Source organism: Ostrea edulis, chromosome 3 (assembly GCF_947568905.1).
Source record: "Ostrea edulis chromosome 3, xbOstEdul1.1, whole genome shotgun sequence".
NCBI classification, from domain to species: domain Eukaryota; kingdom Metazoa; phylum Mollusca; class Bivalvia; order Ostreida; family Ostreidae; genus Ostrea; species Ostrea edulis.
In genome coordinates, this window is record NC_079166.1 from 97,978,528 (window position 1) to 98,050,616 (window position 72,089).

At 34.8% G+C, this 72,089-nt stretch overlaps 2 protein-coding genes and 2 long non-coding RNA genes across 4 annotated transcripts in view; 1 reads left to right on the forward strand and 3 right to left on the reverse strand.

Annotated features, from left to right (window-relative positions):
* Nucleotides 1-399: 399 nt before the first annotated feature.
* LOC130053078 (uncharacterized) lies at nt 400-9,332 on the forward strand. Its single transcript, XM_056159668.1, has 7 exons — nt 400-952; nt 1,284-1,509; nt 4,803-5,270; nt 5,654-6,127; nt 6,282-6,408; nt 6,560-6,690; nt 7,814-9,332. Exons 1-7 carry the CDS (start codon nt 576-578, stop codon nt 8,990-8,992), a joined length of 2,982 nt encoding a protein of 993 aa, XP_056015643.1. The 5' UTR covers nt 400-575; the 3' UTR covers nt 8,993-9,332.
* A 2-nt stretch (nt 9,333-9,334) lies between these two features.
* Nucleotides 9,335-11,608, reverse strand: LOC130053079 (ATP-dependent DNA helicase RecQ-like). Its single transcript, XM_056159669.1, has 3 exons — nt 11,155-11,608; nt 10,838-10,997; nt 9,335-10,731 (listed from the first exon to the last, which is right to left on the reverse strand). The coding sequence occupies exons 1-3, from the start codon at nt 11,465-11,467 to the stop codon at nt 9,783-9,785; spliced, it is 1,422 nt and encodes a 473-aa protein (XP_056015644.1). The 5' UTR covers nt 11,468-11,608; the 3' UTR covers nt 9,335-9,782.
* Nucleotides 11,609-15,108: 3,500 nt separating this feature from the next.
* On the reverse strand, nt 15,109-27,197 carry LOC130053080 (uncharacterized). Its single transcript, XR_008801537.1, has 2 exons — nt 22,710-27,197; nt 15,109-17,883 (listed from the first exon to the last, which is right to left on the reverse strand). It is a non-coding gene; the product is annotated as an uncharacterized LOC130053080 (long non-coding RNA).
* A 40,692-nt stretch (nt 27,198-67,889) lies between these two features.
* LOC125660912 (uncharacterized) overlaps nt 67,890-72,089 on the reverse strand; it is a 10,396-nt gene continuing 6,196 nt past the window's right edge. The window contains exons 2-3 of the long non-coding RNA XR_007364539.2: nt 69,025-69,205; nt 67,890-67,990 (exon numbers count right to left, since the gene is read on the reverse strand). This is a non-coding gene — a long non-coding RNA (uncharacterized LOC125660912). The remainder of the gene's footprint in view (nt 67,991-69,024; nt 69,206-72,089) is intronic.

Here is a 72,089-nt window from a genome sequence, read left to right on the forward strand (position 1 = left end):
GGGTTCAGGGTCGTAGCAGTGAGGGTTCTTAAATTAAAATATCGTGCCAACAACTACTACATGTACGACAAGGGCTCTACGTTTATAAGGTCACATCAAAAAGATCCGTGATTCTCACTACTAAATGTCGAGCATTTGGCGAAGGAGCAATCGTTACCAATTTTAACGTCTTAGGTTTGACGCATGAACGGTGCTTGAACTCACGACCTCCCGGTTACGAAGCGAACGCTCTACCATTGAGCTACTGCGACCGGTCGGGGGGGGGGGGTTGTTAGTAGTGTCCATAATGATAATTTTAAATGTAATAATAACTTATAATAATTATCATTATATATATATATATATATATATATATATATATATATATATATATATATATATAAAAGCACAAAAACCCCAATCTGATTAAAATAAGATCTTTGATCCGCTCCGTTATTGTTATGTCGCTACACAAAGATCTGAAGACATCCCGTGTGGGGTCACGTCGGTGTCAACTTTGGTTTGGCCAATCAAATCGTCACTGCTTACATCTTTGGATGTAAAAGTAAATAACGGTAAGCCTCGAAAAGTTCCGAATGTTTAAACTTCCGAATGAAAAAAAAAACATGGCAGCGCCAGTTGGAACACATGGGAGTACTCGGACTACCCCACGAAAAGTCTATCCTCTGGGGAACATTTGCCTTATCTGTGGGTTTTCATTTGTGAGCAAATCTGTTGACACTGATGGCAACATTAAAATCAACAAATACCTGGACAAAAAACTCCGACTTTCCACGGACCGAATGAAAGTTTTGAAAGATGTGTGCGGAATTTCGGATAGTGTGGTATATCCAACTGACACAGGTGTGTGTCAGAAGTGTTTCAGAAGTACCGAAAGAGTATTAAAACTGGAAAAGGAAGCAGCAACTATGAGGGAATCTTTTAAAGCATCTGTTCAACTCACACTGCAAAGGTCAGTCACATTTAAATAACCCTGCTCACTTTAGAAAGTCGATAAATACCCCCGTGACCTTTTTTTCCCCAACTTCAAAATGGCAAGCCAAACTCGTTGATAGAATACAACTCACTAGGTTCATATACGTTTATAACTGCATATTTAATCGATTTTAAATCAATAAGTATCAAAGTCTTAAGTAAGTGTGTGTGTTGAAGGGGGGAATCACTTTCATGCAGATTTTGTTCAACATATTATTGCCATAAAGATATTTCATTTGTTTCAATATGTGTGGCTTTAATAATAAAAAAAAATCTTGATCTTATGATTTACCTTCAATCTCATATAGGTTTAATGTTTGTGTGCCTTCCCCCTCTAAAAGATTCATAGAAAAGAGAGAAATAAGGAGCCCATTTAAAGAAAATACAGATGTGAAGAGGGTTCGACCAGATGATCCACTGTTAGTACCTATCAGAAGGGTAATGCCCGTGAAGCTGGTACAACTCCAGCCTGCCAGCGCTAATGTAATTGTGAACAAAGCACGGCGCTCTCTTGGTGGGGACTTTTTGAAACAGGTAACGACTGGATATTGCACTCGATTTCTATGCAAAGGCAGTGTGCTGGTGTATAATGCAAAGGATTAATACAATTTGACATGCCAATCAGATTAGTATTAAGTTCTTTGGTCGTCTCCAATTTATTGTTGATTACGCTTAGTGAGTGTAAGGTATAGGATATATCAACAATTATGATTACAATCATATGTACATGAATGTGGCTGAAACACTTGTATGCTATATTAATCATAATTCTGTTGCCACCTGCTGCCTTCATTCCTACTACTGCTGAAAAGATTATGAATTACCCCTGCTAGTTGATAAAAGTTTTCAAAAACTTTGAACACACATAACTTCATAAATTGCAGACCACAAGTAACTGAATATCTTTGAATACATTTTAGGAGAAAATAACTGATAAACATGAAAATGTTTATAAAAATGGAGAAGTTGAGGTACAGTGTAGTGAAAAGGTTGAGCTTGACCATAATGTTACAAAATAAGGCTAAGAATAATAATTGTTGTGTTTCTGCTAACATCTAAGACAAAATAAGGGTAGGTAGTTAGGTGATTGGGACTTAAGAATCAGTGAATATCTTTGAAAACAAATTAAAATTGTTTTTGCATACTCAAAGAAACAATGTGATCAACAACTCCTTGCAGGTTAACATTATGAACACAAGGGACTTAATTTTCACTATTGTTGCAACTTGGTAAGCTGTAATAAATATATTAATTACATGATCATCTGTAATAAGTATTAGCTCCAAAACAATGTATATTCAATAATCTCTTAAACAATTTGTTAACTGTACCAGGTAGGAAGTATCATTCATTAGGTCGATCAGGTTAGCGGAAACACTTTAGTTTTTATTTTAAGCCTAAGCTGGTCAGATATTTTTTGCATCACTGATCTAGCTATTTATGATAATCATGATAATGTTAAAGAATCAGTGATTTGATTAAACTGACCAGTTGAACTGTTGATTGTTATTTCTAATACATTATGTTTTGCATGTTACATTGGCACAGGTATGCCATATTTATTAATTGAATTTGTCTTTAGAAAGATTAATGTTTATCTTCAAGTCAGACTTAAAATCTGAAAATGAGATAATTCAGAAATAGTTACAATTAAGGCTCAAAAGAATTGATGTTCGGATGATCTGGGGTCTGTATAGTATGTATTTGGTCTAGTGGTTTGTCACAAGCATGCACCATTGGGGCTTGTTAATTTGAATACTTGTCAGAATTCCTCAATAATTAGGCTAGTAAATCAGATGTCCAAGTGACTTAGGTGGACTATTGTCGTTGTCCGTTAAACATTTTACATTTTAAATTTTTTCTTGAAAACCACTAGGCAAATTGATTTGTTGCCATTTTTGGTATGAAGTTTCTTTAGGGTAAGAGGAATGTAAACTGATAAATTTATTATCTTAGCTTCTCCAAGGCCTCATGGGTTGTGCCAAAACTTATTTCCTCCCACACAGAAAAACCAAATGCATCTATAGGTAAGATGTCCTTGAAGCCATTTACCAAAATTGTGGAATTCATGGCCCTTTGGTATGAAAGGGGTTCAGTCTCCTAGGTGGGGTCAATATGGCCATATAGTACTGTAAAGATATATTAAATCTTAGAGAATCTTTTTCTTTAGTCAGAAGTGTGAGAAAAAATAAATGCATGGCTATGATGTCCATGAAGATCGCTACCCATATTGTGAAAATCATTGGCCCTGGGTTACGAGTTTAAGCCCTTGGGTAGAGCAATGTAGCTCTGAGCCTCTCTAGCGAAAATGTATTAAATCTTTTTCAATGTATGGGCGTTAGTACTCATGTGACCGTTAAAGCCTGTGGGTCTCTCGCTTAAATTTTTGTTTTATTTTGCATGACTTTATAGTTTTGTTCTTTATTTTATTTTTTGCTTTGTTGACAGATATCAACACCGTTGAATGACCTTCAGTATGTATTCAGTATTTGTCTAAACTTGATTATTGTCCATATTAAACTGATAGAAAACATGTAAATATTGATCATGTTGATAGATTTTATATATATAAGCAAATTATGACATTTTTAGGTCACCTGAATTCATTCAGGTGACCTATTGCTATCTGTTTTTGTCCGTCGTCGTTCGTCGTGCGTTAACATTTGAACATTTTCAGCTTCTTCTCTGAAACTCCTGAACCAATTTCAACCAATTTTGGCATATAGCATCTGTGGGTGAAGGGGAACAAAAATTGTGAAATTCGTGGTCCCTGCCCCCCTGGGGCCTGAGGGGTGGGGGCAAAAACGATCAAAATGAGTGTAATTTTAAAAAATCTTCTTCTTTACTCCTGGACATCAAGAAGCCAAACTGTGGGCATAATTATAATGAGCGTTGAGCCCTCTACCAAAATTGTGAAATTCATGGCCCCTGGGGCAGGGGTTCTTGTGTTAGGGTGGGACTCTATTGGTCATATAGTGAAAATGTAGAAATTCTTTGAAAATCTTCTCTGTCTCTGGGTAATAAGTAGACAAACTAATAGCATGGTAATGATGAGCAAGGATGCCTCTTTATACCCCCGCAACAAGTTGTGGGGGGGGGGGTATACTGGAATCGAGTTGTCCGTCCGTCTGTAGATGCAATGGTTTCCGGGATCTAAAGCATTATCCTTTCCACCTACCGTCACCATATCATATATATGGACTACCCATGGGATGAAGATGTTCCCTATCGATTTTGGGGTCAAAAGGTCAAAGGTCAAGCAAACTGGACATCGAAGTAGCAATAGGGTTTCCGGGCTCTAAAGCGTTATCCTTTCCACCTACAGTCACCATATCATATATATGGACTACTAATGGAATGAAGATGATCCCTATCGATTTTGGGGTCAAAAGGTCAAAGGTCAAGCGCACTGGGTCAGGGGTTCTGGTATTAGGGTGGGGCCCTATTGATCATATAGTGAAAATGCATTTTATTTCTTTGAAAACCTTCTCCTCTGCTGCTGGGTATTAAGTAGACAAACTAATAGTATGATAATGATGATCAAGGATGCTTCTTTCAAAACTGAAATTTATGGCCCCTGGATCAGGGGTTCTGGTGCAAAGGCGGGGCTGACCACATAGCTATTCAATGTTTCTTCCATCCAAAAGTAAAATTCTTATATTTAAACACAAACCTAATTCAAACATTGGAAGGTTGTTACATGATACTCAGGTGACCTATAAGGCCCCTGGGCCTCTTGTTCATGTAAATATTAAGTTCTCAGCTGTTAATATGGTTAATTTCCTGCTACCATTAAAGTTAATTTCTGTTATATATTTATATTAAAGGTATATGTGCATTATCCAAGTGGAAAAAAGACAGCCCTCATAACTTCTGAACTTCACAAAAGTATTTGCAAAACAATAGTCGGCAGGAGCAATGTTGAACAGACCATTGTAAATCACCTCTGTTCATCTAACCCAGAAGTTGTTACAAATGGAGTGTCAAGAGTAGTTATGAAAGAAGCACAGACTCTTTGTAAGAGGGGGTCAGGATCCATTCTTCAGAGTAAAAACTTTAAAGACTTCTTCCAATTTAAGTGGGAGCAAATGAAAGAGGAACTGCGAAGGAGGTGCCCTACAATTCTTACATTACTATCAGCAGTAGTTAGTGATAAGGAGCTGTCCAGTGAAAGCAAGGGATTCATCCACATTATGGTATCTGCCGCTATTGCATTGCATGGAAGAAACCAGGAAATGTCCTTTTTCCAGTACATGACTGCACTTGTGTTAACTCATGGTGGATGCATTCAAAGGGTATGCTTACTTAGGATATAAACAATGTTATATGTATACTAGATATTCGGGTGGAGATGCAAAACAAATTCCCAGTACTCGATGATTTTTAGCTCACAAAAGTCAGAGGATCAGTTAAGCTTTTCTGATCGCCTGTTATCTGTTGTCTATCAGTCTGAGAACTTTTTTCATTTTGAGCTATCCAGAACTACTGGGCCAATTTCAACCAAACTTGGTACAACTTTCTTCAATGGTCAGGATAATAGGGGTTCACATCGTTAAGGTTTCAAAATATTCTCAGGAACAGCAATTTGTTCCATTCTGACCTAGTGTAAAACATTATTGTACTGCTGTTAAAGTCATGCTACTCAGGTGAAATGATACATGTGTATATTGTTTTACAGGACATTGAACGACTATCAAACATTGGATTGAGTGTCCATCCCAAGACCATCCACAGGAAGTTAGAATCCTGGAAAGAATTGATAGATGTGAAAGTCAAAGAATTACGTGATTCATGGGCTGATAGTGGGAATGTGAAATACCAATTAGTGGGGGACAATTGGGACAAGAATATATTACCATCATACAGGACATCAGACCGAGGAACCCTGTCACTCCATCTCTTCAATGTTATTGCGGTTCAAGATAGAGTCCCACCTTTACCGGAGCTTCCTAAAGAGGAAAGAGAGATGACACAAGCTTGTGAATTTCTACCATCCATTGCTGATCAAAAACAACTGATGAAAGAATTGACATTCTTATTTGCAACCTCCATCATTGAGCATAATCCTCAGCTGCATAGAGTGTTTAACACTATTTATCCAAAGCATTTGGATCATCCTTACAGTCATTACTCTGGACTTAAGACATTCCAAGTAAATATTTACATTCTACAGTACTGAAATTGTAAATTCATGAATATATTTCACCATTAATTTAATTATATGCATGTTTTTAAAGAATTCCACTGATTGACTTATTGAATAATATGAATACCCATGTAACCATTTTTATACATTTGTGTTTCAGTATCCACTTGGATTATATGACTGTAATGAAAACAAGACCCAAGAACTCATTGCTCTTTTGAAGAAGCTATCCAATGACTTCATACCACAAAAGAATGGGGAAATTGTTGAGCCTGTGTTTTTTGGGGGTATGTTTTTAATCACTTACTTACATTATTGTAATGGATAATGATTAAATATTTTTACAAATTCAAACAATTTTATTTTGTGACAAAAGGGTATTGAACCTTATCTAATACACATTAAATGCTGTTTTAACCATTAATGCATGTATTATAGGAGACAGACTAACTGACGAAAGAGTCCAATCAGCTCAAAATGCAATGAAGAATGCTGCAACACCAAAAGAGAAATTGGAAGGGTTTATTTCCAAAATAGAAGATTTTCATAGATTGATGAATTTCTTAGAGGTACTTGTTAAAATTCAATTTTTATTATTTATTGCAATTGGTTGTCGTTTGTCGTCGTTTGTCATGCATTAACAATTGAACATTTTAAAGTTCTTCCTGATAACTACTGTTCCAATTCTTTTTAAATTTGGTATGAAGCATCTTTAGGACAATGGGGACATAAATTGTAAATTTAAGGACTCCTGGGGCCTTAGGGGCGGGGCAAAAGTTGACTAATTTTCAAAAATCTTCTCTTTACACTTGCATATTTTAAGAAATGAAACTAAATGCATAGTGATATAAAGCAGGAAGGCCTCTACCAAAATTGTAATTTTCTGGATCCCTGGGGTAGAGGTTCTGAGTCCAGGGTGGGGTCAAACTTGGTATGTATAGTGTATATGTGCAAAACTTATAAATGATATCCGCTTTAATGCTATTGGTACTAAATTGAAACTAAATGGATATTTAGAATGAGCAAGTAGTCCTTCACCAAAATTGTAAATTTCATGATCCTAGGGAGTAAGAGTTTCGTTTCAAGGTGATGCCAAAATTATTATAATGATTTGAAGGACTTCTTTCAGTTTACTGATACCGTATAAAGTTTAAATGCATATTTAGGAATAGCAGAAAAGGATGTACAAAAAATGGTGAATTTTGCAACCCCAGGGTTTTGACTCTGGGATGGGTCCAAATTAGTCATATCGCTTAATGTTAATAAATATATAGATTATGTAAAGACTTTCATAAGTGTACTCGCTTTTTAGACATTGAAGTTTTAAGAACACATGTTGTTTTAAACTGTTGCTGAATGATAGAATTTAGCTTAGATATTCAGAACAAGAAATGTCTTTTCTAGATTTCATTGCCCACGAGATGAAATAATTTCAGGATGCCGAGTAAATTGCATATTAAAAAAAAAATTAGACAACATATTTTGAAATCAGGCACTTATATCTTTCTTAACCTCTTACAAGTTTGTTTCTCTATGGATGTGGGTATTGGTATGTGTACACCTTAATCAAGATTCAAAATGATTAATCATCATTGTATACATAATGTACTTTTTGTATATATTGCTGACATATACCTCCCATTTTATTAACTTGATTCATTAGATACTTAATCCATCTTATATATGTTATAGGCCATAGCCAAGATGACTTTCAGCACAGATAGTGGACAAGATGCTGGGACTCTCTATTACTACAGGAATCTGCTGAATCATAGAGGTGTGAAGGGTGAAGTTAAGAACTCATATCGCCCATATAAGCTCCTGTGCTACACCGTGTTTGATGCTATTTGTCAGCTCTTTCTCCTTCATCATTTTGACATGACGGATGTTGATTCTAACCTCCCATTTCCAGAGGAATTCCAGGAATTGTCAGACAATGCTAAAGTAGAATGGTTAAACTTGGTGTGCAGTGAAATCTTGCAGACATGGTTCTTTGAAAATGAGAATGACATTTGTAAAGAATTAAGGGATGTGTTAGATGATCCACAGCACTCAGAGAACTACTGGCTTTCGAGAATGCTTGAAAATGAACGTTTGAAGTGTCACTTTTGTGAAGCGACCTATGCATGTGTTGGCTCACTCCAATCCCATGAACAAAAGAAGCATGATGTTCAAATCCCTCCAAAACAGTCAAAATTGAAAGAGAAGAAAAGAGATCAGCTCCAGGATTACTTGGTAATGGTATTCAAGCTTGTCATTCTTCACAAAAACTTGGACACAGCTGTAGATATGGGAGATGGAGAGCGGGCAGTCAGGTCAGCTAAGTATGAACTGCCTCTATATAACAAGACGAACAAAGTCAAATACCTGATAGGATCTGTTCAGCTCACAGCCTTAACATCAAATAGTGGTGTACTCCCAGAAGATCAAAGACAACGGCTAGTTGCAAACAGATTTGTCAATATTCAAGGTGGACAAAATAACAACATTGCCCTTGATGAATACCTTGAAATGGTGAACCGTGACATCAAAGTAGCTTGTACTGGCAATCAGACGAAGGATAGCATCATTCTCCATTCTAAGGAATACCCACATTTAGTCAATTTTGTAAAACATCTCGATGAAATTGCAAATGTTCGTCAAAAGAAGGGCTTTCATCATCTACCTTCGTACCAGAGTGATGTGAAAAAAGTTTTACAGGATTTAATGCAAAATGATATTCTTGTGTATGACCCAAATAGGAAACTTCACTGCAAAAAATTTGTCATTGATAGAAATCCATTCGACAACGCATTTACCAAACTTCCAATTATGATTCATAGGCACAAACCAACTTTGCCATTTTGTCGACTCCGGAATTTGCACATTTGATTTTGCCAGCTTTTCTACGCAGAAACTACAAGGGCGTGCATGTCATAAATATCTGCATAATATCGAAGTTTTAAGAATTTCAAGCAAGTTTATGTCTTGATACTTGGCCTTATATACATTGTATATGTTACTCTCATTGTGTAGTATTGTGCCAAAACAAGTCAAAAAATAGGACCCTGGTTTGTAAGGTCTTACATTGAAATTGATATTGAATTTGATGACTGACTTGATCTTGAGGCAGATGTTCAAAAACCATTTTCTTTCACCATCCATTTGACAGTAATAAACATGTACAATTCTTGCATGTCTTGAGCTTGAATAAAACAAATACATACAGTGACACTAGTTATTCACTTAAATTTATTGGCATGTCGATCGAAGAAACATTTTAAAGATTAAGGGCGAGATTAAAAGTTCAATGTCTGACACATACACCCCCACCCCAATCAAATACCTAGTACTTTTCTTCAAGACATTACAACCCTTTAAAAATAATGATTTAACTCAATTCTTAAGCATAGGTACAATGAATTAAAAAGCAATTAACCTACTTAGTACAACTCTAATGACAGACTGAACATGTTCAATCTTTCTCATAGATCCTGAAAACAGAGCCTCCCCTTTGAATATAGCTTTTCATCCGACATGACCTTTTATATCTCGCCCCTTTCAAGCATGTAATAGAACAAATTTTACCTTGACCACTGGAAAGGAAAAGCAATACTATTAATTTTGATGGGTTTTTTATTCCCCCACCCCCATCAGTTTTTTACGAGAAGTCATTGAAAAGTCAGGCATAACATGAATTTAAGTCGAGTGTGCCATCTAAGAAGTCATTATCTGAACTTCCAAAAGAATCTTCAGCCTCATTACTGTCTGAGTTGGAAATGACACTCTGTTCAAAAAGTCTCTCCAAGGAAAGATATTCACAATTGCCACAACTACAAAGTTTGTGGCACACATCGCAGCATGTATGCTTTTTAACGTCCTGTTCAAGTTCACTTAAATTGGATTCACTCAAAAATTGTTTCATAATGTTTATTCGTCTACAAGTAGGTGAACGTAGGATATCTTTCATGGATTTGTCAAGTCTACGCAGATGATAAGCGTTAAACAAAATAAGGGCAATTGATGACTCCCCATCTCTTCCAATGCGCCCTATTTCTTGCACTAAGTCTACAATATTTTCGGGTATTCCGAACAGAATTACACTGTTGCAATGGGACACATCAATACCCATCCCTAATGCAGTAGTACAAATCACTAATCTGATTTTTGAAGTGTTATTCTGGTCATTTAAGCAATTGACAATTTCAGTTTTTTTGCCAATGGGTGTTTCTGAGTGAAACATTTCAATAAGAGGACTTGTGCCATCCAACTCCTTAATGAGATAAGTGTAAAGTTTAGAAACATCATTAATGCTAGAACAGTACAATAATGTTTTGGGAAAGTCACTCTGCAAATGTTGAATTCCATCCACAAGCCAGGACATTGCCATTTCAAGATCACTGGATACTTTGGATATTGAGTATTTTATGTTAGCTTTATTTGGAGACATAACAATTTCTACTGTGTTTGGTCCAAAAGACAACTGTTTTGAAACTCTTTTCTGAATTTTTACTGTAGATGTTGCACTTAGTGCGATAACACTGGCTTTTGGAAATAAAGATCTTAATTCTCCCACATGCGAAAACCACTTCCTAAATGCTTGTTTCTTTAAACCCATTCGGTCTTCACCCCTACATAAAAAAATAAACAATAACCAGGTCAGTGGTTGTGATAAAAACATGAGGAATAGTTTGTTGGAATAATGATATATTTACAATAAGTAAATGAAAAATTTACCATGTTGCAATCGTATGAAATTCATCAATGACTATGTTTTGTACATTCAATTTCTTCATATCTTCTCTCCAAACTGCATTACTTATCAAAGATTCTGGAGATGCATAGATGACATCTATTTCCCCACTGAGTATCTGCCTGTCACTTTCTTCACTTAAACCTGTAAAAATATTTTTTAAAGAATATCCTATTTATTATAATACTATATACCAAAGTTTGCTCAGATTATGTCGACACCCCGTGCAAATATTTGTCGATCCGACACTCAGCACATCAGTGAACAAAACCGGTATCATGGATTACATAAAGCCCTTTACCTTTGTACGCTGCCGATATACCCGGCACAGCTGATATTTTCTTCACCTGGTCCTGCATTAGTGCAACTAAAGGACAGCAGACTAATATCACAGCACTAAATCCGGGGTTCATCTCGCGCATAAGTGGAATGTAGACTTGAAAAGGCAGCGATTTGCCAAAACCAGTTGGCAAAATGGCCATACAGTCTTTGCCTTCAATCATGGCATCCAATATGCTCCGTTGTTCTTTCTTTAAAGCACTAACACCGAAACGTGGTAAAATTTTCTCTAAAGCTGCATCGATTACTTTAATGTCGGCCATTTTTCCTTTCATACCGAATGCATTTTGTAAGAATAGCCCGCGATTGGTTGAAGCAGAAGCATTTCATTGGTCGACCCCAGGTTACCAAAGTTGACACCGACGTGACCCCACACGGAATGTCTTCAGATCTTTGTGTAGCGACATAACAATAACGGAGCGGATCAAAGATCTTATTTTAATCAGATTGCAAAAACCCAAGAACACCCTATTTTCTTATAGTGTCGGATCTGAGAAGATACGTGGCCTTTTCAGTGCTTTTACACACACACACACACACACACACACACACACACATACGTGTAACGCGTGTCAAATGAACACCTTAACTCCCCACCTGCAACTGAACACTTCTACAGTTATTGGTATTTTAGTACGAAAATTTACTATTTGGTACTAAAAACAACATAGAAGACATTGCTGCGGTCGAAATTTGTGAAATATAGTTTTATTCACTCCTTGAATTTTTGCTTATCAAGTGAACACTTTCCTTTACACACTGTCAATTGAACACTTTCCTTTACACACAGGCAATTGAACACTTTTCTTTACACACAGTCAATTGAACACTTTCCTTTACACACAGGCAATTGAACACTTTCCTTTACACACGGTCAATTGAACACTTTCCTTTACACACAGGCAATTGAACACTTTCCTTTACACACAGGGGATTGAACACTTTCTTTTACACACCGTCAATTGAACACTTTCCTTTACACACAGTCAATTGAACACTTTCCTTTACACACAGGCAATTGAACACTCTGAAACACGCGGCCAGTTAAACACTCTGATACACACGGGCAATCAAACACTTTGAAACATCCAAACAATCATTCTCACCACGCTAAATACATAAGGCCAATCTCTAAAACTTACAAAAAAGTGTGAAACGATTACATAAATGGAAATTGGGATGGGATAGACAGGGAATCCACACATTTCGTTGAAATTATCGCCTTAAGAAAATCAACAACAAAAAAAAGGGGGGGGGGGATAGTATTGATTGGATGATTGATTGCTTATATAATTTACGTCCCGTCGAGAATATTTTATTCATATTGAGACGTAACCAGCTTTAAGCGGAGTACCTATCCAATGTATCCATAGGGTTCAAGGTCGTAGCAGTGAGGGTTCTTTGAAATATCGTGCGAACACCTACTACATGTACGACCAGGGATCTACGTTTATAAGGTCACATCTAAAAGATCCGTGATTCTCACTTCTAAATGTCGAGCGTTTGGCGAAGGAGCAATCACTACCAATTTCAACGTCTTAAAATTGGGTTTGCGGATGAACGGTGCTTGAACTCACGACCTCCCGGTTACGAAGCGAACTCTCTACCATTGAGCTACCGCGACCGGTCGGGGGAGGGGTAGTAGTGTCCATAATGATAACTTTAATTGTAATAATAACTTATAATAATTATCATTATATATATATATATATATAATATATATATAAAGCACTAAATAATCACAACTAGGTACTGAAAATTTTCGCCCCAGCCCCGTACGGCACCCACCGCCAAGCAAGATTGTCAAACCAGTGCGTAAGTCCACTCGGCCACAACGACTTCCCTGATATATATATATATATATATATATACTTCTATGATTATAGACTCCCTCGTTTGTCAATACATGCTGTACGGGCCAGACTCGGTAGTAATTCAACCAAAAAGTATGATAAATAAAATCAAAATTCTGTATAATGCAGTGCCTAAAAGATCTAAAACAAGTATTAATAATTATATACATTTTTTGTATTACTTTTAAGTTTTTTGTTGACTTTTGATATAGATAAAAATTAGATATCTTTGTAAAAAAAAAAATGTTACGCGATATCTTAATTCCACTCCAAAAGGTAACATTTTCATGAACATTCTGTGTAAATGTAACTACATAGATGTGGCCTTACAGAAAACTTTAATCAAACGTTGCAAAAACCATAAATTGCTTGAAAATCCGGTGTATAACACCAGTTTATATAACTTCAGAATCAGGATTTGCTCCAGATTCCTTCATATACTGTTACAAAAATATCTACATGTTTATGATATGTACATGGAAATTATGTCAATTTTGACTATCATCTCACTTTGAAATATGAGGACAAAATTGTAATAGAAAACCCCCCAAAATCACGATTTTCCTTCATCTTAGATATTTTTGTTTAGAGATTTCGTGCTTTAGGCACTCATTACGTCCTTCCCTTGGATAATTCCTGGTTTCGCTCCCGCCACATGCCAACAACTAAATATCCGCTAAACGTGTTGGACCCCCCCCCCCCCAAACACGTCTGAAACACACTGAGGACAGGGATGACCAAATTCAAGGGAATATATTACTTTCTGTTTTTGTTCAAAAACTGGACGTGTCCTCTCATGAGTTTTGTAATACAAATTCACCAGGATGATTTTTAAAATCTTAATGTTTTACATAAGCTCAAATAATTGAAGTCCAATAATATCCATGTGGTGGAAATATTGCTTGCAAAAATTAATTTAGAGCTCTGTATGAATGACTTGATTATCTCTTTTAATTCAATAGATCTTTTTAATTATATATACAGGGCTATTTCATAAGTAATTAATGCGCACATCGTTGTTTTGTTTTTAAAAAGAAAGCAACAATTCAATTAAAGAAATCATTCATTCAGTTGTGGATATGTCGAATTAATTAAGGATTATATCTCAATTAGATAATTACTCTCACTAACATAATTATTGCACGCATCAATTTAATTAATGATATCATTAATTCAATAGAAGAGAGCAATAATCCATTTATTGCGCACATTAAGTGATGTTAGCATTAATGAATTATTGCTATCTTCAATTGAATTGTAGCATGCATTAATTCTATTGTTGGTATCATTAAATTATAATTCATTTGAGGAGAGCAACAATTAAATTATTGTGTGCATCAATTCAGCGGAATAATGATATCAATAATTCAATTCAAATGAAGATATCATTAATTATTTGAAGAGATCTTTGATTGCAATGTTGCGTGCATGAAATGAATTAATAATATCTTCAAATAATTAAAGATATCTTCAAATATCTGAGTTTGTTATTTTGGCGCTCCATAGATCTAAAACTATTCCTAGTGGATTCCAGTGCTTTCTGACTCAAGACATCATACCAGTTCTTGCCACAAATGAATCTCACCATACAAGTGATCTAGCCACCTCTCTTTTAATCTCTTCATAGTATTCATATACGTAAGAGGATTTTTCTCCTTGAAAAGGTGATATTTAAAAATTTGTCACTCTTTAAGGAATTTTATGATCCCCTAATAGTATGTACATGTACCATGGTAATTTCTGAACTGTTCGGTGAAAATGTTGACAATCAAGAATCAGTCACTGGTTATCCATGTGAAATTTAGCTATCTCATATGAATAAACTCTTGATTATTTTACTACAATGTACCATATTAACCAATTTCGGAAATAATTCCTTATTTGTCTTAAATTTTAATTTGATATAAAGATCGAGCAAACTGAAACAATAAACCAAAGTTCACATTGAACACCAGTGAGGCAATCATATACAAATATCAAATTCATATATTATAGAATTCATTAAGATATTTGAATTATTCTAATCTTTTAATGTTTCATGGCAGCAATGAAAACAGCAGGTCTTTTATTCTCAGTCATATATTTTATTATATAACAGGGGATATTACATGTACAATTAGTAAATATATATACATCATATATGTAATTGCATGTGCGAGAAAAATGTATACATACATACATAAGTAATTCAACCACAGACATATCCATAAATTTACATTTAATACATTGAATGAATTGAATATGTCCTTTGATTAAATAATCAACAAAGATGGATCCATATGATAATACATGTATTTGTAAAAGAAAAAAAGGAGTTCCATTTCTCATACAAATGATATAGGTAGAAATATCAAAATCAACAAGAGGCCCATGGGCCACATCGCTCACCTGAGTCATCTTGGCCCTGCTGTTTTGATTTTTAAATGCTATTTTATCAATCTTTATTCTCATGAATAATGTGACCCAAACCTAGCTCTAAAGAACACAACATTACTAAAATGAAATCATATAAGACAAAGATATGACTAGCATGATATTGCTGTTCTGGATAAGACCAAGGTAAAAAGTCGTAGGTCTTGGTATGATATGAAAGACCTTGCCATAAGTAATCAATATACAAAACATAAATGCCCTATCTAAAATAGTCCTGGATATACTTAATACGTTATACTTTCTTAAAAGTATGTCAAACTCAGAGTTCAGGGTCACAAGGTCAAATAACATAATATGATTGATTGTTTTAACTGTTTTCCGCCACACTCAACAATTTTTCAGTTATCTGGTGGTGCCCAGTTTTTATTGGTGGAAGAGAGAACCCAGATACAATGTACCTGGGAAGAGACCACCGACCTTCCGAGAGTAAACTGGGAAACTTTCTCAATTACCGGTGCGAGCAGGATTCAAACCCGCGCCAACCAGAGGTGAGAGGCTCCTCAACAAGATGAAAGGTTTTATCATAAGAAATTCATAATATATAATATATATGAAAGATCTACCTTAAACACAATGTAGTTCAGGACATACTGAATAGGTCAGATTTGTTTTGCCATAAAAATTGTATATACAAGATATGAAAGCCCTAGCTTAAATAGTTCAAGAGATATCTTTAAAGAATTTTCCTTTATATCAGCTAGCATATAAAACTTTGACCCCCTATTGTTACCACACCATAACTCCCGGGGAAATGATTTTAACAAACTTGAATATGCACTATGTCAAGAAGGTTTAATGTAAATTTGTGTGCTTCATACTAAATTTGAAAAGAATTCCGTTATTTGAATCGTAGATTGATCGCTGTGCGGTATCTTCATCTTCCAGTTATAGAATTTAGTTAAAAATGTTCAATTGTTAATGTCGACGGACTACAACAGATGCAGATCAATAGCAATATGTCATCTGAGTTTACTCAAGTGACCTAAAATTGTATAATTTTTCTAAAGCTTTTGAAAATTGATAATGCTATAAAAGCCTAGTCTGATCCCTTACACCCCATTTCAATAGTTAAGCGTAAAAACAGACTGGTGGGGATGGGGACCAAACTTAAGAAAGCTGTGAGATTAGTTCAATATTCAAACCTACAGTATTTGAATAATAAGTATTTAACCCAACTGGGATGATTTCATCCTAAATATTTCACTAAAAATATTTGTGAGGATATTAGTTCACACAGACATTATGTTTCAAAATGAGTATGAGTATGGAAATGAACTGGGGTTCAAATTGACTGGCTACTTAACATGGCTACATCAACAAAGAAATTGAAATCACTTGAAGCTGTTTTGGGGTTATATGTGGGTTTAGAAAATATTTGAAAGTATGTTTGGAAACAAGTATAGTGGGAAAATATGTTGGGAATTATTTAATATTAAATTCATGAGACAGCGATGCAGGAATGCAGTGATAGAGGGACTTAAACATGCACTTTTTTTCTCTGCCATAAATTGAAGTTTTTTTTATAAGGGGTTCATCTGAAGCTCTCTTTTCAAAGAGCTACGGTTCTGCATCTAGTTTTTGAGGAGAAGATTTTAAAAGATTTTCCTTGTATATATTTCACATGTAAAACTTAAATCCCCTATTGTGACCCCCACCCTACCCCTGTGAGCTTTTTACAAACTTGAATATGCACTATATATGAATGTAAAACTTTGATTCTCTATTGTGACCCCACCCTACCCCCAGAGACCATGATTTGCACAAAACAGGAACCTTTCATGTGAATTCAACTTTCCTGGTCCAGTGGTTCTTGAAAAGGTTTTTTAAATGACTCCACCCTATTTTTGCATTTCCATGATTATTTCCTTTTTGAAGGGTGCATGACCCTTTATATGAACAAACTTGAATACCCTTTATCTATTGATGATGCATACCAAGTTTGATTGAAACTGGCCCAGTGGTTCACTCTGGAGAAGAAAATGAAAATGTGAAAAGTTTATAAACAGACAGACGACAGGCAAAGGTGATCAGAAAAGCTCACTTGAGCCTTTGGCTCAGGTGAGCCAAAAAAGTATACAAACATGTTTAATGTTAAACTTGTTTGTTTTATTGCTAAACAGCTCCATTGCCAGCATCTACCCTTACTGAGCTTCCAGTGTCAGACCTTGATATCAATCATCATCACTCATTTTGACTATCCAGGCCAAATTAATCTTTTTGCAAGGGTGAGGCCTGGCTGTCCTGTCGAGGTTGAAGTTTGTACTTCCACACTTGGCGACCCAGTGGATTGATCCTATCCAATCCTGTAAACTCTAGGTCTTGTTCTAGGATCTCATCCCATGTCAGCTTTGGTCTACCTATGAAGTTCTTTTCTGTTGATAACGATGCATAACATTCTGACAAATCTGCAAAAATATTTAGAGAAGTGATTAGTAAAAGGTCTTCATAGAAATAGCAATAAATGTATAAATAGATAAAAATCATAATTTCTATTTCTACAAAGTAAGTGTTTATCAAATGATCAGCTGTAAATTACCTAGGCTGTGTCAAGCTGAATGAGCTAGTTTGTGCAGAACGAACAAAAATTACACCAAACACAGCGACACCTTTTGGAAATTTTATTTTTACAAACTTGAATCTGCACTACAGAGCTGTATGTCAGGAAGCTTTCATGTAAATGTAAACTGCTCTGGCCTAATGGTTCTTGAAAATTCTCTATACTTATTTGAATGTAAAACTTTGATCTCCTATTGTGGCCTCGGCCAACCTTCCCTGGGAGGCATGATTATGACAAACTTGAATCTGCACTATTTCAGGAAGCCTTTACGTAAATTTGTATTTTACTGGCCTTGTTATTTTCCTACTTCTTGTGAAGATTTTCCCTATATATTTGTACATATAAAACTTTGATCACCTAGTGTGGCCCTATTCTACTCCAGGGGGTCATGATTTGAACAAACTTCAATCTACACTTGTCCGGAAGCTTTCATGTAACTTTCACATCATCTGGCCCAGTGGTTCTTTAGAAGAAGATTTTTAAATGACCCCACCCTATTTTTGCAATTTTGTAATTAGATCTTCCCTTTGAAAGGGGGTGTGGCCCTTTATTTGAACAAACTTGAAAGCCCTTCACCAAGGATGCTTTTTGTCAAGTTACGTTGAAATTGGCCCAGTGGTTCTTGAGAAGAAGTCAGAAATGTGAAAGTTTACAGACAGACGGACAACAGGGAAAAAGAATGTTCAACTTCAGTGTTACATGAAAATGTACTTCAAAATCACTCAACAACAATTATAATATTGCTGTATGGAAATTTTCTGTCCAAAGAAAACAATGTAAAAAAAAAAATGATGTAATCTACACTCTACAGCAACATGTGAGAATAATGAACGTGAAATATATATTCTGAAAAAAAAAAAACAAGAGATGTTTGTAAAACACATATGCCCCCCATGGTGCAAAATTGAAAAGGGTTATACACACACCTCATTTAATTGATAGTATTATCATCAATTCAAAATATTGAGCAGACAATATCTTCCTATGTCAAGAGTGAATTGACCATGTGACCTAAAATTCAATAGGGGTCATCTACTCCTTATGCTGTACCAGTGTACCAAGTTTGGTACGTGTCAATCAAACAAATAATTCTTAAAATATAGGATACAATATATTACTATGTCCAGTTCAACTTTTGACTTTTGACCTCAAAATCAATATGGGTCATCCTCTCCTAAAGATGTACCAGTGTACTAAGTTTGATGTCTGTCAGGTAAAAGGGTTATCAAGATATTGAGTGGACAGTATATTACTATGTCCAGTTTGACCCTTGACCTTTGACCATGTGACCTTAAAATCAATAGGAGTCATCTTCTCCTGAATATACACCAGTGTACTATTTAAAGTTTGATGTCTGTCAAGCAAAGGGTTCTGAAGATATTGAGCAGACAGTATATTCCAATGTCCAGGTTGACCCTTGATCTTTAAACATGTGACCTCAAAATCAATAGGGATCATCTTCTCCTGAAGATGTACCAGTGTACCCAGTTTGATGTCTGTCAAGCAAAGGGTTCTCAAGATATTGAACGGACAGTATATTCCTATGTCCAGTTTGACCCTTGACCTTTGCTCATGTGACCTCAAAATCATTAAGGGTCATCTTCTCCTGAAGATGTACCAGTGTAACAAGTTTGATGTCTGTCAGGCAAAGGGTTCTCAAGATATTAAATGGACAATATATTCCTATGTCCAGTGTGACCCTTGACCTTTGACCATGTGACCTCAAAATCAATAGGGGTCATCTTCTCCTGAAGACGTACTGGTGTACCAAGTTTGATGTCTGTCAAGCAAAGGGTTCTCAAGATATTGAACGGACAATATATTCCTATGTCCAGTGTGACCTTTGACTGTGTGACCTCAAAATCAATAGGGGTCATCTTCTCCTGAAGACATATCAGTGTACTAAGTTTGATGTCTGTCAAGAAAAGGGTTCTCAATATATTGAACGGACAGTATATTCCTATGTCCAGTTGACCCTTGACCTTTGACCACGTGACCTCAAAATCAATAGGGGTCATCTTCTCCTGAAGACGTACTAGTGTACCAAGTTTGATATCTGTCAAGCAAAGGGTTCTCAAGATATTGAACGGACAGTATATTCCTATGTCCAGTTTGACCCTTGACCTTTGACCATGTGACCTCAAAATCAATAGGGGTCATCTTCTTCTGAAGATGTACTGGTGTACCAAGTTTGATGTCTGTCAAGCAAAGGGTTCTCTAGACATTGAATGGTCAGTATATTCCCATGCGCAGTTTGACCCTTGACCTTTGACCATATGACCTTAAAATCAATAGGGGTCATCTACTTCTTAGGATGTACCAGTGTGCCAAGTTTGATGTCTTTCAAGCAAAGGGTTCTCAAGATATTGAGCGGACATTATATTCCTATGTCCAGAGTAGATTGACCCTTGACCTTTGACCTTTTGACCTGAAAAACAATAAGGATCCTCTTCTACTCATAACTAACCAGGGTTTGACACTAAGGCACGTCCGACCGACCGAGTCTACTAAATGATAGGTCCGGTCGGGTAAAATGTCAATTTACTAGTCCGACTGGTCATGTTGATAAAATAAACAAGAAACTTTATTTTAAACCATAAGATATCTTATTTTTAACTTTAAAAAATAACTGTAAAGAGTTTGCGAGCAATTTTGAACCGCGTGATGACAAAATCTCTATTTTTAGTTCGAATACATAGTCGCTGTCGGAAGTGATGTTTTACGACATTTACTCTTTGTTAATGGGTGTAAAGTTATATTTCGGATAAATATATATAAACTGAATTTATTTTCATTTGAAAAAAACCCCAGTTTATTTTAATTGAATATAAGAAAGTGTCTATCACAGGGATCGAAATTAACTTTTTTCACCACTAGCAAATTTTAGCTAGTGGATTATTTTCCAACTAGCAAAATTGAGCTTTTACTAGCATTTTTCAATCGATTACTGTTTTACATGAATTTAAGAAAACAAGCATGTCTCTTTATCAAAATTTTGGGAAAATCTTTTAAAATCTCCTTTAAAGTGCAATAATAAAAATAAGATTGCGAATTCTTTCATTTAAAATTCAATGAATTATCAGACAACATACATGGTGCGGGTCATATGGTACACTTGTGCGGCGTACTCGCTGTCCAGAGATCTACCACCTATTAACAGCATCATGTGGATTGAAATCTTGAAGACTGTTTGCGCCAATTTAAACTATATGTTCAAAACTTTTGGAAATTTCATCTAAAAAAATTCTAGTTGAAAAGAAAACCCCGCGAACTCGAAGTGTTTGACTATAGAGTACAGAAGGACACCGCGTGAAATGGTGACACACTGTCATGTGTTGTTTTATATAGACACGGACGAGATCAATATGCTTGCTATTTAAATCAGACGTCTCTGAGACATCCAAAGTGTGTATGAAGTAGGCCATCGACTGAGATGACCTTGGCCTTAGTTATTTATTCGATCCACGTTTACTTTTTCAATACTTGTATATTCATTCTGTAAATAGTTTCTATGCACAAGACAAGATTATTGTAAACTTCAAAGTACAGCCAATAAACCGAGGAAATCCGGGAAAAAGATTGGGGTTTTTTCACTCGCAAAAAGTTGCGATCACTTGTGATTTTTTACTTGCAAATTCAATTTTTAACTCGCATTTAGCGAGTATTTCCCCTTAATTTCGTTGCCTGTATCAAATGAATAAATTAAATCGTAAATAGCCATTTTTCGTTGTTGACACATGTGCGGGAATGTCTCGACTTCTCGTCATCAAGGAAGGATGTTCCGAGAAAAAAAAAGGAGTAGATTGGGAAGTTTGAAAATAAAAGCACCAAATTGAATGACGAGACTAAAGATGTTTTTGAGACAATTAAGTATGTTTTAGTTTAAACTTAACGTTTGTCATTTGAATTAAGTACTTAAATATGGAGAAACCATCAGGGTTTCTTTTCTCTGGAAAGTTGGTCAGGGCTAGTGGATGTAAGGTCAGGTCTAGTAAATATTATTTGAAGTAGCCCGACTGGTCTAGTGCTCAAGAAAGTAAATGTCAAACCCTGCTAACCCACATATGAAATATCATTATCATCAAGTGAATGGTTCTCAAGATATTGAGCGGACAACACATGGTCTACAGACCGACCGACAGACAGGTGCAAAACAATATGCCCCCTCTTTTTCTAAGGGGGGCATAAAAATAAACTCCAACCACCTGTCCATTTTTATTTCCAAACAAAGATGAAAATCTAAAAAATAATTTTATGACTAGGCCAAAATAAAAAATGTGTTTGTTTCAGGTCGCTTGCCCGACCCTAAATATATCCACCGACCCTATTAATTTTTTTCAATTTTCCGATTTCAATTCATCGATATACGAACTATTACCCGAAATGCCAAGACATCTATAATTGTAATATTAAAACTCCATCACATACTGTGTATTTTGTCAATTAAACATTGTGCTCTGAACCCATTTTTTATCTGTTAAACACATTATATTACAACTTTAACTATAAAATTTTCATTGATTCGAAGGCACTTATTTATTTTTATAAAAAAAAATATTAAAAAAAAAAAATAAAATAAACCTACCTACCAACCCTTTTTTTAAAATCAGAGGCGACCTAAAACAAACATATTTTTTTTGGCCCTATGTGGCCTAAAATATTTTGTATACTTACTAATTTCAAAACTCGAAAGGAAATGTTATCCATGTGAAGCCATCTTGCTCTGTTCATCCTCTGGGTAAGACAATTAATTCTTTGATTTTGCAGTTTGTGTCATGACTACACCATGATATCTTCTAATCTCGTCATACTATCAGAAAGTAATTTTGGCAGTTGGCAAGTGTATCAATGGTGTTACTTCTTCATGATCAGATCTTCTATACTGTGTCATATTCAGCATAAAGTAACAATTAAGGGCTATCATCTAGTTCTGAGGTACTGAGGAAGGGCTGTTTTTCTCAACACATAGCCTTTCTTCTGGTATTCTTAGGGATACTTTATTCATCTTTTAATTACATTTCCTTCTTGGAGATTAAAAGTTGAAGACCACTGAAAGAAAAAGAAGTGATTTAATGAATTCCATGTAGTTTATCGAATGTGCTGACCAGAATATTATCTAACTGTAGCCCCCCCCCCCCCAAGCATGCAATGTCATACATGTATCTGAAATCAACACTTATAAAAATTAATTAAAATTAAAATCTTCAAATATACAATCTTGTTACACATCTCCTATATTTTTCACTTACGATAACTCTGAATTTTTAATAAGTGCGTCCTTTTGTCCACAAACTTTTAATAACCCCTCATAAACAATTTACAAATATGATATCAGAAATAATAATCTAAAAAATTATCCTGTTGTTCATAGATGCATGCCATCAACATTAAGAGTATAACAAATAACAAAAGCTCTCCTGACATTGTGCCATTCTGAAAGAAATGAGGTGCTTATACCCCCAAAGGCAGGGGGGTAACCCAGAATTGTGTCTAGAGAGCGGAATAATATATTTATGGAATTAACCAAAAAATTAGTAATAATTCTTTTTTAGCTATGAATTCATGTTAAATAAAGTGCACCGCCATGGCACATGATACGCCCGTCGCATATTGTTAACAGTATAGATAGTACCCATTAAAACATTTTTTTTTATATCACCTTAATTAAATGTCACAGTGACCTTAAAGTAGGATGCGACACACCTTCTACCTAAGATGCATTAGTTGACCAATTTTGGTGATTCTAGGTCTAATAGTTTTCAAGTTATGAGCCGGACAAGTTTTTGCCATATATGGCCATATCTTCTTAATGAAAAGTCACAGTGACCTGGTTTTAATGTGCGACACACCTTCTACCCAAGATGTATCTACAGACAAAGTTTGATGATTCTAGGCCTTGTAGTATTTAAGTTACGAGTCGGACACGAAAAAGCTAACAGACGGACGGACAGACACGCCATACCATAATACGTCCCGTCTTAAGACGGGCGTATAAAAATTGGTCATGGTAGCTCAGTGGTAACACAGTCTTCGACATTAACTAGTGGCCTGATGCCCGAGGCCAGTAAAATCGGGATCGGGCTTCTTAAAATATTAAACCCTGGAGTCCGATGGGCCTGTAAATGTTTTCTTATATGTTCTGTATATATTACAAATAAAGCGTGAGATTGACTCAGACTAAATGTCATGACTTAGTAGTCAAATTTCGCATAGAAAAATTATCAACCATGCTGCCTTTTCTGAAGTATAGGGAGGGGGCTCGTCCGGGAAATTCAAAACCACCCAAGCGTATTTCACAATCACAACCATCCGATAAAAAAACCAAAAAAAAACTGTCGTACGAGGAGAAAAAAACGAAAATTCATGCCCCATTGGACCGAGGGCAGTGTTCAAAATTAACCATAGACCGAGTATATGTCAAATGGCACTGGTCTATGCCAACTGTAATTGAGATAGACCAAATTGTCTATGCCAATTTTCTAGATTTAAAGCAATAAAGTTATCCAAGAGGGCCTTGCATGGTCAGTCGACGTCTGATAAACATTATGAGAAAAGGATGATATTACAGAAATGGAAAGAAAATACACTTTCTAAGTATATTAGAAGTAAATGAAAATGTTTTAAATTTGTGTTATTATTTTTTCAATGTTGTGGTCTATGCCAATTCGATGAGGTCTAAGTCATCTTATTTTGGCATAGACCTGTGGTCTATACCAAGTTTTAAACCAATTTCGAACACTGCGAGGGTAGGCCTTGGCTAACATTTAAAAAATGTTTTGTACGTGGTGTATACAAAACAGAGTTGAACATGAGCTGCTGATGTATCTGCGAGATTAATCAGTCTATGCGAAAGACATCGGACCGTCGGACCTGACCGATGTGCAGTGCCTCAGGTCCGATGCATCATTTTTTACACCGGATCGGAATGTCAGATGTCTCAATGTCCGGTTTTGAGCTTTACTATCTTGATGCGGAGTTTGTTATAAGTAAAAAAAATAGCACACATCCAAATACGTAAATGAATTGATTAAAACCGCATGGACTGTCTAAAGTATTATACGGGAAGGATTCCTGGAATAGTATTACTAGTATAATAAATAAGATTCCCTTGGTTTTACATTTTCACGTGTTTCACTTTTTTACATTAGGTTTTTCGGTCTGACAAAATTTGGTTCGGTCCGGTGTGTTCATTGATTACACTGGACCGAATGTCCTGTGTGGTCCAAAAACTTTCGCATATACTGGATTAATATGTTCAAAAATAATATAATCCTTTTAATGTCAGTTGTTCTTTAACTATGATCATCTTGACCTGTATTTTCCTACAGTAAAAGAACTGTGCATAGAGTAGAATCAGCAAATAACAAGAGATCAAATTAGAAAATAAACATTTTGGGCCTGCAAAATATTGTTCGGGCTTGCACAATTATTATACTGGGAGGCCCGAAGGGCCTGTGCTTTACAAAGTTTTTCGTGAAGACTGGTAACAGGATCAAGAAATCATGGTTTCGAGCCATGCTTGTACTTTATTTAGGGTGAAAATGTAGATAGTGAGGTGAATGCTCCATCATCATATTTAGCATTCAAAAGAGAAAGTTGCTGGTCTTTCAGATGAGACCTTTAAACACCACATGCATGCGTCTAAATGTGTGGCACTTCATACTACTGAAATATTCTCTACAGGTATTATACTAAAATCAAACATACACATACATGTATATTCATATATATGTTAAAAATCTTAATTATCATTTTAGAATTTTCTTCTTCTGACAAAATGATGCGCAAGTACATAAATGGAAGCTATGCCACTATATGTCATGACACTGTACAGCTTGATCAGTTGATACATCACATAAACAGTCACAGATGTAAACAATCAAGAAAAACTCAGTACACAACATCACCCCTTAATTTTGAATTGTAGCTGAAGATCATTCTGCCAAGATCAAAATGCAGCTTGGCAATGATTAGCGAGGGTTATATTATTCTTAAAAAGTAGATTGAAATCAAAAGTTAACTGCCAAAGTTATCAGGAGACAATAATCCATACATGGTTCGAATTTCCTCCACTGCCACCTAAAGTGCACGTGTAAACAACGCGTGTGACATGCACCACACCCCGACAGGCTACATTGTAAACAAGTAAAATGCATTCAGAGTAATAGTTTTACATATGATATTCTGTTTGGTTTATAGTCTTAGTAGCTACATACCTATGTGGTACACCTGTACCATGTGCGTACTGCAAACAGTGCGGCGTAATGTACATTTGCATCCTCGGGGATTTCAACCCGGACAAAGTGGAACATGCCAATCCGAATACATATATATCTTTCGTTTTTATTTTTGCATTTTATTTATTTATCTATTTATGTCATGGCGTTGGGAAAAAAACTTCAAAGTAGGGAGACAGATGAAAAGGGGGATACGGTCCAATCATCCAAAAAAAAAGTCCCGTGTGGAGGGGTGGGGGTGGGGTTGATTCCTAGGGACTTGGCGCATATCTATTTGTTTTTAAATGTGAAATTCTATCCAAAATCAATATGAATTTTTAGTATACAGAGTACATTAACTGCAAAGATTAAATTTTAGAAAAAACCCCAAACAGTTCACGTACTAGATATATCACTTTCATCATCGGAATTTTCAGTAACTCGGGTACTCTGTCGCTTGTACATAACACGATCGGTATGAAACACCATTTAATCAGTCTATCTAATAAAAAACTCATTGTTAATATGCAAAAATTTTCTTTCAACCATGTTTACTTACCACAGATGGGCCAACTTCTTTCCCTGGAAAACTCCATTATGATGACATCACAAATTACGTCATTCAAAACAGAGCATGCGCACTTCGAAAGTGTGTAAGCCATGCTCGCAAGGAAAAAAGATGGACGAGTGCTAAATCTTTACACACCTGTTACACACATCTCATAAATCCTGTTAAGTAAACACTTCAGGATTTTGATGGTAGATGAACTATTTAATGATTTTATGCTGATTTTTATAAAAATCCAACTGAACACCACCATTTTCGTGTTCCTTTGACCGACCCCGTGTTGATTTACACGTGTGCCTTCTTATTCACTGGTTCAATTGACAGGGCTTACAAACACACACACACACACACACACACACACACACACACACACACACACACACACACACACACACATATATATATATATATATATATATATATATACTTCTATGATTATGGACTCCCTCGTTTGCCAATGCATGCTGTACGGGCCAGACTCTTTAGTAATTCGACCAAAAAGTATGATAAATAAAATCAAAATTCTGTATAACAGTGACTAAAAGATCTAAAAACAAGTATTCATAATTATATACATTTTTTGTATTACTTCAAATTTTTTGTTGACTTTTGACATAAATACAAATTAGATATCTTTGTAAAGAAATGTTACACGATATCTTAATTCCACTCTAAAAGGGAACATTTTCCTGAATATTCTGTGTATATGCAACTGCATATATGTGGCCTTACAGAAAACTTTAATCAAACGTTGCAAAAACCATAAATCCTTTGAAAATCCGGTTTATAAAACCAGTTTATATAACATAACTTCAGAATTAGGATTTGCTCCCGATTCCTTCATATACTGTTACAAAAATATCTACATGTTAATGATATGCACATGCACACTATGTCAATTTCGACTATCATCTCACCTTGAAATATGAGGACAAAATTGTAATAGAGAACTCCCAAAAATCACGATTTTGCTTCATCTTAGATATTTTTGTTTAGAGATTTCGTGCCTTATGCACTCATTACGCCCTTCCTTTGGATAATTTTTGGTTTCGCTCCCGCCACATGCCGTCAACTAAATATCTACTAAACGTGTTATGTGTTGGACCCCCCCCCCCCCTCCATCATTAAACACGTCTGAAACACACCGAAAATTGAACCTGGTACATTGTGCATAAATTTAACTATTATAACGAAAGGTAAAATTCAAGTTACATATTTGTAAGTTTTATTGATGAACTCAGTTCAGTTTCGAAAGGCAAGTAAAGATTTAAAACACTCCATAAACATTGGCAATTCGCGCCTTTGAATGAGAAATAATCTCCCCCATAAAAGTGATTTGGACCCCAACTCCTTTCTCTGCCGATCTGAGGACAGGGATGACCAAATTCAAGGGAATACATTACCTTCTGTTTTTATTAAAAAACTGGACGTGTCCTCTCATGACTTTTGTAATACAAATTCACCAGGTTGATTTTTAAAATATTATTAATGTTTTACATAAGCTCAAATAATTGAAGTTCAATAATATACGCGCATCCAATCAATTATCGCTCTCATCAATTCAATTGATGTCCATATCCATGTGGTGGAAATATTGGTCGCAAAAATTAATTTAGAGCTATGTATGAATAATTTGATTACCTCTTTTAATTCAATGGAGGATCTTTTTAATTATATATACAAGCCTATTTCATACGTAATAAATGCGCACATCATTTTTTTTTAAAAAGAGAGCAACAATTCAATTAAAGAAATCATTCAATTGTGGATATGTTGAATTGAGGATTATATCTCTCTTAAATAATTACTCTCTCTAAAATAATTATTGCACGCATCAATTCAATTAATGATATCATTAATTTAATAGAAGAGAGCAATAATTCAATTATTGCGCACATTAAGTGATGTTAGCATTAATGAGTTATTGCTCTCTTCAATTGAATTGTAGCATGCATTGATTCTATTGTTGGTATCATTAAATTATGATTCATTTGAGAACAACAATTAAATTATTGCGTGCATCAATTCAGCAGAATAAATAATGAAATCAATAATTCAATTCATGCTCGCAATATATAATGCAGAATTGAAGATATCATTAATTATTTGAAGAGATTTTTTATTGCAATGTTACGTGCATGAAATGAATTGATATCTTCAAATAATTAAAGATATCTTCAAATATTCCTAGTGGATTCCGGTGCTTTCTATGACTCAAGACATCATACCAGCTCTTGCCACAAATGAATCTCACCATACAAATGATAAATACACACTTGAATATGTTGCAGAAAAACGCAGTATTAAGTCTTCCCCGGAAGACATGTGTCGCCTGCTATTTCATTCTATATGTAATATATCACGTATAATGTTGAAAAAGTAAATTATTCAAATGGTTTTTGTTAGTTTAATACTCCTTTTAAAGGTTTTGAGAATTACTAAACATTCTTTAACGATAACTTAATTGCAATTGAAAGATGAGACATTATTATGCAATGGAATTTGTGGGAGATTAAGACATTTATTAAATGTAGACTGAATGAAAACATATGTTTGAAAATATGTATCAGCCTGTTACTGTGCTCTTCAAGACAATGGTAATAACCATAAGTAATTATCTGTTGGGTTTACTGATTAGTCTTGTTGTCTTTTTATATATCCAATTTACTGTTTCTCAAGAAAGATCATGATTAGTGCTGTTCTGAAATCACATATACTGTCCTTCAGTATGGGAATTACAAATACTGTCCTTTTGTACATAAAAATACTGTCCTTCAGTTAATCATAAAATAAATCTTCAGCAAAAACTTTTTTTGCTGTAAAAAATTCTAAGTCCCGGCAAACAGGAAGTTGATAAGCGACAGATTCGAAAATGTCTTACACAATACAGTTGGCCACACTGATTCTCTGTGCCAAATATCAGGGAGTTGCCCCATGTGGTTCTTGAGAAAAGTGTGACAGAAATATTTTGTGACAACGACGACGACAGACGACGACGCAGGACGACGGATAGTGATCCCTATATGTCGCCACTGCGCGTAACGCAGGCGACACAATAAAGATCAGGTGGGTGGCATATACTATAGCCACCTCTCTTTTAATTTCTTCATAGGATTCATATACTTAAAGGGACTTTTCTCCTTGAAAAGGTGATATTTAATTTTTTTTAACTTCTCAAGGAATCTTATAATCCCCTAATAGTATGTACCGGGGTAATTTCTGAAATGTGTGGGAAAAATGTTGACAATTAAGAATCAGTCATTGGTTATTCATGTGAAATTTAGCTATCTCATATGAATAAACTCTTGATTATTTTACTACAATGTACCATATTAACCAATTTCGGAAATAATTCCTTATTTGTCTTAAATTTTGATTTGATATAAAGAGCAAACTGAAACGATAAACCAAAGTTCACATTGAACACCAGTGAGGCAATCGTATACAAATATCAAATTCATATATTACAGAATTCATTAACATATTTGAATTATTCTAATCTTTTAATGTTTCATGGTAGCAATGAAAACAGCAGATCTTTTATTCTCAGTCATATATTTTATTGTATTAATACAGGGGATATTATATATACAATTAGTAAATATATATACATCATATATGTAATTGCATGTGCGAGAAAAATGTATACATACATGAGTAATTCAACCACAGTCATATCAATAAATTTACATTTAATACATTGAATGAATTGAATGTAGTCCTTTGATTAAATAATCAACAAAGATGGATCTATATGATAATACATGTATTTGTAAAAGAAAAAAAGAGTTCCATTTCTCATACAAATGATATATGTACAAATTTCAAAATCAACAAGAGGTCCATGGGCCACATCGCTCACATGAGTCACCTTGGCCCTGATGTTTTGATTTTTAAATGCTATTTTATCAATTTTTATTCTCATGAATAATGTGACCCAAACCTAGCTCTAAAGAAATTACTAAAATGAAATCATATAACACAAAGATATGACTAGCATGATATTGCTGTTCTGGATAAGACCAAGGTAAAAAGTTATAGGTCTTGGTATGATATGAAAGACCTTGCCATAAGTAATATATATACAAAACATGAAAGCCCTATATAAAATAGTCCTGGATATACTTAATAGGTTATACTTTCTTAAAAGTAGGTCAAACTCAGAGTTCAGGGTCACAAGGTCAAAGAACATAATATGATTGATTGTTTTATCTCTTTTCCGCCACACTCAACAATTTTTCAGTTATCTGGTGGTGCCCAGTTTTTATTGGTGGAAGAGAGAACCCAGATACAATGTATCTGGGAAGAGACCACCGACCTTTCGAGAGTAAACTGGGAAACTTTCTCACTTACTGGTGCGAGCAGGAGTCGAACCCGCGCTAACCAGAGGCCTATAAACAAGATGAAAGGTTTTATCATAAGAATTCATAATATATATTATATATAGAATATCTACCTTAAACACAATGTAGTTCAAGACATACTGAATAGGTCAGATTTTTTTGCCATAAGAATTGTATATACAAGATATGAAAGCCCTAGCTTAAATAGTTCCAGAGATATCTTTAAAGCTTTTTCCTTTAAATATATCAGCATATAAAACTTTGATTCCCTGTTGTTAGCACACCATACCTCCCAGAGAAATGATTTTAACAAACTTGAATATGCACCATGTCAAAAAGGTTTAATGTAAATTTGTGTGCTTCATACTAAATTTGAAAAGAATTTCGTTATTCGAATCGTAGATTGATCGCTGTTCGTTATCTTCACCTTTCAGTTATAGAATTTAGTAAAAAATGTTCAATTGTTAACATCGATGGACTACAACCGATGCAGACCAATAGCAATACGTCATCTGAGTTTACTCAAATGGCCTAAAATTATATAATTTTTCTAAAGCTTTTGAAAATTGATAATCCTATAAAAGCCTAGTCTGATCCCTTACACTCCATTTCAATAGTTAAGCATAAAAACAGACTGGCAGGGATGGGGACCAAACCTAAGAAAGCTGTGATATTTGTTCAATATTCAAACCCACAGTATTTGAATAATAAGTATTTAACCCAACAGAGATGATTTCATCCAAAATACTTCACTAAAAATATTTGTGGGGATATTAGTTCTCACAGACATTTTGTTTCAAAATGAGTGTAAGTATGGAAATGAACTGGGGTTCAAATTGACTGGCTACCTAACATGGCTACATCAACAAAGAAAATCACTTGAAACTGCGAGTTTTTGGGTTATATGTGGGTTTAGAGAATATATATTTGAAAGTATAGTGGGAAAATATGTTAGGAATTATTTAATATTAAATTCATGAGACAGCGATGCAGGAATGCAGTGATAGAGGGACTTAACCATGCACTTTTTTGTGTGCCCTAAATTGAAGATCTTTTATAAGGGGTTCATCTGAAGCTCTCTGACTTGCCCCAATATCTTATCAAAGAGCTACGATTCTGCATCTAGTTTTTGAGGAGAAGATTTTAAAAGATTTTCCTTGTATATATTTCACATGTAAAACTTAGATCCCCTATTGTGACCCCACTCTACCCCTGTGAGCCATGACTTTTAAATAACTTGAATCTGCACTATATACGAATGTAAAACTTTGATCCTCTATTGTGACCTCACCCTACCCCCGGAGACCATGATTTGCACAAAACAGGAACCTAGCTTTTATGTGAATTCAACTTTCCTGATCCAGTGGTTCTTGAAAAGGTTTTTTAAATGAACCCACCCTATTTTTGCATTTCCATGATTATTTCCTTTTTGAAGGGTGCATGACCCTTTATATGAACAAACGTGAATACCCTTTATCTATTGATGATGCGTACCAAGTTTGATTGAAACTTGCCCAGTGGTTCACTCTAAAGAAGAAAAAGAAAATGTGAAAAGTTTACAGACAGACGGACGACAGGCAAAAGTGATTAGAAAAGCTCGCTTGAGCCTTTGGCTCAGGTGAGCTAAAAAGTATAAAAACATGTTCAATGTTAAACCTGTTTGTTGTTTTGCTAAACAGCGCTATTGCCAGCATCTACCCTTACTGAGCTTCCAGTGTCAGACCTTGATATCACCATCATCACTCATTTTGACTATCCAGGCCAAATTAATCTTTTTGCAAGGGTGAGGCCTGGCTGTCCTGTCGAGGTTGAAGTTTGTACTTCCACACTTGGCGACCCAGTGGTTGATCCTATCCAATCCTGTAAACTCTAGGTCTTGTTTTAAGATCCCATCCCATGTCAGCTTTGGTCTACCTGTGAAGTTCTTTTCTGTTGATCATGATGCATAACATTCTGACAAATCTGCAAATATATTTAGAGAAATGGTTAGTAAAAGGTCTTCGTAAAAGGTCTTCATAGAGATAGCAAGAAATGTATAAGTAGATAAAAATCATAATTTCTATTTGTACAAAGTAAGTGTTTATCAAATGATCAGCTGTAAATATTAATTCACATATCAATTATCATTTTTTAAAGATTCAAAGTGATACAGATATCATAAACATTTTATGACAAATATATCATAACTACAGATTGTTTTTATGAAAAACAAATGTATCCCCAGCTCCCCAAATTGGAAGTGCTGCAAATGAAACCTCCAACCCCTTAATGTACTGCATGGTATGGAAGATAAAGCATGAGCAGGAACATAGACATGATGAACTCCAATAAGCCACATAGGAGAAGGGTTCACAAACTATTTTACACCCTCAACCCTTCAGATCCACTATATTAAGGACAACATTTGCATCTTCGATCTGTCCCTGCAATATGCACATCACAAATGGAATTGAAGTATAAAATTTCAAGTCTATCGGATAAGCCGTAGAGGAGGAGAATTTTTTTTAACAAGCTTTTTTAACATCCTACACCCCTCTTAGATCTATTATTAACTTTTAGGAAAATAATTGAACCCTCCTGTCCCGACAATATGCACATCTATAAATGCCAATGAAGCATTGTACAAAGTTTCAAATCTATCCAATAAGCCATATAGGAGAAGTGTTGACCAGGTATTTTACATCCTCCAACCTTCTTAGACCTACTATAACTTTTAGGAAAATAATTGGATCCTCCCGTCCCACCAATATACACATTTACAAATGGCAATGAAGCATTGAACAAAGTTTCAAGTCTATCCGATACGCCATATAGAAGAAGTGTTCACAAGATTTTGTGGCAAACGGACAGAAAGTACAAAAACCGTATGTCTCCCCCTGAAAGAGGGGAGACATAATTACAGTACTGCAGCAATGTTTTCACTGTATTTTAGTTGGAGGCTGTCAAAATACATATCATCAATACTCTTAAGGTGCAAATCAAAACTTGTATATATATACCTTTTCTCAATACATTTTAATGATTTATTTCATCTCAAGTGGACTCTCTTTAGGACTGACTCATTTTGCTGGGAATATGGGCATCTAGCTATCCTGGTGCCATGCTCTTTTTAATGAATATTGTAATTTCTGGGTTATGTCAAAGCCACTTGTTCTCTTTGATGCAAAATTATGTTTGACTGAAATTACAGTGAATGTTATTTAACAAGAAATCTAGTAGACACATTCAAGCAATACCTGTTCCCTACCACTACTAACTATATATTTATTCAAATTCAATGGAACCACTGCACTTCATATACTATTTTGTCAAAATGCACAGTATTAATGAAGAGGGTGTTACAACTTACATGAACCAGATAAGACGCATCATCAATATTCTACCTCTTAATATCTGCTCTAGAACCTGATTTTCATGCACCCTTGTTATATGATGGACTATATTATGATATTTAACCAGTTCTTTCATCTGTCTGTTAGCTTTTTATAAAAAATCAAAATCTTAGTTTATCAATCCTTATACCCACTCAGGTGATCTAATCAGTAATTAAAAAACTGATTAATAATATTTTTGAACATCATATCTAGCAAAGATACTTACGTACATATGTAACTTTAAAATAATACTTATGCCCTGTCAAACAGCGGTTTTAATGCACAATTTGAATCAAAATTTTCAAACTTTAATGTGCATCAAATATATTTTGTAGAATAGATATAGGCCCCTGCATAATGACAAATTTGGGTCACATGCATCATACCCCTGGTTAGCTATAGATTTATATTTATGCTATTTTTGATTGAAAAACTAATTTTAAAAAAGTTGATTGATTGCTAAAAAAAAGTGAACACTAAATCATTAGAAAATACCAGATCTATGTAGATTTCTGCTCTGCAGAGACATACTGGGTCAAATACAAAAGAAGAAAAAAAACTATAAAACAATTCTCTTTGATCCACTGTAAATTGTAGGAAAATATTAGATCCGGGGGGGGGGGGGGGGGGGCTCCGTGGCCGAGTGGTTAGAGCATTGCACTCAAAATCACACGGCCTCTCACCTCTTTCGGTGCGGGTTCGAATCCCACTCGCGCCGGTAAGTGAGAAAGTTTCCCAGTTTACTTTCGGAAGGTCGGTGGTCTCTTCCCAGGTACATATGGACATTGTATCTGTGTTCTCTCTTCCACCAATGAAAACTGGGCGCCACCATATAACTGAAAAATTGTTGAGTGTGGCGGAAAACATCAAAGAATCAATCAATCAATCAATAGATCCCTGGGTCAGAAGAATGTGAACAACATTAAATGATAATGAAATATTGTACACATGCAATATGGCCTTCATTTTTGCAGTTACTACCCTTACACCGGAAGTAGGGGGCGTGCTTACCGATGGGGTCCTAAGATTCACATAAAATAGTGGTAACAAATAGGGTATTGTAAAGCTGATGGTATCAAAATCTTTATTATGGGTTGAGTTTTAACAGGTTGTATCATATCCCTTATACTGTATAGGGGAATAATTTCACGGGTTGTAATTTTCGCGTTTTTTTTTCATTTTAGACACATTTGCGGGTTGATAAATTCGCAGATTCGAATCACTGTAAGCCTCCTCCCCCTTTTTTAAAACACATTGTGTATTGAAGAATAATACAAATAAAAATATTCACAGTTTCTTAAATTCGCGGATTTGTCTAGACAACGAATAAAGCGAAAATTTTCACCGCGATTTATTTTCCCCCTATACAGTAATAACAAAGCTTATAGTGTATCCAATTCTACGACGAACACTTTAGAATATATTCATTTCGTTAAATTGAAGGGATGGGAAGGGGGGTATAGACTAGACCTATATCCAGTAGGTCTATTTAGTACTTAATTCTGTCCAGGTAATGGTACAATTAATACCAAAACGTTCATGAGTAATCTGTAAAAAAACCAAAAACAAATAATAAACCCCTCAGGGCATGGGAACAAAAGCACCATGAAACCATATGATGATGTAAATATAATCATCGGGTATGTAACAATATTTTCAAAAGGGGGGAGGGAAGGTGAAGTTGAATTTACAATTGGGGGGGGGGAGGTTAGTCCTGATATTCAATTAATTAGTTCCTTAGATTTTATAGTTCCACTATAATTTTATACTATACTATATATTAGAAAACAGATTTCAACAGAAAATTTGCATTGAGAGATACGTATTTGATATACTTAACATATGTTCCGTTTATTGACACCTGGTGTACATATTTTTGTCCACAGTGTGAAAGGATTACAAGTTAATGATTGCATGTGTTGGTTGCACATGTAATTTCTTGCATATTCATTGTGGATTTTTTTGGTCGTCAATAATATTGATAAAAAGTATTAATGGAAGAATTGCTCATCCTTATTCTGATCTTAACTGAGATATCGTGGAATGTGAAAAATCCCATACAGGACGTATAAATATAATAAATGACTAAAAAATTTGTACAGTCGATCATATCAAATGTCAGTAATTACACTTAATTTCTATAAAAATTCCTTAACTTACTGGCATTTAATTACAATCAGAAAATGTTTAATAGTAAATTCTCTATCTAATCCTTATAATGATAAAATCACTTGAGGACCCCACCGTGTTGTGCGCCCCCTGTATTCAGGGGGAAATAACTCGTGTTGCACTGTGAACAATTGTATCCCATTCCCTGACTATTCGATAAACCATATAAGAGGAGAAGTGTTTACAAGCTATATAACATCCTCCATCCCTCTTCTGAATCAATATATGCACATCTACAAATGGAATGAAGCATTGTACAAAGTTTCAAGTCTTTCCAATAAGCCATACAAGAGGAGAAGCGGTCACAAGATTTTGTGTCAGACAGATGGACAGACTGACAATATAAACTTCAGTACAAGTTTCAATCAGAAAAGCTCAGCTAAGCTAAAAACAAATTATTTATAATTTGTTGGTGGTCAATTTAAGTTGAAAAAATATGCAAATGATAAGGAAAAATATCAATTAAAATATGCAAATTCGTTTTTGGGTTGAATGTTACACAAATTTACTACATGTATATCTATAGTATACAAATCATTACATTTTGCTAAATGATATAATTATTCTACATATATCATCTAAGATTTAATTATACAAAATTATATCATATAAAATCTGTAAATAAATTATGGATCAACAAATTGCTAAATACTGAGATCTGCTTTCATATCTACTGTACTTAAGACCACATAGAATTTGATATTTAGATTATCATCCACGCCCACCCCTCTCAAAATTACCCACCCCATTTATTTTTATTCTACCTTTTTTTTCTTTTTTTTTTTAAATATTGAGAACAAATATTTGGCCTGTATATCAAACATTTAGAGCATTTCAATGACTGACCCTAACATTTTGGCATATTTTGGCATATTTGACATGTTTCTATTATAAGGGTACCCAAAGATGTGGTAGTTGTGAAGGACTGTTGCAGTGTAAGATGCATTTGGTCAAGTGACTGCACATGTATGTCTTGTTAAAATTGCATGATTAATGGAGATGCTATTGAATGTGAAAGTATGCGATATCATGCCATTTCCTAATCCTGTGTTTGGAACTTTATTGAATGTGCATGTCTTAGACTAGAAGATGATGGCAAACTGAATTGAACAATGTTAAGCAAAAGAGCTACAGTACAGTGATTGATGCTTTGTGGTACAATGATGGTAATTATGACTCATTAATTAGCGGATAAAGCAATGGCATATCCTGATCCTGCATCAACTGCATATTCAAACATCACTCACCTGATTCACCTTGGCCCATATTTAAAGATTTTTTTTAAATATTCGCTTCTAAAACTTTGATCACTATTCAAGTATTGTAGCCCAAACCTACTCAAGCGGGCCATGGTTTCTCCTACCTACAATCTAACTACAAAAGAAAACACACATATAGCTTGTAGAGGGAATAGGGGGACGACTGCCTGGTGTTTAATAATTGTCTACAGGTATTAGAAAAATGTGTACATGCAAAAACATACTTTAAATTGTATATAAAATGATACCCATGTCCAGTCCTATTATAACATTGGAAGGAAAATTTGATCTGGCCACCATTGCTACACGAAATTTTAAGTTACGAAAAATTAAAAATTTACATGTGAACACCTAGGCTGTGTCAAGCTGAGTGAGCAAGTTTGTGCAGAACGAACAAAAATTACACCGAACACAGTGACACCTTTTGGAAATTTTATTTTTACAAACTTGAATCTGCACTACAGAGCTGTATGTCAGGAAGCTTTCATGTAAATGTAAACTGGTCTGGCCTAATGGTTCTTAGGGGGAAGATTTTTAAGGATTTTCTCTATACTTATTTGTATGTAAAACTTTGATCCCCTATTGTGGCCTCGGCCACTCTTTCCTGCGAGGTATGATTTTGACAAACTTGAATCTGCACTATTTCAGGAAGCCTTTATGTAAATTTGCACTTTCCTGGCCTTGTTATTTTCCTACTTTCCTAGTTCTTGTGAAGAAGATTTTCAAAGATTTTCCCTATATATTTGTACATGTAAAACTGATCCCCTATTGTGGCCCTATTCTACCCCAGGGGGTCATGATTTGAACAAACTTCAATTTACACTATGTCAGGAAGCTTTCATGTAAATGTCAGCTCTTCTGGCCCAGTGGTTCTTTAGAAGAAGATTTTTAAATGACCCCACCCTATTTTTGCAATTTTGTAATTATATCTTCCCTTTGAAAGAGGGTGTGGCCCTTTATTTGAACAAACTTGAAAGCCCTTCACCAAAGGATGCTTATAATTTTGTCAAGTTTGGTTGAAATTGGCCCAGTGGTTCTTGAGAAGAAGTCAGAAATGTGAAAGTTTACAGACAGACGGACAATAGGGGATCGGAAAAGCTCACTTGAACTTTCAGCTCAGGTGAGCTAAAAATCACTTTTATCTAAAGAAGTGCAAAAGAATGTTCAACTTCAGTGTTACATGAAAATGTACCTCAAAATCACTCGACAACAATTATAATATTGTTGTATGGAAATTTTCTGTCCAAAGAAAACAATGTAAAAAAAAAATTAAGTAATCTACACTCTACAGCAACATGTGAGTATAATGAACGTGAAATATATATTCTGAAAAATAAAAAATATAAAGTAAAATCCACCCACCTGCCCATGTTTTACCAAACAAGGATGAAAATCTAAAAAAATTATTTTATGACTATGTGACTTAAAATATTTTGTATACTTACTAATTTCAAAACTCAAAAGGAAATGTTATCCATGTGAAGCCATTGTGCTCTGTTCATCCTCTGGGGAAGACAATTAATTCTTTGATTTGCAGTTTGTGTCATGACTACACCATGTTATCTTCTAATCTCGTCATACTATCAGAAAGTAATTTTGGCAGTTGACAAGTGTATCAATGGTGTTACGTCTTCATGATCAGATCTTCTATACTGTGTCATATTCAGCATAAAGTAACAATTACGGGCTATCATCTAGTTCTGAGGTACTGAGGAAGGGCTGTTTTTCTCAACACATAGCCTTTCTTCTGATATTCTTAAGGATACTTTATTCATCTTTTAATTACATTTCCTTCTTGGAGATTAAAAGTTGAAGACCACTGAAAGAAAAAGAAGTGATTTAATGAGTTCCATGTAGTTTATCGAATATGCTGACCAGAATATTATCTAACTGTAGCCCCCCCCCCCTCCAATGTCATACATGTATCTGAAATCAATACTTATAAAAATTAAATTGTCCAAATCTACAATCTTGTTACACATCTCCTATATTTTTTACTTACGATAACTGAATTTTTAATAAGTGCGTCCTTTTGTCCACAAGCTTTTAACAATCCCTCATAAACATTTACAAATATGATATCGGAAATAATAATCTAAAAACATTATCCTGTTGTTCATAGATGCCATCACTAAGAGTATAACAAATAACAAAAGCTCTGCTGACATTGTCCCATTCTGAAAGAAATGATGTGCTTATACCCCCAAAGGCAGGGGGTTACCCAGAATTGTAGAGGAATTAATACTATTTATGGATTTAACCAAAAAAAATTATTATAATTTGTAAAAAAAATTAAGCTATGAATTCATGCTAAAAAATGGTCATGGTAGCTCAGTGGTAACAGAGCATTTGCTTCATGATCAACTATCAAGAAATCATGGTTTCGAGCCATGCTTGTACTTTATTTAGGGTGTAAATGTAGGTAGTGGGGTGAATGCTCCATCGTCATATTTAGCATTCAAAAGAGAAAGTTGCTGGTCTTTCAGATGAGACTTTTAAACACCACATGCATGTGTCTAAATGTGTGGCACTTCATATTACTGAAATATTCTCTACAGGTATTATACTAAAATCAAACAAAGACATAAAATCATATACATGTTAAAAATCTTAATTATCATTTTAAAAATCTCTCCTTCTATTGACAAAATGATGTGCATGCTTGAGCATACAAGCATATAAATGGAAGTTATGCCATTATATGTCATGACACTGTACAGCTTGATCAGTCAGGGTTGGCAAAAAAGTGGTCAATATGAGTATTGACCGGCCGGTGGTCAATACTGGTTAAAACCGGTCAATACTGGTTGATTGAAAATTGTTTGGTCATTATAGTCTGTGTTGTTGGTTATTTTAAATGTTTCAGTGGCCATTATGGTAAATACTGTAATTCATAACATGCACTATCAGTTTATAATATACTTGCAAGTCATACTATTAAATAAATAATGTAAATGACTCAATTAAATAGGGGAAGATATAAAAGTTTATTATAGAAATTAAAAACTGTTTCGTGGCTGTATTACTTTGGCACTGACAACAGCATTGCAGTCTTTACATCTTGCTCTGGTCTTGTTGTTGTCCTCAACAATATCATAGAAATTCCAAAATGTTTTGCTGAAGCCATAGATATTATGATGGGGGAAGTGTTTTCTATTTCTGTTCAAATTCTTTAGTTTATCAAGAACTAACTATTGTTTCAAATCTTCATTTAACTGCTAAATATACATTTTAGGGGGTGTGCTGGTGATGTTTTCATAACAATAACATGTACACTGGTCCTCTCTGGTCCTAGAGTATGCTAAGTAACAACTGTCAACTCTGTTTCCTGTGCTCAGGTACATCTCCTGCTCTTTACATTGCAACACATTGTTTATCTAGAGCATCAGTCACCCAATTCATATTAAATCACTGTGTTTATTTAATGTCCTGTTATTCTTAATCTGTCCAGGTACATGTATAAGAAGATCCTATTGTCTAGTTATGCTATATGTGACCCTCTTTTATAGTTCTGAAGATATTATGGTCACAGTTTCAGCAAACCAAATATATTAAACTTATGAAATTACATCTAATTATATAATGAAAATTATTGATAACCAATTGATCCATATATCATAATGAAAAGGCTTAATTTATCTTTGCAAAAAATATACAAAAATAGGAAAATGGACAGTTTAAATCTCAATTGACCAGTATTGACCACTTAGGGAGTATTGACCGGGACGGTTAAAACCGTTGGTTAAAACCGGGGGCGGTTTTAACCGCCCAACACTGTCATCAGTTGATACATCACATAAACAGTCACAGATGTAAACAATAAAAAAAAAACTCAGTACACAACAATTACATCATCCCTTAATTTTGTATTGTAGCTAAAGATCATTCTTCCAAGATCGAAATGCAGCTTGGCAATGATTGTTGTATTATTCTTAAAAAGTAGATTGAAAGCAAAGGTAACTGCCAAAGTTACCAAGAGACAAGAATCCATACATCGTTCGAATTTCCTCCACTGCCACCTAAAGTGCACTTGTAAACCACGAGTGTGGACCTGGTGCATATCTTTTTGTTTTTGAATGTGAAATTCTATCCAAAATCAATATGAATTCTTAGTATACAGAGTACATTAACTGCAAAGATTATATATTTTTTAAAAACCAGTTCACGCAGATTTATCACTCTCATCATAGAAATTTTCAGTAACTCGGGTACTCTGTCGCTTGTACACAACACGATCGGTATCAAACACCATTTAATCAGTCTATCTAATAAAAAAACCATTGTTAATAGGCAAACATTTTCTTTCAACCGTGTTTACTTACCTCAGATGGGTCAACTTCTTTCCCTCGAAAACTCCATTATGATGATATCACAAATTACGTCATTTAAAACAGAGCATGCGCACTTCGAAAGTGTGTAAGCCATGCTCGCAAGGAAAAAAAGCTGGACGAGTGCTGAATCTTTACACACCTGTTACACACATCTCATAAATCCTGTTAAGTAAACACTTGATTTACACGTGTGCCTTCTTATTCACTGGCTCAATTGACAGGGCTTACAAACCCACACACACACACACACACACAAACACACACACACACACACACACACACACAAACACACACACACACACAAACACACACACACACACACACACACACACACAAACACACACACACACACACACACACACACACACACACACACACACACACACATATACGTGTAACGCGTGTCAAATGAACACCTTAACTTCCCACCTGCAACTGAACACTTCTACAGTTATACAAATTTCTACAGTTATTGGTATTTTAGTACGAAAATTTACTATTTGGTACTAAAAACAACATAGAAGACATTGCTGCGGTCGAAATTTGTGAAATATCGTTTTATTCACTCCTTGAATTTTTGCTTATCAAGTGAACACTTTCCTTTACACACGGTCAATTGAACACTTTCCTTTACACACAGGCAATTGAACACTTTCCTTTACACACGGTCATTTGAACACTTTCCTTTACACACGGGCAATTGAACACTTTCCTTTACACACGGGCAATTGAACACTTTCCTTTACACACGGGCAATTGAACACTTTCCTTTACACACAGGCAATTGAAAACTTTCCTTTACACACGGGCAATTGAACACTTTCTTTTACACACAGGCAAACACCTTCCTTTACACATAGGCAATTTAACACTTTCCTCTACACACGGGCAATTGAACACTTTCCTTTACACACAGGCAATTGAAAACTTTCCTTTACACACTGGCAATTGAACACTTTCTTTTACACACAGGCAAACACTTTCCTTTACACATAGACAATTTAACACTTTCCTTTACAGATAGGCAATTGAACACTCTAAAACACGCAGTCAGTTAAACACTTTGATACACACGGGTAGTCAAACACTCTGAAACATCCAAACAATCATTCTCACCACGCTAAATAAATAAGGCCAATCTCTAAAACTTACAAAAAAGCGTGAAACAATTACATAAATCGAAATTGGGATGGGATAGACAGGGAATCCACACATTTCGTTGAAATTATCGCCGCAAGAAAATAAAAGGGGGGTGTAGTATTGATTGGATGATTGATTGATTATATATTTTAAGTCCCGTCGATAATATTTTATTCATATTGAGACGTAACCAGCTTTCAGCGGAGTACCACGAATTTAGACCTATCCAATGTATATATAGGGCTCAGGGTCGTAGAAGTGAGGGTTCTTTGAAATATCGTGCCAACACCTCTACATGTACGACAAGGGATCTACGTTTATAAGGTCAAATCCAAAAGATCCGTGATTCTCACTTCTAAATGTCGAGCGTTTGGCGAAGGAGCAATCGCTACCAATTTTAACGTCTTACGTTGGACGCATGCACGGTGGTTGAACTCACGACCACCCGGTTACGAAGCGAACGCTCTACCATTGAGCTACCGCGACCGGTCCGGGGGGGGGGGTAGTAGTGTCCACAATGATAACTTTAAATGTAATAATAACTTATAATAAGTATCATTATTATATATGTATATATACTTCTATGATTATAGACTCCCTCGTTTGCCAATGAATGCTGTACGGGCCAGACTCTGTAGTAATTCGACCAAAGAGTATGATCAATACAATCAAAATTCTGTAATGCAGTGCCTAAAAGATCTAAAACAAGTATTCATAATTATATACATTTTTTGTATTACTTGAAGTTTTTTGTTGACTTTTGACATAAATAAAAATTAGATATCTTTGTAAAGAAATGGTATGCGATATCTTAATTCCACTCTAAAAGGTAACATTTTCATGAACATTCTGTTTATATGCAACTACATAGATGTGGCCTTACAGAAAACTTTAATCAAACGTTGCAAAAACCATAAATTCTTTGAAAAGCAGGTTTATAACACCAGTTTATATAACATAACTTCAGAATCAGGATTTGCTCCCGATTCCTTCATATACTGTTACAAAAATATCTACATGTTTATGATATGTACATGCACATTAAGTCAATTTTGACTATCATCTCACCTTGAAATATGAGAACAACCTTGTAATAGAGAACCCCCAAAAATCACGATTTTGCTTCATCTGGGATATTTTTGTTTAAAGATTTCGTGCCTTATGCACTCATTACGCCCTTCCCTTGGATACTTCCTGGCTTCGCTCCCGTTATATGCCGTCAATTAAATATCCACTAAACGTGTTGGACCTCTCCCCCCCCCCCCATTAAACACGTCTGAAACACACTGACAATTCGCCCTGGTACATTGCGCATAAATTGAACTATTATAACGAAAGGTCAAATTCAAGTTACATATTTGTAAGTTTTATTGATGAACTTAGTTCAGTCTCGAAAGGCAAGTAGAGATTTAAAACATTCCCTGAACATTGGCAATTCGCGCCTTCGAATGAGAAATAATCTCCCTCATAAAAGTGATTTGGACCCCCACTCCTTTCCCTGCCGATCTGAGGACAGAGATGACCAATTGCAAATTCAAGGGAATATATTACCTTTTGTTTTTTGTTCAAAAACTAGACGTGTCCTCTAGTGACTTTTGCAATACAAATTCACCAGGTTGATTTTTAAAATCTTATTATTGTTTTACATAAGCTCAATTAATTGAAGTCCAATAATATACGCACATCAAATCAATTATCGCTCTCATCAATTCAATTGATGCGCACATCCATGTGGTGGAAGTATTGCTTGCAAAAAATAATGTAGAGCTCTGTATGAATGACTTGATTATCTCTTTTAATTCAATGGAGGATCTTTTTAATTATATATACAATGCTATTTCATAAGTAATTAATGCGCGCATCATTTTGTTAAAAAAACCCAATTCAATTAAAGAAATCATTCATTCAATTGTGGATAAGTTGAATTGAGGATTATATCTCAATTAGATAATTACTCTAAAATAATTATTGCACGCATCAATTTAATTAATGATATCATTAATTCAATAGAAGAGAGCAATAATTCAATTATTGCGCACATTAGGTGATGTTAGCATTAATGAATTATTGCTCTCTTTAATTGAATTGTAGCATGCATTAATTCTATTGTTGGTATAATTAAACAATTATTATAATTCATTTGAGGAGAACAACAATTAAATTACTGCGTGCATCAATTCAGCAGAAAAATGATTTCAATAATTCAATTCATGCTCACAATATCTATAATGCAGAATTGAAAGATATCATTATTTCAAGAGATCTTTGATTGCAATGTTGCGTGCATGAAATGAATTGATAATATCTTCAAATAATTAAAGATATCTTCAAATATTTGAGTTTGTTATTTTGGCGCTCCATAAATCTAAAACTATTCCTAGTGGATTCCGGTGCTTTCTGACTCAAGACATCATACCAGCTCTTGCCACAAATGAATTTCACCATACAAGTGATAAACACACACTTAAATATGTTGCAGAAAAATAAAGATCAGGTGGGTTGCATATATACAACAGCCGCCTTTCTTTTAATTTATTCATAAGATTCATATACTTAAAGGAATTTTTTTCCTTGAAAAGGTGACATTTAAAAATTTGTCACTTTTTAAGGAATTTTATAATCCCCTAATAGTATGTACCGAGGTAATTTCTGATCTGTTTGGTGAAAATGTTGACAATTAAGAATCAGTCACTGGTTATCCATGTGAAATTTAGCTATCTCATATGAATAAACTCTTCATTATTTTACTATAATGTACCATATTAACCAATTTCGGAAATAATTCCTTATTTGTCTTAAATTTTGATTTGATATAAAGAGCAAACTGAAACGATAAACCAAAGTTCACATTGGACACCAGTGAGGCAATCATATACAAATATCAAATTCATATATTACAGAATTCATTAAGGTATTTGAATTATTCTAATATTTTAATGTTTCATGGTAGCAATGAAAACAGCAGGTCTTTTATTCTCAGTCATATATTTTATTATATTACAGGGGATATTATATGTACAATTAGTAAATATATATACATCATATCTGCAATTGCATGTGCGAGAAAAATGTATACATACATGAGTAATTCAACCACAGACATATCAATAAATTTACATTTAATACATTGAATGAATTGAATGTAGTCCTTTGATTAAATAATCAACAAAGATGGATCCATATGATAATACATGTATTTGTAAAAGAAAAAAAGAGAGTTCCATTTCTTATACAAATGATATATGTACAAATATCAAAATCAACAAGAGGCCCATGGGCCACATCGCTCACCTGAGTCACCTTGGCCCTGCTGTTGTGATTTTTAAATGCTATTTTATCAATCTTTACTCTCATGAATAATATGACCCAAACCTACAGAACGTTACTAAAATGAATTCATATAACACAAAGATATGACTAGCATGATATTACTGTTCTGGATAAGACCAAGGTAAAAAGTCATAGGTCTTGGTATGATATGAAAGACCTTGCCATAAGTAATTTATATACAAAACATGAAAGCCCTATCTAAAATAGTCCTGGATATACTTAATAGGTTATACTTTCTTAAAAGTAGGTCAAACTCAGAGTTCAGGATCACAAGGTCAAAGAACATAATATGATTGATTGTTTTAGCTGTTATCCACCACACTCAACAGTTTTTCAGTTATCTGGTGGTGCCCAGTTTTTATTGGTGGAAGAGAGAACCCAGATACAATGTACCTGGGAAGAGACCACCGACCTTCCGAAAGTAAACTGGGAAACTTTCTCACTTACCGGTGCGAGCAGGATTCAAACCCGCACCAACCAGAGTTGAGAGGCCCCTCAACAAGATGAAAGATTTCATCATAAGAAATTCATAATATATAATATATATGAAAGATCTACCTGAAACACAATGTAGTTCAGGACATACTGAATAGGTCAGATTGGTTTGCCATAAAAATTGTATATACAAGATATGAAAGCCCTAGCTTAAATAGTTCCAGAAATATCTTTAAAGATTTTTCCTTTAAATATATCAGCATATAAAACATTGATCCCCTATTGTTACCACACCATACCTCCTGGGAAATGATTTTAACAAACTTGAATATGCACTATGTCAGGAAGGTTTAATGTAAATTTGTGTGCTTTATACTAAATTTGAAAAGAATTCCGTTACTCGAATCGTAAATTGATCGCTGTTTGTTATCTTCAACTTTCAGTTATAGAATTTAGTTAAAAATGTTCAATTGTTAACGTCGACTGACTACAACAGACGCAGACCAATAGCAATATGTCATCTGAGTTTACTCAAGTGACCTAAAATTGTAAAATTTTTCTAAAGCTTTTGAAAATTTATAATGCTATAAAAGCCTAGTGTGATCCCTTACAATCAATTTCAATAGTTAAGCGTAAAAACAGACTGGCAGGGATGGAGACCAAACTTAAGAAAGCTGTGAGATTAGTTCAATATTCAAACATACAGTATTTGAATAATAAGTATTTAACCCAAGTGGGATGATTTCATCGAAAATATTTCAATAAAAATATTTGTGAGGATATTAGTTCACACAGACATTGTGTTTCAAACTGAGTATGAGTATGGAAATGAACTGGGGTTCAAATTGACTGGCTACCTAACATGGCTACATCAACAAAGAAAATCACTTGAATCTGCGAGTATTTGGGTTATATGTGGGTTTAGGGAATATTTGAAAGTATGCTTGGAAACAAGCATAGTGGGAATATATGTTAGGACTTGTTGAATATTAAATTCATGAGACAGCGATGCAGGAATGCAGTGATAGAGGGACTTAACCATGTACATTTTTCTGTGCTGTAAATTGAAGATTTTTTATATGGGGTTCATCTGAAGCTCTCTGACTTGCCCCAATACCTTCTCAAAGAGCTACAATTCTGCATCTACTTTTTGAGGATAAGATTTTAAAAGATTTTCCTAGTATATATTTCACATGTAAAACTTAGATCCCCTATTGTGACCCCACTCTACCCCTGTGAACCATTACTTTTAACAAACTTGAATCTGCACTATATATGAATGTAAAACTTTGATCCTCTATTGTGACCTCACCCTACCCCCGGAGACCATGATTTGCACAAAACAGGAACCTTTTATGTGAATTTAACTTTCCTAATCCAGTGGTTTTTCAAAACGGTTTTTAAATGACCCCACCCTATTTTTGCATTGCCATGATTATTTCCTTTTTGAAGGGTGCGTGACTCTTTATATGAACAAGCTTGAATACATTCTATCTATTGATGATACGTACCAAGTTTGATTGAAACTGGCCCAGTGGTTCACTCTGGAGAAGAAAATGAAAATGTGAAAAGTTTACAGACAGACGGACGACAGGCAAAGGTGATGAGAAAAGCTCACTTGAGCCTTTGGCTAAGGTGAGCTAAAAAGTATATAAACATGTTCAATGTTAAACCTGTTTGTTGTATTGCTAAACAGCTCCATTGCCAGCATCTATCCTTGCTGAGCTTCCAGTGTCAAACCTTGATATCATCATCATCACTCATTTTGACTATCCAGCCAAATTAATCTTTTTACAAGGGTGAGGCCTGGCTGTCCTGTCGAGGTTGAAGTTTGTACTTCCACACTTGGCGACCCAGTGGATTGATCCTATCCAATCCCGTAAACTCTAGGTCTCGTTTTAGGATCTCATCCCATGTCAGCTTTGGTCTACCTGTGAAGTTCTTTTATGTTGATTATGATGCACAACATTCTGAAAATCTGCAAAAATATTTAGAGAAGTGATTAATGAAAGGTCTTCGTAAAAGGTATTCATAGAGATAGCAATAAATGTATAATTAGATAAAAATCATAATTTCTATTTGTACAAAGTAAGTGTTTATCAAATGATCAGCTGTAAATATTTCACATATCAATTATCATTTTTTAATTTTTTTAAAAAATCATCATTTTTTAAAGATTCAAAGTGATACAGATATCATAAACATTTTATGACAAATATATCATAACTACAGATTGTTTTTATGGAAAACAAATGCATCCCCAGCTCCCCAAATTGGAAGTGCTCCAAATGAAACATCCAACCCCTTAATGTACTGCATGGTATGGAAGATAAAGCATGAGCAGGAACATAGACATTATGAACTCCAATAATTAAGCCACATAGGAGAAGATTTTAAAAATCATTTTACACCATCCACTCCTCAGATTCATTCCACTATATTAAGGACACCATTTGGATCTTTGATCTGTCCCTGCAATATGCACATCACAAATGGCATTGGAGTATTGTACGAAATTTCAAGTCTATCGGATAAGCCGTATAAGAGAAGTATTTACAAGCTATTTTAACATCACCCATCCCTCTTAGATCTACTATTAACTTTAAGGAAAATAATTGGACCCACCTGTCCCAACAATATGCACACCTACAAATGGCAATGAAGAATTGTACAAAGTTTCAAATCTATCCAATAAGCCATATAGGAGGAGAAGTGTTGACAAGGTACTTTACATCCTCCACCACTCTTAGACCTACTATAACTTTTAGGAAAATAATTGGATCCTCTCGTCCCACCAATATACACATCTACAAATAGTAATGAAGCATTATACAAAGTTTCAAGTCTATATGATAAACCATATAGGAGAAGTGTTCACAAGATTTTGTGACAAACGGACAGAAAGTATAAAAACAGTATGTCTCCCCCTGAAAGAGGGGAGACATAATTACAGTACTGCAGCAATATTTTCACTGTATTTAGTTGGAGGCTGTCAAAATACAAATCATCAATACTCTTAAGGTGCAAATCAAATATTGTATACATATCTTTTCTCAATACATTTTAATGATTTTATTTTATCTCTAGTGGACTCTCTTTAGAACTGGCTGATTTTGCTGGGAATATGGGCATCTAGCTATCCCGATGCCATTTTTAATGAATATTGTAATTTCTGGGTTATGTCAAAGCCACTTGTTCTCTTTGATGCAAAATTATGTTTGACTGAAATTACAGTGAAGGTTATTTAATAAGAAATCTAGCAGACACATTCAAGCAACACCTGTTGCCTACCACTACTAACTATATTCCAATATTTATTCAAATTCAATGGAACCACTGCACTTCATATACCATTTTGTCAAAATGCACAGTATTAATGAAGAGGGTGTTACAACTTACATGTACCAGATAAGACGTATCATCAATATTCTACCTATTAATATCTGCTCTAGAACCTGATTTTCATTCACCCTTGTTATATTATGGACTGTATTATGATATTTAACAAGCTCTTTCATCTGTCTGTTAGCTTTTTTAAAAATTCAAAATCTTAGTTTTTCAATCCTTATACCCACTCAGGTGATCTAATCAGTAATTAAAAAACTGATTAATCTTTTTGAACATCACATCTAGCAAAGATACTTACGTACATATGTAACTTTAAAATAATATTTATACCCTGTTCAAACAGCGGTTTTAATGCACATTTTAAATTAAAATTTTCAAACTTTAATGCGCATCAAATATACTTCGTAGAATAGATATAGGCCTCTGCATAATGACACAATTGGGTCACATGCATCATACCCCTGGTTAGCTATAGATTTATGCTATTTTTGATTGAAAAACTATATGTAATTAAAAAAAAGTTAATTGATCGCTAAAAAGGTCAACATTAAGTCATCAGAAAATGCCAGATGTAGATCTGTGCTCTGCAGAGACATACTGGGTCATATGCATAAAGAAGAAAAAAAACGTAAAACAATTCTCTTTGATCCACTGTAAATTGTAGGAAAATATTAGATCCCCAGTCTATGCAAAAGACATATCGGACAGTCGGACCTCACCGATGTGCAGTGCCTCAGGTCCGATGCGACATTTTTAAAACCGGACCGGAATGTCCGATGTCCGGTTTTGAGCTTTACTATTTTGACGTGGAGTCATTAAAAATGTTTGTTATATTAAGTAAAAAATATCGCACAAATCCAACTACGTTAATGAATTTGATTAAAACCACATGAACCGTCTAAAGTATTATGTGGGAGCGATTCTGGTAAAAGAAATCAATAGTATTACTAGTATAATAAATAAAATTTCCTTGGTTTTGCGTTTTCACGTGTTTCACTTCTTTACATTAGGTTATTCGGTCTAACTGAATTTGATTCGGTCCTGTGTGTTCATTGATTACACAGGACCGAATGTCCTGTGTGGTCCAAAAAACTTTCGTATAAACTGGATCCCTGGGTCAGAAGAATGTGAACAACATTAAATGATAATGAAGTATTGTACAGAATGGCCTTCATTTTTGCAGTTACTGCCCTTAAACCGGAAGTAGGGGGCGTGCTTACCGATGGGGTCCTAAGATTCAGATAAAATAGTGGTAACAAATAGGGTATTGTAAAGCTTATGGTATCAAAATCTTTATTATGGGTCAAGTTTTAACAGGTTGTATCATATCTCTTATACTGTATGGGGAATAATTTCACGGGTTGTATTTTTCGCGCTTTTTTTTTCATTTCAAACACATTTGCGGGTTCATAAATTCGCAGATTCGAATCACTTTAAGCCCCCTCCCCTTTTTCTAAACACATTGTGTATTAAAGAAAAATAAAAATAAAAATATATTGTCAGAATGGGTTAAAAGCATAGGAGGGATATTAAAATCCCGCATTAGACACATGAAAACAAAAGTTTAGTAAACCAGAAGTGATAAAAGGGATAAAAGAACTAGATAGGTTACACGAGGAATATGTTTTGGTTCCAGCTGACAAAGCTAGTAACAACATTGTCTTTGTTTGTAAGGCTTATTATTACAACTGTATTTTAAACGAACTTGGCATTAATTCCACTTTTGGTAATCATACTTATACTCCAACTGCCCTTTCAAAAGACGAAATTCTTCAAAACCATGCTTCAGTTTTAGACACATTTAATATTCCAGTCAATGGGTCGAATGGCTATGAGTTACCGTACCTATACTGGATTCCTAAACTACATAAAAACCCTTACAAACAAAGATACATTGCTGGATCCAGTAAGTGCTCTACCAAGCCCCTATCTTTGCTCCTCACGAAAATGTTAACAGCTGTGAAGGAGAAACTTCAAACTTACTGTGCGACTACATATGCCAGAAGTGGTGTTAATCAAATGTGGATTCTGAAAAATTCTAAAGAACTTTTAGTAAACTTGAAATCACAGAATTTTTCCCAAATCAATAGCATTAAAACCTATGACTTTTCAACACTATACACGACCATTCCTCACGATAAATTAAAGACTATACTTTTTGACATCATAGACAGTTGCTTCTTCAGCAAAAACGGAAAACGGAAATATTCATATCTAGTGATCAGTCATTCAAAAACTTACTTTGTTAAACACCACTCTGATTCCACGCACAAATACTCTGAAGTTGAAATAAAAAATATGCTAGAGTTCCTCATTGACAATATCTTCGTGGTCTTTGGTGATCAGGTCTTCCAACAGTCTGTTGGAATTCCCATGGGCACGACTTGTGCTCCTTTGTTAGCTGACCTGTTTTTATATTCATATGAAGCAGAATTTATTCAAAAACTTCTACGTGAGAAGAAAAAATCTCTCGCTGTGACCTTCAATTCGACTTTTAGATATATCGATGACGTTTTGTCTATTAATAATGATAGCTTTCATTCATATGTCGATTTGATATATCCCTGTGAGCTCGAAATAAAGGACACCACAGAGTCGTCCACTTCTGCTTCATACTTGGATATTTTATTGAAAGTAGACATTAAAGGCAAACTAACAACTCAACTGTATGATAAACGGGATGATTTCAGTTTCTCCATCGTCAACTTCCCACATTTATGTAGCAATATTCCATTATCACCTGCATATGGTGTTTATATATCTCAACTGATTCGATATGCAAGAGCTTGTTCTGGGTATAGTCCGTTTTTAAATCGAGGTACGCTACTGACAAACAAGTTGATGGTACAGGGATTTCAACAGTCTCGATTGAAGTCAGCATTTCGCAAATTCGTTCAATACAACCTCGCATTGGGTCAAATGCTGTCTGACGTGTTTCATACCGATTGTTAAGAAGTTCTTGGCACACTGATTTTGACTGAGGATAACTCCTTTTACCTGATCAGGATATGGGGCTCACGGCGGGTGTGACCGGTCAACAGGGGATGCTTACTCCTCCTAGGCACCTGATCCCACCTCTGGTGTGTCCTGGGGTCCGTGTTTGCCCAACTATCTAATTTGTATTGCTTGTAGGAGTTATGAGATTGATCACTGTTCGTTATCTTCACCTTGCATTCAGTTTCTTAAATTCGTGGATTTATCTAGACCACGAATATAGCTAAAATTTTCACCGCCATTTATTTTCCCCCTATACAGTAATAACAAAGCCTATAGTTTATTCAATTTTACAAAGAACACTTTAGAATATATTCATTTCGTTAAATTGAAGGGGGGGGGGGAGGAGTATAGACTAGACCTATATCCAGTAGGTCTATTTAGTGCTTAATTCTGTCCAAGTAATGGTACAATTAATACAAAAACTTTCATGAGTAATCTGTAAAATAAAAATAAAAAATAAATAACAGATCCCTAGCTGAGAACAAAAGCACCATGAAACCATATGATGATATACATGTAAATATAATCGTCGGATATGTAACATTATTTTCAAAAGGGGGGAGGGGGCAAGGTGAAGTTTACTTTACAATTATTTTCTGAAAATTCTTGAAAAGCAAACACAAATAAACAAAAATAACAAAACTCAAAAAGCTCCAAATCATAAATCGTGAAGTGGGGGTGGTTTGGGGGGGGGGGGGGGTAAAGGTTATATAGTCCTGAAATTCAATTAATTAGTTCCTTAAATTTTATAGTTCCACTATAATTTTATTCTATACTATATATATTAGAAAACAGATTTCAACAGAAAATTTGCATTGAGAGATACGGATTTGATATTCTTTACATATGTTCCGTTTATTTACACCTGGTGTACACATTTTTGTCCACAGTGTGAAAGGATCACAAGTTAATGATTGCATGTGTTGGTTCTTGCATATTCATTGTGGATTTTTTTTGGTCGTCAATAATATTGATAAAAAGTATTAATGAAGGAATTGCTCATCCTTATTCTGATCTTAACTGAAATATCGTGGAATGTGAAAAATCCCATACAGGACGTATAAATATAATAAATGACTAAATTTTTTGTACTGTCATATCAAATGTCAATAATTACACTTAATATCTACAACAAGAGGCCCAGGGGCCTTATAGGTCACCTGAGTATCATGTAACAACCTTCCAATGTTTGAATTAGGTTTGTGTTTAAATATAAGAATTTTACTTTTGGATGGAAGAAACATTGAATAGCTATGTGGTTAGCCCCGCCTTTGCACCAGAACCCCTGACCCAGGTGCCATAAATTTCAGTTTTGAAAGAAGCATCGTTGATCATCATTATCACACTATTAGTTTGTCTACTTAATACCCAGCAGCAGAGGAGAAGATTTTCAAAGAAATAAAATGCATTTTCACTATATAATCAATAGGGCCCCACCCTAATACCAGAACCCCTGATCCAGGGGCCATGAATTTCACAATTTTGAACAAGAGGTACTGTGAGCAATGCTCACTAAGAATACCCCCCGCTTACCCCAATCTCCCAAAGGGTGTTGGTAATAGGTATAAACTACCTCTTTTCTGAGTGTTGCTACTTCGATGTCCAGTGCGCATGACCTTTGACCTTTTGACCCCAAAATCGATAGGGAACATCTTCATCCTATGGGTATTCCATATGTATGATATCGTTACTGTAGGTGGAAAGGATAACACTTTAGAGCCCGGAAACCATATTGCTACTTCGATGTCCAGTGTGCTTGACCTTTGACCTTTTGACCGCAAAATCGATAGAGAACATCTTCATCCCATGGGTAGTCCATATACATGATATGGTGAGGGTAGGTGGAAAGGATAATGCTTTAGAGCCCGGAAACCATTGCGTCTACAGACGGACGGACGGACAACTCAATTCCAGTATACCCCCCCCCCCACAACTTGTTGCGGGTGGTATAAAGAGGCATCCTTGCTCATCATTACCATGCTATTAGTTTGTCTACTTAATACCCAGAGACAGAGAAGAAGATTTTCAAAGAATTTCTACATTTTCACTATATGACCAATAGAGCCCCACCCTAACACAAGAACCCCTGCCCCAGGGGCCATGAATTTCACAATTTTGGTAGAGGGCTCAACGCTCATTATAATTATGCCCACAGTTTGGCTTCTTGATGTCCAGGAGTAAAGAAGATTTTTTTTTAAATTACACTCATTTTGATGGTTTTTGCCCCACCCCTCAGGCCCCAGGGGGGCAGGAACCACGATTTTCACAATTTTTGTTCCCCTCCACCCACAGATGCTATATGCCAAAATTGGTTGAAATTGGTTCAGGGGTTTCAGAGAAGAAGCTGAAAATGTTCAAATGTTAACGCACGATGAACGACGACGGACAAAAACAGATAGCAATAGGTCACCTGAATGAATTCAGGTGACCTAAAAATTCCTTAACTGGCATTTAATTACAATCAGAAATAGTAAATTCTTTATCTATTCCTTATATTGATAAAATTACTTGAGGACCCCACCGTGTTGTGTACCCCTTGTATCCAGGGGGAAATAACTCGTACTGCACTGTGAACAATTGTATCCCATTCCCTGGCTATTCGATAAACCATATAAAGCATTCATATGTACAAAGTTTCAAGTTTCTCCAATAAGCCATACAGGAGGAGAAGCAGTCACAAGATTTTGTGACAGACAGATGGACAGACTGACAATATAAACTTCAGTACAAGTTTCAATCAGAAAAGCTCAGCTAAGCTAAAAACAAATTATTTATAATTTGTTGGTGGTCATTTTAAGTTGCAAAAAATATGCAAATGATAAGAAAAAAGTCAATTAAAATATGCAAATTCATTTTGGGTTCAATGTTACACAAATTTACTACATATATGTATCTATAATTTACAAATCATTACATTTGGCTAAATGATATAATTATTCTACATATATCATCTAAGATTTTAATATTACAAAATGATATCATATAAAATCTGTAAATAAATTATGGATCAACAAAATTGCTAAATACTGAGAGCTGCTTTCATATTTACTGTACTTAAGGCCACATAGAATTTGACATTTAGATTATCATCCACACCACCCCTCTCAAAATTACCCACGCCATTGTTTTTTTATTCTACCTTTTTTTTAAAAAAAAAGTTGAGAACAAATATTTGGCTTGTATATCAAACATTTAAGAGCATTTCAATGACTGACCCTAACATTTTGGCATGTTGTGTGGTATGTTTGACATGTTTCTATTATAAAGGTATACTCTAAGATGTGGTAGTTGTGAGGGACTGTTGCAGTGTGATATGCATTTGGTCAAGTGACTGCACATGTAGGCCTTGTTAAAATAAATTAAATGGAGATGCTATTGAATGTGAAACTATGCAATACCATGCCATTTCCCAATCCCGTCTTTGGAACTTTATTTAATGTGCATGTCTTAGACTAGAAGATGATGGCAAACTGAATTGAACAATATTAAGCAAAAGAACTACAGTTAAGTGACTGTTGCTTTGTGGTACAATGATGGTAATTATGACTCATTAATTAGCAGATACGGCAATGGCATATCCTGCATATTCAAACAAGAGGCCCATGGGCCACATCGCTTGTAAACCTGATTCACCTTGGTCCATATTTAAAGATTTGTTCTACATACTTGTATATCGCTTCTAAAACTTTGATCCCTATTCAAGTATTGTGGCCCAAACGTACTCATGGGGGCCATGTCTCTCCTACCTAAAATCTAACTCCAAAAGAAAACACAAACATAGCTTGTAAAGTGGATAGGAGGACGTCCAGTCCTATTAAAACATTGGAAGGAAAATTTGATCTGGCCACAATTCCTACATGGAATTTTTAGTTACGAAAAATTTAAAATTTACATGTAAATACCTAGGCTGTGTCAAGCTGAATGAGCAAGTTGTGCAGAACGAACAAAAATTACACCGAACACAGCGACACCTTTTGGAAATTTTCTTTTTACAAACTTGAATCTGCACTACAGAGCTGTATGTCAGGAAGCTTTCATGTAAATGTAAACTGCTCTGGCCTAATAGTTCTTGAGAAGATTTTCAAGGATTTTCTTTATACTTATTTGAATGTAAAAATTTGATCCCCTATTGTGGACTCGGCCACCCTTCCCTGGGAGGCATGATTATGACAAACTTGAATCTGTACTATTTCAGGAAGCCTTTACGTAAATTTGTACTTTACTGGCCTTTTTATGTTCCTACTTTCCTAGTTCTTGTGAAGAAGATTTTCCCTATATATTTGTAAATGCAAAACTTTCATCACCTAGTGTGGGCCTATTCTACCCCAGGGGATCATGATTTTAACAAACTTGAATCTGCACTATGTCAGGAAGTTTTTATGTAAATTTGTACTTTCCTAGCCCAGTGGTTCTTGAGAAGATGATTTTTAAAGATCTTCCCTTTATATTTGTATGTAAATTTAAATATTTAATCCCCTATTGTGGCCCCATCCTACCCACGGGGATCATGATTTGAACAAACTTCAATCTAAACTATGTCCGGAAGCTTTCATGTAAATTTCAGCTCATCTGGCCCAGTGGTTCTTTAGAAGATTTTTAAATGACCCCACCCTATTTTTGCAATTTTGTAATTATATCTTCCCTTTGAAAGGGGGTGTGGCCTTTATTTGAACAAACTTGAAAGCTCTTCACCAAGGATGCTTTTTGTCAAGTTTGGTTGAAATTGGCCCAGTGGTTCTTGAGAAGAAGTTAGAAATGTGAAAGTTTACAGACAGACGGACAGCAGGGGATAGGAAAAGCTCACTTGAACTTTCAGCTCATGTGAGCTAAAAATCACTATTATCTAGAAAAGTGAAAAAGAATGTTCAACTTCAGTGTTACATGAAAATGTACTTCAAAATCACTCAACAACAATGATAATATTGCTGTATGGAAATTTTCTGTCCAAAGAAAACAATGTAAAAAAAATGAAGTAATCTACACTCTTCAGCAATATGCGAGTATAATGAACGTGAAATATATATTCTGAGAAATAAAAAAAATAAAGTAAAATCCACCCACCTGTCCATTGTTTTCCAAACAAGGATGAAAATCTAAAAAATAATTTGATGACTAGGCCAAAATAAAAAGTATGTTTATTTCAGGTCGCCCGCCCGACCCTAAATATATCCACCGACCCTATTAATTTTTTTAAATTTTCCGATTTCAATTCATCAATATACTAACTATTACCCGAAATGCCTAGACATTTATTGTGATATCAAAACTCCATCACATACTGTGTATTTTGTCAATTAAATAATATGCTCTAAACTCATTTTTTATCTATTAAACACATTATATTACAACTTTAACTATAAGATTTTCATTGATTCAAAGGCACATATTTATTTTTTTTTTAAATATTGAAAAAAAAACCTACCTACCAACCCTTTTTTTATAATCAGAGGCATCCTAAAACAAACACATTATTTTTTTTTTGGCTCTATGTGGCCTAAAATATTTTGTATACTTACTAATTTCAAACTCGAAAGGAAATGTTATCCATGTGAAGCCATTGTGTTCTGTTCATCCTCTGGGGAAGACAATTCTTTGATTTGCAGTTTGTGTCATGACTACACCATGATATCTTCTAATCTCGTCATATTATCAGAAAGTAATTTTGGCAGTTGGCAAGTGGTGTAACTTCCTCATGATCAGATCTTCTATACTGTGTCATATTCAGCATAAAGTAACACGGGCTATCATCTAGTTCTGAGGTACTGAGGAAGGGCTGTTTTTCTCAACACATAGCCCTTCTTCTGGTATTCTTAGGGATACTTTATTCATCTTTTAATTACATTTCCTTCTTGGAGATTAAAAGTTGAATACCACTGAAAGAAAAAGAAGTGATTTAATGAGTTCCATGTAGTTTATCGAATATGCTGACCAGAATATTATCTAACTGTAGCCCCCCCCCCCCCCCAACCCCCACCCCATCCCGATCAAGCATGCAATGTCATACATCTATCTGAAATCAATACTTATAAAAATTAGTTAAAATTAAAATGTTCAAATCTACAATCTTGTTACACATCTCCTATATTTTTCACTTACCATAACTTTGAATTTTTAATAAGTACGTCCTTTTGTCCACAAGCTTGTAACAACCCCTCATAAACAATTTACAAATATGATATCAGAAATTATAATCTAAAAACATTATCCTGTTGTTCATAGATGCCATCAACATTAAGAGTATAACAAATAACAAAAGCTCTCCTGACATTGTCCCATTCTGAAAGAAATGAGGTGCTGATACCCCCAAAGGCAGGGGGGGGGTACCCAGAATTGTGTCGAGAGAGAGGAATAATATTTATGGGATTAACCAAAAAAATTAGTTATAGATTTAAAAAAATTTTACCTATGAATTAATGTCAAAAAATTGGTCATGGTAGCTCACTGGTAACAGGATCAAGAAATCATGGTTTCGAGCCATGCTTGTACTTTATTTAGGGTGAAAATGAAGGTAGTGAGGTGAATGCTCCATCGTCATATTTAGCATTCAAAAGAGAAAGTTGCTGGTCTTTCTGATGAGACCTTTAAACACCACATGCATGTGTCTAAATGTGTGGCACTTCATATTACTGAAATATTTTCTACAGGTATTATACTAAAATCAATATGCACATACATGTATATAAAAAAGCATATACATGTTAAAAATCTTAATTATCATTTTAGAATTTTCTTCTTCTGACAAAAGGATGCGCAAGTACATAAATGGAAGCTATCCCACTATATGTCATGACACTGTACAGCTTGATCAGTTGATAAATCACATAAACAGTCACAGATGTAAACAATCGAGAAAAATTCAGTACACAACATCATCCCTTAATTTTGAATAGTAGCTGAAGATCATTCTTCCAAGATCGAAATGCAGCTTGGCAATGATTGGCGAGGGTTGTATTATTCTCAAAAAGTAGATTGAAAGCAAATGTTAACTGCCAAAGTTACCAGGAGACAATAATCCATACATCGTTCGAATTTCCTCCACTGCCACCTAAAGTGCACGTGTAAACCACGCGTGTGACACCACAGCCCGACAGGCTACATTGTAAACAAGTAAAATGCATTCAGAGTAATAGTTTTACATATCATATTCTGTTTGGTTTATAGTCTTAGTAGTTACATACCTATGCGCCCAGTATGCGGTACACCTGTACCATGTACGCGGACTGCAAGCAGTGCGGCGTAATGTACACATGCAGCATCGGGGATTTCAACCCGGACAAAGTGGAATATGCCAATCCGAATACATATATATCTTTCATTTTTATTTTTGCATTTTATTTATTTATCTATTTATGTCATGGCGTTGGAAAAAAAAACTTCAAAGTAGGGGGACATATGAAAAGGGGGATACGGTCCAATCATCCAAAAAAAAAGAAAGAAAAACTGCCGTGTGGAGGGGTGGGGTGGGGTTGATTCCTAAGGACCTGGCGAATAGTTATTTGTTTTTAAATGTGAAATCCTATCCAAAATCAATATGAATTCTTAGTATACAGAGTACATTAACTGCAAAGATTATATTTTAGAAAAAATAAACAGTTCACGCAGATTTATCACTTTCATCATTAAAATTTTCAGTAACTCGGGTACTCTGTCGCTTGTACATAACACGATCGGTATAAAACACCATTTAATCAGTCTATTTAATAAAAAAAAAACCATTGTTAATATGCAAACATTTTCTTTCAACCGTGTTTACTTACCTCAGATGGACCAACTTCTTTCCCTGGAAAACTCCATTATGATGACATCACAAATTACGTCATTTAAAACAGAACATGCGCACTTCAAAAGTGTGTAAGCCATGCTCGCAAGGAAAAAAGATGGACGAGTGCTAAATCTTTACACACCTGTTACACACATCTCATAAATTCTGTTAAGTAAACACTTCAGGATTTTGATGGTAGATGACCTATTTAATGATTTTATGCTGATTTTTATAAAAATCCAACTGAACACCACCATTTTCGTGTTCCTTTGACCGACCCCGTGTTGATTTACACGTGTGCCTTCTTATTCACTGGTTCAATTGACAGGGCTTACAAACACACACACACACACACACACACACACACACGCACACACACACACACATACCTGTAACGCGTGTCAAATGAACACCTTAACTTCCCACCTGCAACTGAACACTTCTACAGTTATTGGTATTTTAGTACGAAAATTTACTATTTGGTACTAAAAACAACATAGAAGACATTGCTGCGGTCGATATTTGTAAAATATCGTTTTATTCACTCCTTGAATTTTTGCTTATCAAGTGAACACTTTCCTTTACACACGGTCAATTGAACACTTTCCTTTACACACAGGCAATTGAACACTTTCCTTTACACACGGGCAATTGAACACTTTCCTTTACACACGGGCAATTGAACACTTTCCTTTACACACGGCCAATTGAACACTTTACTTTACACACTGGCAATTGAATACTTTCCTTTACACACGGGCAATTGAACACTTTCCTTTACACACGGGCAATTGAATACTTTCCTTTACACACAGGCAATTGAACACATTCCTTTACACACGGTCAATTGAACACTTTTCTTTACACACAGGCAATTGAACACTCTGGCACACACGGGCAAATGAACACTCTGATACACACGTGTAATTGAACACTCTGACTCACATGGCCAATTAAATACTCTGATACACGCAGCCAGCTAAACACTCTGATACACACGGGCAATCAAACACTCTGAAACATCCAAACAATCATTCTCACCACGCTAAATAAATAAGGCCAAATCTCTAAAGCTTACAAAAAAGTGTGAAACGATGACATAAATCGAAATTGGGATGGGATAGACAGGGAATCCACACATTTCGTTGAAATTATCGCCGCAAGAAAATAAAAAATAAGGGGGGGGTAGTATTGATTGGATGATTGATTATATATTTTACGTCCCGTCGAGAATATTTTATTCATATTGAGACGTAACCAGCTTTAAGCGGAGTACCACGAATTTAGACCTATCCAATGTATCCATAGGGTTCAGGGTCGTAGCAGTGAGGGTTCTTTGAAATATCGTGCCAACCCCTACTACATCTACGACAAGGGATATACGTTTATAAGGTCACATCCAAAAGATGCGTGATTCTCACTTCTAAATGTCGAGCGTTTGGCGAAGGAACAATTAACACTACCAATTTTAACGTCTTAGGTTTGACGCATGAACGATGCTTGAACTCACGACCTCCCGGTTACGAAGCGAACTATCTACCAATGAGCTACCGCGACCGGTCGGGGGGAGGGGTAGTAGTGTCCATAATGATGACTTTTATTGTAATAATAACTTATGATAATCATCATTATTATATATATATATATATATACTTCTATGATTATAGACTCCCTCGTTTGCCAATGCTTGCTGTACGGGCCAGACTCTGTAGTAATTAGACCAAAAAGTATGATAAATAAAATCAAAATTCTGTAATACAGTGCCTAAAGGATCTAAAACAAGTATTCATAATTATATACATTTTTTGTATCACTTTAAGTTTTTTGTTGACTTTTGACATGAATAAAAATTAGATATCTTTGTAAAGAAATGTTACACGATATCTTAATTCCACTCTAAAAGGGAACATTTTCATGAACATTCTGTTTATATATGTAACTACATAGATGTGACCTTACAGAAAACTTGAATCAAACGTTGCAAAAACCATAAATTCTTTGAAAATCCGGTTTATAACACCAGTTTATATAACATAACTTCAGAATCAGGATTTATTCCCGGTTCCTTTATATACTGTTACAAAAATGTCTACATGTTTATGATATGTACATGCACATTAAGTCAATTTTGACTATCATCTCACCTTGAAATATGAGGACAAAATTGTAATAGAAAACCCCCCAAAATCACGATTTTGCTTCATCTTAGATATTTTTGTTTAGAGATTTCGTGCCTTTGACACTCATTACGCCCTTCCCTAAACGTATTACGTGTTGGACCCCCCCCCCTCATTAACCACGTCTGAAACGCACCAATTGAACCTGGTACATTGCGCATAAATTGAACTATTATAACGAAAGGTAAAATTCAAGTTACATATTTGTAAGTTTTATTGATGAACTTAGTTCAGTCTCGAAAGGCAAGTAGAGATTTAAAACATTCCCTGAACATTGGCAATTCGCGCCTTCGAATGAGAAATAATCTCCCTCATAAAAGTGATTTGGACCCCCACTCCTTTCCCTGCCGATCTGAGGACAGAGATGACCAATTGCAAATTCAATGGAATATATTACCTTCTGTTTTTGTTCAAAAACTGGACAAGTCCTCTCATGACCTTTATAATCCAATTCACCAGGTTGATTTTTAAAATCTTATTAATGTTTTACATACGCTCAAATTGAAGTCCAATAATATACGCGCATCAAATCAATTATCGCTCTCATTAATTCAATTGATGAGCACATCCATGTGGTGGAAATACTGCTCGCAAAAATTAATTTAGAGCTCTGTATGAATGACTTGATTATCTCTTTTAATTCAATGGAGGATCTTTTTAATTATATATACAAGGGTATTTCATAAGCAAATAATGCGCGCATCATTTTTTTTTAAAAGAGCAACAATTCAATTAAAGAAATCATTCAATTGTGGATATCTTGAATTGAAGATTATATCTCAATTAGATAATCTCTCTAAAATAATTATTCCACGCATCAATTTAATTAATGATATCATTAATTCAATAGAAGAGAGCAATGATTCAATTATTGTGCACATTAAGTGATGTTAGCATTATTGAATTATTACTCTCTTCAATTGAATTGTAGCAATGCATTAATTCTGTTGTTGGTATCATTAAACTATAATTCATTTGAGGAGAGCAACACTTGAATTATTGCGTGCATCAATTCAGCAGAATAAATAATGATATCAATAATTCAATTCATGCTCGCAATATATATATAATGCAGAATTGAAGATATTAATTATTTGAAGAGATCTTTGATTGCGTGCATGAAATGAATTGATAATATCTTCAAATAATTAAAGATATCTTCAAATATTTGAGTTTGTTAATTTGGCGCTCCATAGATCTAAAACTATTCCTAGTGGATTCTGGTGCTTTCTGACTCGAGACATCATAACAGCTCTTGCCACAAATGAATCTCACCATACAAGTGATAAAAACACACTTGAATACGTTGCAGAAAAATAAAGATCAGGTGGGTCGCATATACCTATAGCCACCTCTCTTTTAATTTCTTCATAGGATTCATATACTTAAAGGGATTTTTCTCCTTGAAAAGGTGATATTTAAAAATATGTCACTTTTTAAGGAATTTCATAATCCCCCAATAGTATGTACCGGGGTAATTTCTAAACTGTTTGGTGAAAATGTTGACAATTAAGAATCAGTCACTGGTTATCCATGTGGAATTTAGCTATCTCATATGAATAAACTCTTGATTATTTTACTACAATGTACCATATTAACCAATTTCGGAAATAATTCCTTATTTGTCTTAAATTTTGATTTGATATAAAGAGCAAACTGAAATGATAAACCAAAGTTCACATTGAACACCAGTGAGGCAATTGTATACAAATATCAAATTCATATATTACAGAATTCATTAAGATATTTGAATTATTCTAATCTTTTAATGTTCCATGGTAGCAATGAAAACAGCAGGTCTTTTATTCTCAGTCATATATTTTATTATATTACAGGAGATGTTATATGTACAATTAGTATATATATATACATTATATATGTAATTGCATGTGCCAAAAAAATGTATACATACATGAGTAATTCAACCACAGACATATCAATAAATTTTCATTTAATACATTGAATGTAGTCCTTTGATTAAATAATCAACACAGATGGATCCATATGATAATACATGTATTTGTAAAAGAAAAAAAAAAGAGTTCCATTTCTCATACAAACGATATCTGTACAAATATCAAAATCAACAAGAGGCCCAGGGGCCACATCGCTCACCTGAGTCACCTTGGCCCTGCTGTTTTGATTTTTAAATGCTATTTTATCAATCTTTATTCTCATGAATAATGTGACTCAAACCTACCTCTAAAGAACACAACATTACTAAAATGAAATCATATAACACAAAGATATGACAAGCATGATATTGTTGTTCTGGATAAGACCAAGGTATGAAGTCATAGGTCTTGGAATGATATGAAAGACCTTGCCATAAGTAATCTATATACAATACATGAAAGCCCTATCTAAAATAATCCTGGATATACTTAATAAGGAGTTCAGGGTCACAAGGTCAAAGAACATAATATGATTGATTGTTTTAGCTGTTTTCCGCCACACTCAACAATTTTTCAGTTATCTGGTGGTGCCCAGTTTTTATTGGTGGAAGAGAGAACCCAGATACAATGTACCTGGGAAGAGACCACTGACTTTCCGAGAGTAAACTGGGAAACTTTCTCACTTACCGGTGCAAGCAGGATTCGAACCCACGCCAACCACTGAAGAGACATTATTTGTCGAAATGCGCATCTGGTGCATCAAAATTGGTACCGTATAAGTTTTACCTTAAACACAATGTAGTTCAGGACACACTGAATAGGTCAGATTTGTTTTGCCATAAAAATTGTATATACAAGATATGAAAGCTCTAGCTTAAATAGTTCAAGAGATATCTTTAATGATTTTTCCTTTAAATATATCAGCATATAAAACTTTGATCCCCTATTGTTACCACACCATACCTCCTGGGAAATGATTTTAACAAACTTGAATATGCACTATGTCAGGAAGGTTTAATGTAAATTTGTGTGCTTCATACTAAATTTGAAAAGAATTCTGTTATTCGAATCGTAGATTGATCGCTGTTCGTTATCTTCACCTTTCAGTTATAGAATTTAGTTAAAAATATTCATTTGTTAACATCGTCGGACTACAACGGACGCAGACCAATAGCAATATGTCATCTGAGTTTACTCAAGTGACCTAAAATTGTATAATTTTTCTAAACCTTTTGAAAATTGATAATGCTATTAAAGCCTAGTCTGATCCCTTACACTCCATTTCAATAGCTAAGCGTAAAAACAGACTAGAGTGGATGGGGACCAAACTTAAGAAAGCTGTGAGATTAGTTCAATATTCAAACCTACAGTTTTTGAATAATAAGTATTTAACAAAACTGGGATGATTTCATCCAAAATATTTCACTAAAAATATTTGTGGGGATATTAGTTCACACAGACATTATGTTTCAAAATGAGTACGAGTATGGAAATGAACTGGGGTTCAAATTGACTGGCTACGTATACCTAACATGGCTACATCAACAAAGCAAATCACTTGAAACTGTGAGTTGTTAGGTTATATGTGGGTTTAAGGAATATTTGAAAGTATGCTTGGAAACAAGTATAGTGGGAAAATATGTTAGGAATTATTTAATATTAAATTCATGAGAAAGCGATGCAGGAATGCAGTGATAGAGGGACTTAACCATGCAGTTTTTTTCTGTGCTGTAAATTGAAGATTTTTAATAAGGGGTTCATCTGAAGCTCTAGCACTCTGACTTGCCCCAATATCTTCTCAAAGAGCTACGATTTTGGGTTTAGTTCTGCATCTAGTTTTTTAGGAGAAGATTTTAAAAGATTTTCCTTGTATATATTTCACATATAAAACTTAGATCCCTTATTGTGACCCCACTCTACCCCTGTGAGCCATGACCTTTAACAAACTTGAATCTGTACTATATATGAATGTAAAACTTTGATCCTCGATTGTGACCTCACCCTACCCCCGGATACCATGATTTGCACAAAACAGGAACCTTTTATGTGAATTCAACTTTCCTGGTCCAGTGGTTCTTGAAAAGGTTTTTTAAATGACCCCACCCTATTTTTACATACCCTTTATCTATTGATGATGCATACCAAGTTTGATTGAAACTGGCCCAGTGGTTCACTCTGGAGAAGAAAATGAAAATGTGAAAAGTTTACAGAGAGACAGACGACAGGCAAAGGTGATCAGAAAAGCTCATTTGAGCCTTTGGCTCAGGTGAGCTAAAAAAGTACATAAACATGTTCAATGTTAAACCTGTTTGTTGTATTGCTTAACAGTTCCATTGCCAGCATCTACCCTTACTGAGCTTCCAGTGTCAGACCTTGATATCATCATCATCACTCATTTTGACTATCCAGGCCAAATTAATATTTTTGCAAGGGTGAGGCCTGGCTGTCCTGTCGAGGTTGAAGTTTGTACTTCCACACTTGGCGACCCAGTGGATTGATCATATCCAATCCTCTAAACTCTAGGTCTCGTTTTAGGATCTCATCCCATGTCAACTTTGGTCTACCTGTGAAGTTTTTTCTGTTGATCATGATGCATAACATTCTGACAAATCTGCAAAAATATTTAGAGAAGTGATTAGTAAAAGGTCTTCGTAAAAGGTAGCAAGAAATGTACAATTAGATAAAAATCATAATTTCTATTTCTACAAAGTAAGTGTTTATCAAATGATCAGCTGTAAATATTAATTCACATATCAATTATCATTTTTAAAGATTCAAAGTGATACAGATATCATAAACATTTTATGACAAATATATCATAACTTAAGATTGTTTTTATGAAAAACAAATGTATCCCCAGCTCCCCAAATTGGAAGTGCTCCAAATGAAACCTCCAACCCCTTAATGTACTGCATGGTATGGAAGATAAAGCATGAGCAGGAACATAGACATTATGAACTCCAATAATTAAGCCACATAGGAGAAGGGCTCACAAACTATTTTACACCCTCCATCCCTACAATCCACTATATTAGGGACAACATTTGGATCTTTGATCTGTCCCTGCAATATGCACATCGCAAATGACATTGAAGTATTCTACAAAATTTCAAGTCTATCGGATAAGCCGTATAGGAGAAGTATTCACAAGCTATTTTAACATCCTCCACACCTCTCAGATCTACTATTAACTTTTAGAAAAATAATTGGACCCTCCTGTCCCGACAATATGCACATCTACAAATGGCAATGAAGCATTGTACAAAGTTTCAAATCTATCCAATAAGCCATATAGGAGGAGAAGTGTTGACAAGGTATTTTACATCCTCCACCCCTCTTAGATCTACTATTAACTTTTAGGAAAATAATTGGATCCTTCCGTCCCACCAATATACACATCTACAAATGGCAATGAAGCATTGTACAAAGTTTCAAGTCTATCCGATAAGCCATATAGGAGAAGTGTTCACAAGATTTTGTGGCAGACGGACATAAAGTACAAAAACAATATATCTCCCCTGAAAGAGGGGAGACATAATTACAGTACTGCAGCAATATTTTCATTGTATTTCAGTTGGAGGCTGTCAAAATACAAATTATCAATATACTCTTAAGGTGCAAATCAAAACTTGTATATATATATACCTTTTCTCAATACATTTTAATGAGTTTTATTTCATCTCTAGTGGACTCTCTTTAGGACTGGCTCATTTTGCTGGGAATATGGGCATCTAGCTATCCTGGTGCCATGCTCTTTTTAATGAATATTGTATTTTCTAGGTTATGTCAAAGCCACTTTTTCTCTTTGATGCAAAATTATGTTTGACTGAAATTAAAGTGAAGGTTATTTAACAAGAAATCTAGTAGACACATTCAAGCAATACCTGTTCCCTACCACTACTAACTATATATTTATTCAACATATGCTCAAATTCAATGGAACCACTGGACTTCATATACTATTTTGTCAAAATGCACAGTATTAATGAAGAGGGTGTTAGAACTTACATGTACCAGATAAGACGTATCATCAATGTTCTACCTAATATATTAATATCTGCTCTAGAACCTGATTTTCATGCACCCATGTTATGATGGACTGTATTATGGTATTTATCAAGCTCTTTCATCTGTCTCTTAGCTTTTTTAAAATTTCAAAATCTTAGTTTATCAATCCTTATACCCACTCAGGTGATCTAATCAGTAATTAAAAAACTGATTAATCTTTTTGAACATAATATCTAGCAAAGATACTTACGTACATATGTAACTTTAAAATGATACTTATGCCTTGTTCAAACAGCGGTTTTAATGCATATTTTGAATTAAAATTTTCAAACTTTAATGCGCATCAAATATACTTCGTAGAATAGATATAGGCCCCTGCATAATGACAAATTTGGGTCACATGCATCATACCCCTGGTTAGCTATAGATTTATATTTATGCTAATTTTGATTGAAAAACTAATTTAAAAAAACTTAATTGATCGCTAAAAATAGTGAACATTAAGTAATTAGAAAATGCCAGATGTAGATATGTGCTCTGCAGAGACATACTGGGTCATATATGCATAAAGAAGAAACAAACTATAAAACAATTCTCTTTGATCCACTGTAAATTGTAGGAAAATATTCGATCCCTGGGTCAGAAGAACGTGAACAACATTAAATGATAATGAAGTATTGTACACAATGGCCTTCATTTTTGCAGTTACTGCCATTACACCGGAAGTAGGGGGCGTGGTTACTAATGGGGTCTTAAGATAACAGAAAAAATAGTGGTAACAAATAAGGTATTGTAAAGCTTATGGTATCAAAATCTTTATTATGGGTTGAGTTTTAACAGGTTGTATCATATCTATTATACTGTAATGGGGAATAATTTCACGGGTTGTAATTTTCGCTTTTTTTTCCATTTTAGACACATTTGTGGGTTCATAAATTTGCAGATTCAAATCACTATAAGCCCCCTCCCCTTTTTCTAAACACATTGTGTATTAAAGAATAAAAATAAAAATATTCACAGTTTCTTAAATTCGCAGATTTGTCTAGACCACGAATATAGCGAAAATTTTCACCACGATTTATTTTCCCCCTATACAGTAATAACAAAGCTTATTAGTTTATCCAATTCTACGAAGAACACTTTAGAATATATTCATTTCATTAAATTGAAGGGATGGGAAAGAGGGGGGGGGGAAGGAGTAAAGACTAGACCTATATCCAGTAGGTCTATTTAGTGCTTAATTCTGTCCAAGTAATGGTACAATTAATACCCAAACTTTCATGAGTAATCTGTAAAAAAATAAATAATAGACCCTTGGGAACAAAAGCACCCTGAAACCATAAGATGATATAGATATAATTGTCGGGTATGTAACATTATTTTCAAAAGGGGTTTAGGGGGGGGGCAAGGTGAAGTTGACTTTACAATTATTGTCTGAAAATTCTTGAAAAGCAAAAACATACTAAGAAAAATAACAAAACCCAAAAGCTCCAAACCCTAAATCGTGAAGGGGGTGGGTGGGTTGTAAAGGTTAGTCCTGAAATTCAGTTAATTAGTACTTTAAATTTTATAGTTCCACTATAATTCTATACTATATATTAGAAAAAAGATTCAACAGAGAATTTGCATTAGAGATACAGATTCGATATACTTAACATAAATGATCCGTTTATTGACACCTGGTGTACATATTTTTGTCCACAGTGTGAAAGGATTACAAGTTAATGATTGCATGTATTGGTTGCACATGTAATTTAATTCTTGCAGATTCATCGTGGATTTTTTTTGGGTCGTCAATAATATTGATAAAAAGTATTTATGAAAGAATTGATCATCCTTATTCTGATCTTAATTTAGATATCGTGGAATGTGAAAAATCCCATACAGGATGTATAAATATAATAAATGACTAAAAAAATTGTACAGTCATATCAAATGTCAGTAATTATACACTTAATTTCTACAAAAATTCCTTAACTGGCATTTAATTACAATCAGAAATAGTAAATTCTCTATCTATCCCTTATAATGATAAAATCACTTGAGGACCTCACCGTGTTGTGCGCCCCCTGTATTCAGGGGGGAAATAACTCGTGCTACACTGTGAACAATTGTATCCCATTCCCTGGATATTCCATAAACCATATAAGAGGAGAAGTGTTTACAAGTTATATAACATCCCCTATCCCTCTTCTGAATCAATATATGCACATCTACAAATGGCAATGAAGCATAATTTGTACAAAGTTTCAAGTCTCTCCAATAAGCCATGCAGGAGGAGAAGCGGTCACAAGATTTTGTGACAGACAGATGAACAGACTGACAATATAAACTTCAGCACAAGTTTCAATCAGAAACGCTCAGCTAAGCTAAAAACAAATTATTTATAATTTGTTGGTCATTTTAAGTTCAAAAAATATGCAAATGATAAGAAAACAATTCAAGAGGCCCATGGGCCACATCGCTCACCTGAGTCACCTTAGCCCATATCTGAAGATTTTCCATATATTTTGCATGTAAAACCTTAGTCCCTATTATGTCCCCAACTACACCCCTGGAGGCCACGTTTTTTGCAAACTTGAATCTACACTACGTCAAAAAGCTTTCATGTAAATGTCAACTTCTTTGGCCCAATGGTTCTTGAGAAGAAGATTTCCCTATATTTGTATGTAAAACTTTGACTCCTCCCCCCCCCATTTGTG

Coding starts and splice junctions, on each gene's coding strand:
- LOC130053079 (XM_056159669.1), bottom strand. CDS start 11,467: ATGAAAGGAAAAATGGCCGACATTAAAGTAATCGATGCAGCTTTAGAG. Junction 10,998..11,154: donor TATATCGGCAGCGTACAAAG/GTAAAGGGCTTT, acceptor ATATTTTTACAG/GTTTAAGTGAAGAAAGTGAC. Junction 10,732..10,837: donor TTTCATACGATTGCAACATG/GTAAATTTTTCA, acceptor TTTTTTATGTAG/GGGTGAAGACCGAATGGGTT.
- LOC130053078 (XM_056159668.1), top strand. CDS start 576: ATGTTTAAACTTCCGAATGAAAAAAAAAACATGGCAGCGCCAGTTGGA. Junction 953..1,283: donor GTTCAACTCACACTGCAAAG/GTCAGTCACATT, acceptor AATCTCATATAG/GTTTAATGTTTGTGTGCCTT. Junction 5,271..5,653: donor ATGGTGGATGCATTCAAAGG/GTATGCTTACTT, acceptor ATTGTTTTACAG/GACATTGAACGACTATCAAA.